The sequence below is a fragment of the Arvicanthis niloticus genome, chromosome 5 (genome assembly GCF_011762505.2).
Source record: "Arvicanthis niloticus isolate mArvNil1 chromosome 5, mArvNil1.pat.X, whole genome shotgun sequence".
NCBI lineage: Eukaryota > Metazoa > Chordata > Mammalia > Rodentia > Muridae > Arvicanthis > Arvicanthis niloticus.
Genome location: NC_047662.1, coordinates 38,033,584 through 38,105,672, shown reverse-complemented (window position 1 = coordinate 38,105,672; position 72,089 = coordinate 38,033,584). Strand labels below are relative to the sequence as shown.

Here is a 72,089-nt window from a genome sequence, read left to right as displayed (position 1 = left end):
AACAATGGCCTGCAGCCAAATCAGACATCTTGCCTCATCTCTGTAATTGGTTCTTACAGTAAATGGTTTCTTCTTTGGGTCCTCAGTTTGCCCATATATCGAAATATAGGATGTTGCCTTCAATTATCATAAGACATCCCAATGTTGACCATTCATTCCTGAAAGGAGCCTTTAAAAACGTTTGATCAACTTCACTTCAAGAGTGGCCTGAGCTTGGGCTCTGCAGCCTTCTGTCTGTTCCTGGCTTAGCGTGGAACTCTTATTTGCAGGCTTGCTTTTTCTCCTGGGAGCTTCCACCGTGAATTCTGGGTAGGGCCCTTGTCCTCTGAGAGCTGAACCCATATTACTCTTCTGAAGAGTTGTTGCCCAGAGGCGTGTTTTCTCCTCCCCTCATTCACTCTCAGATGCTGAGCCTCACACCAAAGCAGACACATGCTTTACCCTAGTCATCCTACCTTCTCTTCAAGCTCACCCCTAGAGCACAGAAATGACCTGTGTTGGACCCGTGGGAAAAGCCTGGAAAATCCCTTTGTTCAGACACTCCCAAGGACTCCACACCATGGCTAGAGACCCTGAGGCTTCCCATTCCCTTTCCTGGGAAGCCTAAAGGGACTCAAACGTACCAGAGGCTGTCCCAAGGTCTATGATGGCTCCAGGCTGCTGCTGCTTGCTTAAGCTCCTCTCCTTCAGAGCCCCAAGGCTATGGAGCAGGATACTGGCTGCCCAGAGGAGACTGACCATGACTGATTTCCTATACATCCCATTAAGTACTCAAGCCTACCCTTCAGACTCAACCAACCATCTACTTCTGCCTAGAATGGTGGTTCTCAACATTCCCAATTCGATGACCCTTTAATACTGTGCCTCAAGCTACGGTGACCCTCAACCATAAAATTATTTTGTTGCTACTTCATAATTGTAATTTTTTACTGTAATAGATCATAATGTAAATATATGATATGCATGATATCTGATATTTGAACTCTATTGTGACTCTATGGAAGTCACAACCCACAGGTTGAGAACTGTTGGCCTAGAGGAATGAGGCTAGGATGAGGCTCTCACAGGCTCCCCATCTATCACCTCAGATGTTCCATTACCAAGCCTCTTCTAGATGTGTCTGCAGCATCAATGGATAGCAGAGAGCTCAGGCTCAGCTGATGTAGAATGCAACAACCAAACAGGGATCAGGAAACATAAGCTTCTCTGTGCTATCAAGCTGTAGAATCTAGACTCCAGGGCCCTGGGAGGGCTTCATCCAGAAGCTCTGTTGACTGCTACAGCTCACACCCACTTGGTAGGCTGGAAGACATCAGAACAGCAAAGAGTGCTTCATACAATGCCAGTGGCAAGATGAAGCCAACACGTGTGTCACACGAGCAGCCTGAAAGACTGGTGACAGGAGCAAATGGGCAGGTACTCTGCAGAGGTATGAGATGAAGACTAAAAACAGAGAAGCCCTGACAGCGTACAACAGAGCAAGAACTGGTGGCAGCCTCCTTAAGCAGCCCAACTTCTGCTTACTGGGGATCTTCTGAACCCTGGAGGAAGCCAAGACCTGCAGGGCAGCTCTCACTTGGTGAGTTTGCTTATATGACACGCACTGAAAATCCACCTCTCCCTCCCCACTTGGTGCTGGCCTCTGGCAAATGCCAGCTAGTAGTAAGCAGGATCCAGTACTTTGTCTTTCCTTGGAAGGCCACTCTTGGAAGAGACAAGCACACTAACAAAGGCGTAAAGGAGAGAACACAGGACATGTTCACAAGAAGTGGTTGGATCTGCGTGTGGAAGGCAGGATGATGACTGGAAAGGGGGAGATGCTCAGATGACATCTTGGGATAAAATGAGGCCCTGGAGACTCAGAGGTCAGACTTGGTGTGCCTCTGGTCATTCCACATTCGTCTATGACATAGTCAAGGCCAGAATCACTCACTGCTCACTGTGTGACCCTGGTACAGCCCAGGCAAGGCTCTCCTGTTCTCTCTACAGCATATCTGTGGGATGCCCTTTCCCTGCCCCTGGGTGGTTCAGTGGGGCCCTGGAAGAGTCATGTGGTGGGCTCAAGGTGTAATGTGCAGGCTTAAGTGTCTCTAAAACAACTAGTAAAAACCCTAACCAAATCCAAACCAGATGCCCCAGGGCGCACGGGGCTGGGAGCTGTCAGCACCTCTGCATTTTCACCTGCTCATGTGGGTTGCACCTGTAGGCAGCTAGCATGCGGGAGGCCTTCAGGCGGCAATTCTGGCCACTGGCCTTCCCAGAGAGAAGGTATCAAGGACTGCAGGGTCAGTATTTGGGGCTAGTTCCAGCTGCTAGTTATCTCTTCCACTTTCCAGGATAGTCTCTTGGGATTAGTTAATGCCTAAACTGTACTTCTAGACTCTGGGAAGTTGGGCAATTAACCTCAGCTTCCTATAAGCCATGTGAACACTCGGATACTGACCTTCAGATTTACCATATTGTTCATTAATTCAGCAAGACAGATATTTACTGGGCTTTGCTATAAGCCAGGCACTGGACTAGGTATTAGGAAAGATGGTGACTAATAACCCTGGTCCTTGACTTTTTAAGAGTTTACAGCAGTGGTTCTCAACCTTTCTAATGTTCTGACTGTTTAATACAGTTCCTCATGTTGTGGTGACCCCAAACCATAAAATTATTTTGTTGCTACTTTTGTTGTAATTTTTCTAAAGTTATGAATCATAATGTAAATATCTGATATGCTGGATATCTGATACGTGATTTCCCCAAAGCGATTGCAACTCACAGGTTGAGGACTACTGGTTTATGGTCTATAGAGATGACAGAAGAGCAAAATTACTCCCATCCCCTGTGTGCAAATAAATAAGCAACTTGCAGATTGGGATAATACTTTCAAAGGACATGTCAGGAAACATACAGAGGGGCTGTGATACAGGAACCTTCTCTGAAGAAATAATAAATGCTGAGACCTAAATCCTGCACAGAAGCTCTGGGAAGACAGTATAGTGCAAAAGAATAGCATGTGTCAGGGCACTGAGTCAGGGGAGCTCTCTACTCATTGTGGCAGAGAGGGGATCGAATGGAATCACATGAGGTGAGCCTGGAGACAGAGATGAGATGGAGGCCAGGCAGGATCTCATGAGGAAAGCAACTGGGAGGCCTAAAGGAGTACTCAGCAGAGGGCTTCACCACAGCAATAAGTCAACAGAGGGCTTCACCACAGCTCTACAGGTGGAGCTCTGAAACATCACTCCAGTGGGGAGTTGAGAACATGGCTGAACAGGTAAAAGGATGTTCTACTAAAGCAAGCATGTGAAAGGACACATGACAAAAAATTCTTTGCTAACAACACACATGTATTGGTCTGCCTTACATTGCGTAGTTGAGCTGCATTTGCTGGAACTCCATAGAGAGAAACACACCAAAAAAACTTCTGGTGGTATTCGCGGGTTCTTGCCACTAGCAGGGATTCAGTGATGTCAACTGAGACAGTCCAGTCACCACTGTTGCTAACACGACTCTACTGAACTAAACTACTGGAGTGTCTATGAAGTGTTTGTGAGTGGATCGAGCTGCCTCTGTCTGCTGAACTGTGAACTCAACTGCCGGTTTCCAGACAACACAGAAGGGAGCTGCTCCAAAAAACCTTTCCAAACAGATCCACTTCCCCCGTACCCTTTCTTTTTCACTACCTCTGATGGGTGGTGGGCTACAAGGGAAGTTAAAGTGTTTAAGAAGCATCATTAAAATTAGTATTTGAAGAAAATTAAAGTTACAGAGTCTGACTCACTTCTGCCCAGAAAACAAAAACAAAAACAAACAAACAAACAAACAAACAAAAACCCCACCAAGATCTCAGACTCTCTATGTGAAGAGAACAGCACATAGCCAATGAAACCCCAGGTCCAGGAGATAAGCAGGCCCTTCTCTGGATCCGGGATGTCTCCAACCATTATAATGTAGCCAGTTTCCACCCAGTATCCACCACTTCAGTCCTTCCAATCTTGACAACAGAGGCAGAGAACAGATATGTTTGATTCCCTGTCCCAGTTAAGGAAACCAGACCAGGGGGCTGATTAAACTTTGTACTGTGTAAGTTAGTAGGACTCCATATCTTGAACCCAAATCAGACCAGATCATTACCAAGGATGAATGAACCCAGTCCTGAAGGATTGACCAGCTTGTGAAGATGGAGATGAAGAGATGAAGGGAAACTTTAGAATCAACCATCATGCCAAAGGATGGAGGTGTAGGACTCAGGAAAAACTCATCCAGTCATTACAGGGGCAGGAAGTAAAGCAGAACGAAGCCAGTGACACATCTGGGGACTTAGTGACAACTATGCAGATGCCAGTGATGATAACTGCCCCTTGATCATCCCAGTCCTTCACCCCCAGAGACCTCATTCTCAAAGCATATCTGCTTATTTTTCCCCAGAACTTGTCTGCTGGGAGTGAAGGATGGTGCTTCACCCATATTCAATCATCATCATGTAATGGTGACTCCCCACACCTCCCTACCAATAATGGTCCTAGCCAGGATGTCTATGATCCAGAGCACCTCTTGGCGCTCTGATGAGATCTCTACTGGTGCAGCCTGGCCTTGCCTTTTTTCATAACCATACTTCCTGGATTGTCCTCCTGTTCAGTCCTGCTGCCCAAAGCTGTCCCCAGCCTTGCTTCTAGGTGAACACCTACCTTCCAAAGTCTTAACTGCCCTGCTGCTGTTCTGTTCTCCAGAGCTCAGAGCTGCCAGTTGCTAACAAGCCTCCTGGTCCCTAGGGACTTGTCTCTACTAGGAGTTCATATAACCCAGACCTTCTCTTGCTTCTTCAGGGTATGTGAGCTGGTGGGCGAGGCTCTGAGGTTCTCCTGTCGCCTTTACCCAGAGACCAGTAAATATCTAGATCTCTTCTCTTCCTTTCTGGGAAGAGAGCCCAGGAAGAGACTAGGAGCATGAAAAATTAATTTAGAGTTTAAGTACTGCCTGTTTAAAAAATCCTCCAGTGTCTAGCAGAGCAAATTCCTCCTTAATTGCCCTATCCCAGGGCTGCAGTGGCCCTAACACCCTGATACTCCTATGGCCATGCAAAAGACTGATCAAAAGACATTCCATCCTTGTCCCCAGATGTCCACACTTCCAGAGTCCTTTCTACTCTTCCTCTTTCCCCTCCTAGCCAGTGGCCAGTGCATTAGGTGGCTGTGGTTTGAACCATGGCCCAGGTGCGACGGGGCCATTCCAAACCTCAAGCGCAGGACTAGCCTCCTGCTCCAGAACAGGCCTGCAGAAAATGCCAATGTCCCCCTTTCCCATATGTTTTCCTGGATAAATCCACTTTTTCTTCCAAAAACCCAGAGCTAAACCCTCTCCTTGGGGAAGACTTTCCTCCCCAGCCTCTGCTGAGCTTGAAGATGAGGCGGCCTCCCACCATTTCTATCCCCTTGCGGTGCACTCGGGGCAGGATGGAGCCACCTCTAAGCCTGGATAAAGGTGAATTCCAACAGTTGGGAGAGGTTATTTTTGGAGCTGACACAAATGGTGAATGAAGCGCCCCGAGCCTTCCAGGCAGTCTTTGCTTTGTGCTGCAAGGCCCAAAACTAACATTTTCATAATAATTTTCCAGTATCAAAGTGATAGTTTTGATTCAAGACAGCTGGAGCCTGCAGAACTGTGTGGCAGCCTCTCCCGCCCTGGAGCCAAACATGTGCCGCCTTCTCTATTTTAACACCTTTGATAATCATCGAAAAATGGATGGCTCTAGCACTTTTCACAGCTCCCTGGCCAGAAGAGTCGCCTCCGCCGCTGGAAGGAGAGCATTGGGTGTCTGTTTTCCTTCTGTGGTGCCGAGCCCAGGGCTTAGTCCTCTCCGCCTCCCTCTCTACATTCCATTAGTGATGTCTGATGAAGAAACTGGCCCTTCTGCTACTATTAAAATGGGGGGAGCCCAAGAAACACAGAAACTCAATATCATGGAAAACTGATATAATCTTTTCAAAACTGTAAAGATTGCTCACCCTAAGGAACATCTGCACAGAAAAGGCAAAAGGCTTTAAACAAACCGGAATGGGGTCGAGTAGCTTGTAAAGGCAGGAGTGCTGGAGAGATGGCTGGCGTGTCCATGGCCTGCTGTCACTCTGAAGGAGAAAGGCCATCTCTGAGGAGCCAGTCCCCTCACTGAGAACTCCTGCCATCTGGAACTCATTGCAGGATGGAATACTGAGGTTTGTAAAAAGAAACCTGGTCTTACGATAATTGTTCCTTAAATCACTAATATAGCCTGAATACCAGATGGAGAAAGAAGGGACAGCAGGGACAAGCTAGGGACCTGTCAGAGTCCAGGCCCAGCCCACTGCTATCTACTTTGGAAGCTGAAGCCACCTTCTCCCAGGTAACAGCCTTGGCACAGACTCCAGACATCCCCCAGCCTTCACTGCAGCAACTTGGTTTTCTTCAAGGACCTCCTCTGGCCCTTGGTGCCTTCTGAACTCTAGGGCTGGGCATGGCTGATGCTTGTGGCCTCATCTCCTAGTGCCTTGGGAGTGTCAAAAATGGCCTCTGTCACTCTTGGGAGTCCGCCAGTGATTGAGAGTAAGAAACATGGACCACACGCACTCAGGACAGAGCCAATGTGGGCCAAAGTGAAGCCAGTGTTTTGTAGATATGTGAAAGCTGGCCTTATGGCAATTGTTCCTTCAATCATTAATACAGCCTGAGTATCAGATGGAGGAAGAGGGGACAGCAGTCACGGCTAGGAACCATCCAGGCCCAGCCCACTGCCATCTACATAGATACGATAAACACAGAGAGGGTTTTCAGATGGAAGAGGCTGGTGTGAGCCAGTCACAGGTCCTTAGAATAACACAGCTGCAGTTCTGACATCCTGTCTGTGAAGCCTGGAATCTGAGCTCCCCTGAGACAGAACCCTGGCAACTACTTTCTGCAGCTCACTCCCTGGCAGGGGGGAGTCCTAGAAGCTGATCCATCTCTGCCCCTTATGCACTGATAAACTGAATATGGAACTGTGGGCCCTGGGGTATTGAGAGGACACGCACAGGCCCCAGCACTTCCAAGGACTGTGTGAGGCCTTAGAGCAACAAGGAGACCCTTCCTCCAGAACACTGAACACCTCAGAACACTTCCTCCAGGAAGCTGGAAGGGATCATGGGGGCCTGTGCACTTGACCCAGGGACACCCATGCCTTCTGTTCTATTGCTGTAGGAACTGTTGCAGACCACTCTGCTTCTGGTCCTGACTCTAACTCCAGTTCATCTCTCTCTTGAATGAAAACCATGTATCTAGCAGCTGCCACACACCCTGGCCTTAACACCTCTCAGGATCTGAGACCCCAAACATCCCAATCAGGTTCTGAATTCATGGGGATTGGTTGTTCTACAAATTCCTCATCTGGCGGACAACAGAGACATCCACTAGAGGTTCCGCCCCCAACAGTGCTCGCGCTGAGTGGCCTTCTCTCTTACTCTCCCTCCCTCTCACACTCAGCCCTCACAGCCCAAAGCTCTCTTCTGCCAGTTCTTCCTTCTAGAGTTCTCAGCCCACTCTCAGTGTTCCATTACTGTATCATACCATAGTCCAGGCTGCCCTATCTTGGGCCTGGTCACTGCAGCTTGTTCTGCACTGACTTCTAGACCCTTGTTAGCCTCCATCCACCCTCCACCCAGCAGCTGAAGCTCTCCTCCTGAAAGCTCTTTCTTATTCTCCTCTTGCTCCAAACCCTTGGAACCCTTAAAGGACATCTGTGGGATAAATATTCCCATCCTGTTGCTGTGGCCCACATAGACTATAGGAATTGACATCTCATAAACCCTAGCTTCTTGCTCACACTACAGAACCTCTGCTCACTCTGGTTTCAAGTTGTCAGGTGTTCTCAGGTGCTGTGTTATATGGAAATATTGCCACAGAAAGCTTTGCCTTGGCAGTTCAACACATGGGCTACTTCCTGACATATCTCTGGGCAGGACTAGTGATGTGGAGCCAACTGACCACTCGGGCCCAGGAAGAGTGGCACTCTGAGATAAGGGGAAGATGTTTGTCTTGAGGTGCCACCTCTGAGCTTTTTCAGAGGCTGCCCCTTCCTCCTGAAATCTCTCCCTCCTGCTTCTTGCACAGAATGTCTTTCACCCTTGGCTAGGATATCAGCTATCCCGAGAAGTTGGCTCTGAATGCAGCCTAGCAGGACCCTTCCTACTCTCACCCTGACCATAATTGCCTGGTTATTGTCTGCTTTTTCTTGGTCTGTGTGTTGTACCAAAGCAAACACCTTCATATTCTACCCTCCGCCATCTAAAGTATCTGAGCAAATGCCAGTGTAAGAGACTGATAGGGACTTGGGTCAATAAACAAACAGATTTGTGAATGGAAGACACATTAAGATTCCCATGACAGGCCCATCAAAAGTAGCAAAAAGGCTCAGAGACCCCATGAATGAAGCCACTAGTCCATGTTGAGTGAACAGCAGAAGGTAAATGTGGGCTAGGGAAGTGGGGGTGAGAGGACAGAGGCCTTTGAAGGAACACAGTAAGAAAGACAGCCTACTGTTAATCCTAGCTGTCTAGAGCTCCCCACTGGGGTTGATATCACAGTTAACAGCAGGGTTTCTGTGCAAAGCAAGAGCTAGCATTGTGTCTGCCTTTCCCAGCCCTTCCCCCCACCTCTGGCTTCACCTCTTTACCTTGGTGGCTAAAAGGAAGAACACCTTTGGTACACTTTACTTTTGAAAGGTAGGCGCTTTCCAAGGGCACACACACACACACACACACACACACACACACACACACACACACACACACACGGGTCTCTCTAGCGCCCCCCCCCCCCCCGAAACAAGCACAGTTCTTAATCTCTCAGCTGATGTGACCTCTGACTGAAATGCACCCCTCCTTCCTGTGCCATGGAAGCTCAGCTGCCTCAGGTCTGCTGTTTCTCTTATCATGGAGATATCTGCTGTCTCACGAGTCCACTGACCCACTTGAGTCTTGAGTGGATATAGGGACACATCAAGTGTCCCAACTTCATCCTTCAAGCTTCATCTCAATTTTAGCCAAGGTATGAAAACACCAGGCAACCTCCCAGGTCTCCCCTCTAAAGCCTTGAGAACCAAACAAAACAAAGTCTGTTCAATGTAAGTGACATCAGAGAGCCCCAGGGACAGGGTCCAGGCACTCAGCAGGATTCTTCAAACAGTTTTCAAAACCACAGTGATGACCATGATTTCCTTCCTCAATCCCTTCTCATCCCATCTGTCACCAGGTCTTCTTTCTGTCACCACGTCTTCCACTTAAACATCTCAAGAGCCATATGCTCACCTGAGTTTCAATAGCAGCACACTCTACAGCACGAGCCATCTTGAAAGCAAAGCCATACATGGGGCATGGCCCTGCTACATACCTTCTGCTCTAGAGTCAAGGATAAGGCTAGCAAGATTTTCCGCATCCTGAACTGAATGAACCTCCAATCTTAGCTCTTGTTACCATCCTACAAATCCTGTATTCTAGTCACATACACTTTTGAAAGTGTACCACTTCCCACCCTTCCCATTCTACAAATGCTATTCTCTATACATAAAATATCCTTCCTGTAGTAGTAGTATAAGTCCCTGAGATAGAGACAGCATCCATTTCTTCAACATGCTTCTCCTCTTCTGATGAAGGTAGGTATTGTGACCATGTTATAGGAGCCTTCTCATATAACCTGCCTTCTCAACTCTGGAGCAAGGCTCAGCTTTGACCGCTGCAGTAGTTCCAGTTGCCAGAGACCACAGTACCCAGTGTAGAGCAATCACTCAATAAACTATGGGTAGGCTGTCTGGCTGATGGTTGGGAAAGGGTTGAACACACATACCTGCTCCCTCAGCCAGGCTCCAGCTGTGGGTGACAGGGATCCAGCCAAGCCCAGAACTGCCCTTCCACCCTGCCATAAATCCCAGTGGCCTAGTTTTTGTTCAACATCTCCCAGAGTTCCTCCATCCTAGCAACAGCTGTAATGGAAGAACTAGGTTTTGCCAAGGCAGTTGTGGCCATGGCGCCCTTGAGACTCCTCTCCTGGGCTGCCACACTGGGCATCCTTTCCCCTGGCAGTCATTTGCCAAGCAGTTCCAGGTAATTGGTTCCAGTGCAAACTCAATGCTGTCATTGAATGAATGAATGAATTCTAGGTCCTGAGCAAAGAACATGAGACCTCTAGCTCAGTCTCCCCACCCCTACTCCAAAATCCCAGAAGGCCAGTGCCTGCAAGCACATTTCTGTTACCAGGGCCCTCATTAACTGTAGTGTTTCCTCCATGGTTGGTAGCACTAAGTGCTGAAGCCATTGTTAAGCAAAGCTGGCACCTGCTTGCTATAGTCCTCCTTGTACCAGCTCTGAAGGGTCACATGCCACATAGACCCTTCCAACCTGTGGCGAGTCTCTGAAGTAGACAGTCCTTACTCAAGGACCTTTGAGAGGTTTTTTTTATTTATTTACATCCCAAATTCGGCCCCCTCCCACTCCCCCCCAAGAGTTCCTGTCCCTTCCCCACTCCCCTTTGCATCTGAGAAAGTGCTCCCCCTCCACCTCCCAGACCTCCTCCTTCCCTGGGGCATCAAGTCTCTACAGGATTAGAGCATTCTCTCCCACTGAGGCCAGACAAGGCAGTCCTCTGCTGCATATGTGTCAGGGGCCTCAGACCTGTGTATGCTCTTTGGTTGGTGGCTTAGTCTCTGGGAGCTCCCAGGGGTACAGGTTAGTTGACACCGTTGTCTTCCTATGAAGTTAGCATCCCCTTCAGCTCCTTCAATCCTTCCCCTAACTCTTCCATAGGGGTTCTCAACCTCTGTCCAGTGGTTGGCTGTAAGAATCTGCATCCGTCTCACTCAGCTGCTAGTAGATCCTCTCAGAGGACAGCTATGCCAGGCTCCTGTCTGCAAGCACAACATGGCATCAGTAATAGTGTCAGGATTTGGTGCCCACCTATGGGATGAATCCCAAGTTGGGCCATTCACTGGATGACCATTCTTTCAGTCTCTGCTCCATTGTTGTCCTTGCATTTCTTTTAGACAGGAACAATTCTGGGTCAAAAGTTTTGAGGGTGAGTTGGTGACCCCATCCCTTCACTGGAGGTGGTCTCATCAGATTCTATCTCCCTGCTATTAGGCATTTCGGTTAAGGTCACCCCCACTGAGTCCTTGGAGCCTCTCATATCCCAGGTCTCTGGGACATTCTAGAGGTTCCCCCCCACCCCACACAGCTGCATATTCCCATTCATTCTCCTGGCCCTCTGGGCTTCTCTCCTGTCTTCCCCATACCTGATCCTGCCCCCTTGTCCCCCCCCTCACCCTCTGCCTTCATGATTATTTTGTTCCCCCTTCTAAGTAGGATTGAAGCACTCTCACTTGGGCCTTCCTCCTTCGGACTGTGAATTGTGTCATGATTATTCTGTACTTTTTGGCTAATAGCCACTTATCAGTGAGTACATACCATGTATGTCCTATTGGGTCTGGGTTACCTCACTCAGGATGATATTTTCTAGTTCCATCCACTTGCCTGCAAAATTCATGATGTCCTTGTTTTTTAGTAGCTGAATAGTATTCCATTGTGTAAATGATCTACATTTTCTATGTCCAGTCTTCAGTTGAGAGACATCTGGGTTGTTTCCAATTTCTGGCTATTACAAATAAGGCTACTATGAACACAGTAGGGCATGTGTCCTTGTGATATGGTGAAGCATCTTTTGGCTATCTGCCCAGGGGTGGTATAGCTGAGTCTTCAGGTGGAACTATTTCCGGTTTTCTGAGGAACTGTTAGATCTTGAAGGTTTTCATCACAGTCTTTCATTGTCCTATTCCACATTTCTGACCCCACCCCCAAATGTGCAGAAAATAATGGCAGATGACTCTGAAATCAGAGCCCTGTCTTCTTTTGGAAATGTGACAACATGAGTAGTGAGGGGCTTAGTGATTGGGCTTCAGTCACGCAGGTACCCGGCGGTAGAGTAGAGGCAAAAGCCAGGCTGTGCGGGGAGAATCAAGGGAGTGTAATCAAAAGATTGATGGTATTTTCAAATCACTTGAGATCAGGGGGCTCTCTGGGAGCCCTCAGCAGTACCCAGGATGAGGACTGGGCAGGTGGGAGGCTTTTAGAGCTCAGCATGGCAAACCTGCTGCTGTTGCCCAGCAGGTCGGCACCAACTGGAAGGCAAAAGCTCAGTATGAAGCAGACTGCTATGGCCTGTTCCTGGACCACATCCATCATCAACTTAAATGCAGTTACACAGAAGTCTTGCAGGAAACATCAAAGTTGTTCCTTTAGAGAAAGAATAGAAGGCCCCTAGAAATGTTCCCAAGAGGAGTTCTGTTCCTGGGACCCCCTGGGTAGCATTTAGATTGTGGCTATGATGGTTAGCTTATAAGATCCTTGGTTAGTACCTTTACTGCTTAGGACCTTGGGTTCCTCATGTCTTCTCAATGGCTAGTAATTAGTAGAAACTTCTACTTAGTAGTCTCCAAAGGCCTCTCACTCCAGCCCTCCACTTCTCTGTCATCAGACAAACTGCCCTGTTTTTCATACACCCAATGATAGAAACACCATGTCCACAAGGCCCATCACCTCCAAGCTACTGCATCCTGAAAACCCTTCAGCTCTCTCCAGTACCCCTCCTCTCACTCCACTATGAGAGGTGGGTGGGTGGGTGGCCTTCAGGGCCTGAAACAGAAGATAACAACAGCTAAGGCCCCGAAGCCCCCAGCCTCACACTGTGCCCCTGCTGTTTTAATGCTTACTCTTGGCTGAGTGGTCCTGCTCTCTGAACTGTCTCTCAGCATCACAGGGGATGTTCCTTTCCCTGTAGGCTGATTAGGTTGGTAAGTGCGAGTATATGCTCGGATGGGGACACAAAGTGAGTGGCCATGGCCCTTTCCTGTCTTTAGTCTCTATGGTACAAGTTGACCCCCACAGCACAGTATCAGTCCCTATGTTTGAAGGGGGCCACCATGGAGGGAAGGGAGGGGAGGGTCTCATTACTCTCTTCTCCTTTGTTAGTTAAGTGTCCCCATGGCGTGCCTTCAATGGAGGGAGCTATGGATGGGAACGAGATTCCCCATGTCCTACTAATACTCTGTCTCTACCTTGTGATCCTCAGGGGTCTCCTACCTTTCATGAAGGCCTCTCATTCCGTCATCATGCAGAGTGCATGGGGGTGGGGGGAGCAAGGCCTTATGGGTGGGTTTCAAAGAGCCTCTGGCTTTATCCCTTTCCCCTTCTCATCCTGGAGAGCCCACCCTGTGCCACCCCTATTCAGGGAGAAATTATACCAGGTTGTAATGGGGGGCTGAAGGGAAAGCGTCTCTGCTATTCATCTCAGCCTCTGCACGGACCTCTTGAACATCCATTGTGCTTGCTGGCTGCCTGGGCCTCAATTGTGATCAGGTGGTCTATGTGGTCCCCTCCCCCTGGCCTGGGATAGGAACAGGCAGAGGCAATGGGCTGGCCCGTAGAGTTCTCTGTCCATCTTCTCAAGGGGCTTTTGTTGAGTAAAATAGCACCCGCCACTTGACCACTTTAAACGGAGGCCAGGCACTTGAATGTGGAAATAGGGGCCCAGGCGCTCGGAGCACAGGGACAATGGCCACCCTCAATTAGCTCACTGAGGTGCCCCAAATGGACTTGAGGAGGGGCCATGACCATGGCCTGCTCATGCATATTTATCACAAGCTGGGCTTGTGGGTTCCCATAGCAGCAGGAAGGGTGAGGGGCTCCCTGGGCCCTTGCAGAAGCTGCGGTTCAGAGCCGATCTGGCCTTCACCCTGGGTAGATGGAGACACTGCCTTCAGCCTTTACTTCTCCTTTTGCCTTCACTTGGCCCTGAGGCTCATATCCAGGATGACTAGAGATTCTAGACCATCAGGGACAAAGGGCCCGACAATGTGCTGGACACATCTGTGAAGGTCAGAGTAGAGAGAGACATGCTTTCTCCCTTCATGGGACACTGAGGGTGGGAGGCAGAAGTCATAGTAAATGCATTTGTTGGGTGTTGGATAAGTATCCTCTACTGTCTTAGCAGAACGAAGACATCAATTCCTGTTCCTTAGCAGAACTAAGACATGTCATCCCTGGAAGAAGCTCGTGCTCAAGGTGAAGAGGAGTCTTTGTCTAATACCTAATGGATAGTACAAGCTATGGGATTGTGTTTTGACCCAATTCCCACGCATCACCAAGAGTGAGTAGGTTACCACTGCTTGTGCTAGAACTGTGTAGGCTGAGTTCAAGTTACCTCCTTAGACATTCATGGTAACACAGAAAGCTCAATTTGTCAGGCCTGGTTACAGGGGCCAGGAAAGTGCCCTGCCCCAGGCCACATGGGGATAATAGGTAACAAGATGGGACTCAGCTCACCCTTAGGCATCTGTACCCTTCATTTTTAAGGCTTCTTGGCTTCCAGACCCTGTTACACTATGAGAAAACTCCAAGATTAGCCCTGCCTCAGACAACCTGTGTGAAAGGCAGTTGTAACTGAGCCTCTTAGCATCCTGCTAAGACACCCGGAGTCCCCTCAGGGGACTCTGCGAGACTCTGCGGTTGCTCCAGATCCCCAGCAGAGCTCCAAGGTCCTCTTCCCTCTGGAATGCAGTTTTTCTGGAAACTCACAGCATCAGCTTAACACAGCACAGACTAGGACCACAGAGGCAGCCCCAGCACAAAGTGACAGCAAAGTAGTCAGTGTCCCTAGGGTCCCCAATCCATGCCAGTCTGGTGCTTCCTGGTTGGTACTCTTCCAGAAGGCAAATCTGCTACCTCTGAGGAGATGCTCCTGACTCCATCTCTTTCAGCTCATGCTCGGAGGCGAGCAGCTGGATCAGATTGCATTGACTTGGGTTCCTCTTGCTCACTAGGGTTGATCTATGTTGGCTGGAGTGTAGTTGTTGATGGATGAGCTAAGTGCTGCTGATTGACTTAACCTGAGCTAAGCTTGGTGGAGGGAAAAGGGTTGACAAGGAATCCTTGAGTTCACTCTCCTCCTAACCTATCTGCTATGGGCAGGTCTCAAACTGGGTAAAGATAGGGTTCCAAGTATGAAGAATCCCCATGAACAGAGCAGAAGTCCTTTCCATTCTGTCCCTCCAGTGCTATTGGCACCACTCAATAAAAGGGCAGGGGGACGTGGGGAGTTCCCTTGCTTCTGTCACAGCAAGAGAAAAGCTTTGGACCCAGGAGCAAGCTACCATGATGTCCCACGCACGTCAGTCTAAGTTCTGAGCTCCTTGACTTGTGATGGGCAGACCCACAGGGAACAAGCCACTTCAAGAAAAGAGCTAGTAAATTGTGATTGGCTACGTCTAATGTCACTTCTGGTGCTGGGATCTTTCAGCACCCTCTGCGAGGGTTCTGTGTGCACTAAGAAGAAAGTATGCAGAGCTCTTGACTCCATCCGTGGTGTATAGTGAGACTGTGTTTTGGTTACTTTTCGAATGCTACGACAAAACCTCATGACTAGAGGCAACTCATAAAATGAAGAGTTTATTTGGGTTTGTGATCCCAAGGGGATAAGTGTCTATCATGGCAGGAAGGCATAGCAGCAGGAACGGTAGCAGGAGTAGGCAGCTGTGAGCTCACATCTTCAGAGGCTGGCATGAAACAGACATGCAGAAATAAGTCAAAGCTCACCCCCAGGCACATACTTCCTCCAGAAAGGCTGCACAACCTAAACTTCCCCCAAACAGCTCCAGCCTAATGTTCAAATGCCTGAGCTTACATAGACACTTCTCATTAAAACCAACACATTCCACTCCCATCAGCTTGTGGTTGTACCAGAATGCAAACTACATTTAGTCCAACTTCAAAATTTCTCACAGTCTTAACACTGTTCAAAAGTCTCTTCTTGGGCTCAAGGCAATCTCTTAATTGCAAATTTCCATAAAATCTAACAGTAAAATTCATACTTTCTACAGATAACGGCACAGGATATACATTGCCATTTCAAAAGGGAGGAATCGGGACATAGTGAGAAAAAGACTGGCCCAAAGTAAAACTGAAACAGAGCAAGACAAAAACCAAACCCTGTAGTTCTATGTCCAGTTCCAGAGACATTAATATCAAAGATATTGGATGGATCTGTCCCTCCAGCTTTGCTGCCTGCAACACAGATCTCTCTTGGGGTATGATTTCACTCCCTGTATGCAGCTCTCCTTGGCAGAACATGTCCTCAGCCATGTCTCATGGCTCTGGCACCTCTAACACCTTGAGCTCTCCACTGTAACACAGACTTCACTTACACAGCTTTACCCAGGGTCCTCTCACGGCCTCTTGCCCTCTCACAGCCTTCACACACGGACATCTCTGCCACACACACTCTGTCTTCAATGGCTCTCTGGAATCTTGAATGAAGCATCCATGACCTCTGCTCTTGCATTCTTCCTGCCTCTAAAGCCAGCAACACATGGACAACACTATCAAGTCTGGATGGCAGCTTTGGATAGACCCTGGGCCACCTTGAATCACATCAGCAGCAAGGCTTTTTATTCAGCCACTTTTTAAGAGCATAACATGCCTTAAGCGTACTTTACAAGTTGGAAGCTCAGCTGAGTGTGGTCTTTCTCTGGATGCACCCTTCCCTTTGTGCAGAGCAGGCCTCTCCTTCGGTGATTCTTTCTTTCTTTTTCCTTTCTTTCTTCCTTTCTTCCTTTCTCCTCCTTTTCCTCCTCCTCCTCTACCTCCTCCTCCTTCTTTTCATTTTTGTAGGTTTTTCTCCTAGGCCCATGACCCATGTAATCTCAGGTTCTTGGCCGCTTGAGCACAGTCATGTGGGCTCCATCTCATCGAGTGGTCTGTAAATCCAAGCAGAAGGTGGTTAGTTACTCCCATGACATTTGTACCACTGTTGCACTGGTGAATCTTGCAGGTAGTTCTCTGTGGCAGGTCACAGAGTTTGTCGCTAGGTGACATTGATGACAGCTTTTTATTCTCCAGTAGCATGAGATGTACCTTCCAGCATCATAAATGCTAGTCAGTAATGGGCGAAGCTTCTAGTTGGGCATCAGTTTGATTTCTCCTTGTTTGATGATATAAGTTGTATCTTCAGTAATGGATATGCCTCTCTTTAGTAGAACTAATCTTCTCAACAATTGCAGCCTGTCTTCCAGCCCATGCCTTGGCTATAATATTAAGTTTCCTGGTGCTCCTTTTATATCTGAACTGTATGTTTTGTATTTCTTTTTGCCCCACTTGCCCTTTTGCATTATAAACTTAGAAACACATTTATCATGCTACAGACTTAATATTATATAGTCTTGAAATGTCTCCCATCAAAGAAATAAGTCTGTTGCTCTTTAATTTGGCCTCAAGCCAGCTCTCAGGACATAGATAGAAAGCAGCTAGATCCTTTGCCAGAATATCACAGGAATGGCCTCTAGCCCTGTTGGTAATATCGTTTCCTCCTGGTTCCTCTCGAGCTCGGCCTCTACTGTTCACATTCCCCTCAGGATGACTTCCTTCTGTGTTCCTCTCAGAACAGCCCTGTGAGCTCTTGCAGCATTCATCTATTTCCTAACTCAAAGTTCCAAAGTTGTTCACATTTCTCCTAAAAAAACCAACATGGTCACATTCTTCATAGCAACTACCCACTCTCTGGTATCAACTCCATGTATTAGTTATTCCTTCTGGTGCTGTGATAAAACACCATGACTAGAAGCAACTTTTAGAAGAAAGAGCTTATTTGGGCTGACAGTTCTCTATGGCAGACAGGCATCTGTCATGGCAGGAAGGCACAGCACCAAGTGGCAGGAATGGCGGCAGGAACTGTTGAGCTCTCCTCTTCAAAGCCTAGTATGTAACAGAGAGGATGAACCAGAAGAACAGTGAGATTATACAATCTGCCTCCAGAAATGAACTTCCTACCTAGTAAGGCTGTGCTATCTAAAATTTCCCAAACAGTGTCACTAATTGGTCCCTAAAACTGGGGAGGGTTTTCATTCAAACCATAGCAGACTGTCCTGGGAGGAGGGTCTCACTCCATATCAGCCTGGCTAGCAGTGAAGACTGACAGTGCTGGACAGTGCTGGGTTTCTCCACTCTGAGTTGGGCTCTGAGCAGATGAACAGGGGGCAGCCTCCCACTCACATTCTCATGTACAAGGAAGACCCTCACTGCACTCACAAAGTTGCAGGCTATCTGCATGGTCTAGTCCCCACTCCAACTTCACTATTGATTTTCTGGGGGACACTCCTTTTCTTCTTTTGACCCCTGACTGTCCCTTCATACACCAGGTTCATGGGTTCTCCTTCCTCTCAGCCATCCACCTGACCACGGCCACCTCCCTCTAGGATTCATACCAATTCTAAACCTTCCAGACACAGGCACCATTTGCAGGTTCCTACAGTCCACACTGAAGGCCAGAGGATTTCAGAGCTGCCAACTGCTTGTGAATTTTTGTCCCCAGCGTAAAGAACTTCCAACAGAAGTCACCTAGCAGAACTGGAGCAAAATTCAGTTCTTGGTTTGTTGACTCCCTGACTCCCTGTCTCTGCTGTCAGTCTTCCCATCTGAAGCACAATGATTGAGCATTTGCTGTATACCATACACTGCTAGGCACTAGGAATAACAAAGCAAACAAAATTTGACCCACATGATTGAAGAATTTAAGAAATTCCATGACAAGAGAGTCAGTCATATGTCATTCAACAAACATAACAGATGACTTTGACCAGGTCAAAGGGCCAGCTCAGACCTCCAAACCTGCTTCTACTCCCCACAGCTTGGCCCCTATAATAGGGATGAGGCCTGGTAGCAGGGCAGGCCACCCACCTTTTCCTGAAGGGACCTATAGGCATGAGCTCATGTCTGGAGGCCCTGCAGCTCTCAGAACAAGTTCTACACACAAGGCTTCTTGTGATTCAGAGAGATGCGGTGGGGGCTGCAGGGCCCCAAAGCTCTGGGCGCTCTGGGCTGTCAGCAGACACTCCCATGGACGAGGGTGCTGGGCTTTGATATGGCATTAATTCACTAATATCTTAATCCCACCACCACCCGCCAGCTGCCTGGCCACACAGCGGGACCCTGGGGACAGAATTTCCAAATTACATTATTGAATGTTTACCTAGTGAGCAATCCAAAGAGTGTTTAACACCAGCTGAGGGCAGCGCATGTGCACAGGACAGCCCCACACTGCAGCCTAGAGCACACCGCCCACACTTGAACTCTCCCCTTATGCGATGCAGTTGAGCATACAGCACGTCCCTTGGAAACACATGTGCCCACACACACGAACTCCACACCATCCATATTCACAGCATGTGTGCACACCAAGTCATATTTCCACACAGTCTCACATGCTATCACATCAGGTACCTGTCTTCTCTCACCTCTCTCAGCCAGAGGGAACCTCTTCCGGCTAATCTGGGGAAGGGTGCTGGCAGAATGTTGTCCCTGAGCATGCCTTAGACAGCCACTGTTTCCGGGGCTTGGCAGTAAGAATCTAGCCTCCTCAGGCTCCCTGGCTCCCACTGCCAAATTCAAACAACCCCAGACTCTCTCTTATGGTGCTGCTCATGTGCCGTGGAAACGAGCCACAACCTGAGCTGGTTGCTGCCCCCCTGTCCCTGTTGCCTCTGACAAACATTCACTCCTCTTTCTGGACTAACAGGGTGACAGAAACATCCCCTTCAACTTGCATCCTTGAATTCCAACTGCTCAGCCTTCACAGGAAGCTCTTCTCACTCCACCTTTAAGAAGGCCACCCTGGTCCAGGGTTTTCTGTACTGGCCCTGACTTAGGGCACAAGGAAAACCTTACCTCAACATGAGGGTTGGAAGAGCTCCTACCTCGCGGGGTTACAATGAGGACTGAACATCCATTCATTCACAGGATGGCCCTAAGTAAGGCATCTCTTGTGTACATCACTAGGTGACCATGATGTGTACGGCCCGCTCTGTTCCGCAAGTCGGGGTCTAGCAAGAGAGAGAGAGTGGGGGGAAGAAGGGGGAGAGACTCGAAGAATAGAGACAAACCAGAGGATCTGTAGTCAAGTCTCCTTTACTGTCTCCACCACACACACCACTCCTACTACTACTACACCACACACTTACAAGGAAATCCTGGGTATTTATAAGCACAAGCAGGGGAACACAGGTGAAAACATTTTACCACGTGCACCATGCAGCTGGGGTCACTAAACAGCAAAACAAGCTATGTGGGATAAACAATGTATTTATCAGAGTGTGCTTCAGCTGTTGTAGGCTATTGAAAAACAAGTCTCTCATCAGGGTATATGGCTCCAGATGGCTGCAAAGTTGATAGCTGCTTTTTAGCCGCTTTCTGCTTAAAGTCAGCTCCCAACAATGATGATGATGATGATGATGATGATGATGATGATGATGGTGGTGGTGGTGGTGGTGGTGGTGGTGGCAAGGACAATGACCATGCTTTCTGGTCCCCTCTGTCCCATCTCTCCTATGTTCTATGAGCAACAAGATTACCATCACTTAGCAGCCAGCAGTGAGACTCAAAGCCACTTGAAAAAGCCTCTAAAAAATCCCTCTGTCAGCTTGCACTTTCAGAAAAACTTTTCTAGACATACTCCCTTGAAAGGGAAGTCTGAAAGTTCGCTGGGCTAAGAGTGTTCCCACTTAGATCTGCATACTTCTGGCTCTGCCATAGCACCCTGTGGCTTTGAGTAAGTCCATCCTTCTCTCTGGGAATGCTTATCAAATAAAGATACTGGTTAACAAGACCCCAGGTCCTACAGCTCTAGGGTGCAGCATCAGCAAGGGAAGGAGAGACTAGAAGTGGGGAGACATGGCATATCAATGATGGGGCCAGCAGAAAGAGACAAGGGGCTGGGTACCATGTGGGCAGGGCAGGCCACAGGCTTAGGGAATAAGTTGGCTCCAAGGGTGCCATCTACAGATAAGGCCAGACCAGTGGGCAGTGACTGTTCTCTCAAAAGTCTTATAGGCCTGGCTGAAGAGAGGTTTTATCTTGTAGACCAGAAGACACCAAGCTTTCTGATCATCAGACTCACCTGTAACAATATTAAAAGTCCAGATTCCCACCAGTTCTGCTGCCCAGCTCAGCAGTTTTTTCATCATTGTTTTTAATATTTATATACTTTATATAATTATTTACATAATTATATATAATTATTATTTAATGTTTATATAATTGAAAATAATTTTGTCATGTAGTATATTCAGATTAGTTTCCCCTCACCCAGGTCCTCCCAGATCCTCTCCACTTTCTCCCCCTCCTAACTCCATTCTCTCTCTCTTTTTTTCTCTCTCTCTCTCTTCTCTCTCTCTCTCTCTCTCTCTCTCTCTCTCTCTCTCTCTCTCTCTTTCTCTTTAGAAAACAAATGGGGATAGAATAAAAAAAGAAAACAGAAGAAACCCTCAGCCCCAAAACAAAACTCATAAAATAACAAAATTGGAAGCCATAACACAAGCAAAAGACCAGTAAGAGAGTTAGGGGTTTGTTGTTGTTGTTGTTGTTGTTGTTGTCGTTGTTGTTGGTCATCTACTGCTGGGCACCAGGCCCATCCTTAAGACACCCAGTGAGATTTCACTGGAGAAAACTAATTTTTCTTGGCAAGCTTATGAAGCAGGGAGATTCTTGGCCAGGTGCTGGGGAATCTGCCTTTTTATCAAATGCTCCAGGTGTTCTTTAAAATGAGGTCAGCTTGGGAAGTACTGGCAGCTGAGACCAAAATTGTCAATAGAACTGTGTGTGGAAGAGGCATTCTATGAGCTCCTTACACGCTGTGGGCAGGGGCTTTGATGACAGGTAAGGGCCTGGCTGCAGGTTTCTAGGGTGCTACCTCCTTCTCTCCTTATCCTGAGACCTTGAACACAGTACAAGACCTTTATTTCCCCACTGGTAAAATAGGACCATCAATGGCCTTCTTAAAGGTTGTTCCTGTTCTTCAAACTGCTAAGAAATGGTTTCCCATGCCTACAACAACGAGATTATTACAAAGAGCATCAATGGATATGCTCCCTCTGAGGCATCTGCAGAGAAAGCTACCTGAGAAGTGAAGCAGGTCAGGAGTAATGTGAGGAAGAAGGTGATCAGCAAGGAGAGGGGCTTCATGCGTTTCCTTCTGGCTATCCAAAATGGCCGACTTTTCCATCCTCTCCTCCACCAATATTCACTGCATATCTTCCCCACACCAGTGCTATCTGCCAGGCATGCAACACAAGCCCAGTTTCCTAGGGCACTGTCCTTCTCTCAGTTTGCATTCTAGAGAGAAGGGTTTTGTAAATGACCGAATAACTAAAAATAATTCTGACTCCTAACAGGTGATATAATAGAAACCATCAAGGGGAACAAATGGGTGGCCAAAGAAGACCTCTCGGAAGATGGCATTGCTCTTGGGTAGGATGAGGAGAGGACACAGGCAAAGAAAAGTCACCTGGAATGCTCAGGAGCTGCAGAGGGGCCTGTCTGTCTGGGACATGGAAAGCAAGAGGCACAGTGTCACAGATGAAGGTATAAGGGTCAACAGATGCCTTGATCAGAAATCCAGATTTTATTCAAGTGCAGTGAAGAGGTCTGGGGCTAAGGAGGGATGTGGTTTATTTTATATCTTAAGAAATCCCTCTGACAGCTGTGCAGAGATGGATGGTGGGGGTGAGCAGAAGGGGAAGACCTACTAGAAGGCTCTTAATCCAGGAAGTGGGAGGGAGAGAGGAGAGAGGCAGGTGAGGTGGGCAGAGTCAAGAGCTCTTCTAAGGCAAGCCCAATGGTCTCAGGCAGGTGGGCAATGGAAAGGAGACGAGCACAGGGACATGGAGTGAGGCCTGAGGAGGCAGCAGAGAGCCTGGCTCATTGCAACTTTAGATTTCTCAGAAGCAGGAGTAACATACACAAGCGTTATGCTGGGTACCCAACACTGCTGCCTCTCCTCCCACGGGCCAAAAGTGCACCTCCAGGAAGATTAGGATAGGCTTCACATGCTACTTCTTTCTAGAAAATTCTTCCAGGGAATTTGCACAGTCAGTGTTTAAAAACATGGGATCTGAAGTCAAACTGCCTGGGCTCAAACTCAGTGGCCTGCTTCCTAGCTGTGTGTTCCTAAGCCAGTTATTTACCCTGTCTGAGCTTCTGGTTCCCCCACAAGCCTGGCATGAGAGCAGCATGCCCTTTCTAGGATGCATGCTATGCTGTGCTCATCAAGTACCTGGCATGAAGGAGGGACTGAGAAATGTGAGCACCCACTCACTACTGCCCACTCTGTTTGTGGCTGCAGCTGCCTCCCTGATGTCATAATCTTTGCCATCCAGAACTTTCTCCTTCACTTAGTAACCATAAGGCTGTCAATCAGTTACCACACAGAGGCCAAAATTATCTCTTTCCTGGTAGGGCCCTCCATGTGACACAGGGATTCTGTCAAGTGGTTCCACTCAGAGAAGACAGAGGACTAACCTGCCCTGGGAAGAATCCATAGGACTGGTCTCATAGCCAAGAGGCCTGGGAGCTATGGTATCTGAGGCCAGGCTCTCTTGTTAGGATTGATCCCAAGGGCAGGGCCAAGCTTGATTATTGTTACATTTGAATATAAAGTATTAAAGAATTGTATCCCAGCCAGTGGTACCACTTGACTTCAGGAGGTGGGGCTCACTGGAAGAAGCAGGTGACTTGGGATGTGTCCTTATGTGTAAGGGTGACATTTAGAAAATGTTGCCTGGTCCAGCTTGTTTCCGGGCAGCCACCATGTTCCTGCTGCTCCTTAGCTCTGACCAGGGCTCCAGCTAGCTAGATGCAAGGCCCTGGCACCCATGAGACACCAGCACAATCCACAAAGCTCGGCTGAACCCCAGACAATATGTGCCATCCTCACAGCACCTGGTAGAAATGAGACTCTTAAAGCTTAATAATTATCTAAAGGATTTATATATTTAGAAATGCTCAATCAACAAGATGCCCACACAATTAGAGTTGTTACCCAATATCTAACCTTTTGATAGGAGTTGCTACCCAGGACAGCTTTTGACCCATCCGTGGCTCTCCATGGCTGCTAGCCTCCTCCTTCTCCTCCCCTTCCTCTCTTTCTCCCCTCCCCTTCCTCTTTTTCTCTTCCAGCTCCACCTCTTCTTCTACTGCCTAATCACAAAGCTCCACTGTGAATACAATGTCGCAGAATAAATATCCTGCTGCACTTATGGGTATTTAGTCCTGGGTCCTTATCTGTCTCTCTGCTCCCTGTCTACCATGTAGTGAGGAGTGTGTGTGTGTTCCTGTTCACAAAGCAGCCATTCTCCTGATTTTCCAGGGCCCAAGCAACAATTCTAGGTCAAAACTAATGAAACCTTGAGCTAAAATCAATCTTCTGCCATCAAGTTCTTTATGTCAGTTCTTGTGTCACAGCAAGTCAAGAGATGAATACCATTGTCCTTGTAGAATGGCAGTGATGAACATCTTTTGTCAGGCCTTTGTAAGATCCTGTTAGTTCATCTCCATGGACTAACAGACACCTGGCAGTCTATCCATAAGGACATGTGGTGTTTGGAGCTGCTCACAGTCCTTACAGGTGGCTGTAGGGCCCTAGACCAGGTGTCCCCATGGCTGCTCAAAGCCCTCCTCCCACGTCACAGTGTTCCCCTTGCCCAGCCCATCTGTGCTATTCTCTCTCCTTCCCGTCCTGGATTCATGTCAGCTTGCCCTTCATCTTTCCATAGTGGCCCCTTGCTGGCCTTCACTTCTTGAGTTTGCAAGGCACAAATCATTGTCTCAGAAGACAAACTAAAGAAGAAAATGGAAAAAGAGTACCACTTCCCCTCCCCCTTATCACACAGTCTCCCCCTATCACACAGTCTCCCCTTATCACACAGTCTCAGAACCCATTTCCAAACACACACACACCCGGCCATAAGTGACCTAAATTTTGGCTGTTTTACAAGCACTGTGCCCTTAAAATCAGTGTAAGGTAATAGGATGCAAACAGTCCTTCAGGAGGCTGAATATCAAGACATAGAGCAGGGGCCACCAGGACTCTCTGCTTTCTCCCTGCTGGAACGCCAGGCTTTTGAAGGCAAGCGTCAGCAGGACAGAGTCCTCCTCAGCCCTTCTATGGCTCTCTGTCTCTCAGCAAGGACAGAGAAGGAAAGTTGCACTAGATGATCTTTAAGGTCTTTCTCTACTCTGGAAGACACAATGCTTGGAACAAGAGGCGGCATAGGTGTAATAATGAATTACCTTCTAAGTAGGCACTGGAGGGACTGTGGAACACAGAAGAAGGCTGGATGTGATCCTTGGTCACATACTGCAGCCCTTGGTCTATGTAAGACTCCTCCCCTCAGGCAGAATAAGAGCTGACTCCATTGTGCTTGCTAAAGCCCTTCCACCCACTTCCCACAGTGCAGTTTCTGCTCCTGGTGGTGTTTGCATGCAGGCCCCTCTCTGGACTGTAACACACTGGCTCCTGCTTCTCCTCTAGGGAGCCCTTACTCCCTTTTCAGGCTCTAGACTGGCATCTCTACCCTCCCCAGCCCATGCTGGCCTGCGACTGTAACTGGCTGTTTGCAGGTGGCTCTCCCCTTCCCAGCCTGTACCCTCCACTGCTTGCTCCTCCTCAGCTCCTTCTTGGGGTAAAAAGGGAAGGTGGAGTCAAATTCTCAAGAGTTCTAGTTTGTCCTAACAAAAAGTGCTCTCTCCTTGAGCCAAGTAGGCATACTGGTTGACAAGGAGAGAGAGATAACCCCACTCCACAGTGGGGAGGTAGGAGCTGGGGAAGCTAGACCAATGGCCCATCTGCACACGAGGGCAAAGGGCAACGTATAAAAGAGAAGGAATGCTTTAAAATAATACTGCCATCTAAAAATAGTGCTCAGCTTGGCCTGGCTGACGCGGAGGGGTCACGTTTTATGGCTGCCCCCATCTGCTTTTCTGGGACGGTGCAGCTCAGTCTGCTCTGGTTATAGATTTTCCATGAGCTCGGCTCGGATTTCCCTGTCCCACTGCTCAGCCCACGGGTCAGTGGCTAATTTTCCAACGTTTATCTTTCCCCTTTACAATTTCCCCATGTAAACGGCCAATGGCTTCTGCCCCCCTGGATTTCTAACTTGAGGCTGGAATTCAAGACAACTAGGTAAGTAGACCTCCCAGGCTTCTTACAAACCCTGGTACCATTTGGAAAGACCAGACCCAGTAGGGCTGGAAGCAAACTGAGCAGTTCCGGGTGCTCTAAGGGGACCTGACAGCTTACTTTTGTTCCATAGGCCTGGCTACTTCAGGGCCTACAAAGCCAGTCATCCTTCGGTCTCTCTTATAGTCCAAATCTATGTTTGCTTTATATCATCCAACCTGGGAAACAGTAGAGTTGGCATTCGTGTTGCCCTCATTGCACTTCCTCTCTTGGAAGAGGCTGAAGTGACATCACTGTTCTTGCTGTGAGTAGTCAGTGAGAAACAGCAGGACTTAGCTGGGGCTGTGTTGACTTGGAGTCCCTGGTGGAGATACTTGCTCTGCATCAAGGATGGGATGGCTTAGGGCCCAGATGTATGTGTATATGAAGGTGGAGATCGGTTTCTGTCCACATGGACCAGTCTCCTATTTACCCTCCCCGACCACGGAAAGCATCCTGGTTCACACTCCACATTGGGCTCAACATTCTCTGATTTGTTCCTGCAGTTTCACCTCCCCAAAGCCTATCCTGGGGTCTGTCCCCCAAAAAGCACAGGACAATAGAAATTCTAGACATGTCTCTCTAGACAGTTCATTCACATCTCCAGGGAGGAAGACAAAAGAGGGAAAAAAGGACAAGCTTAGACTGGAGGTTTGGCATTCCTGTGTGAAAGATGAATGTGTGTGCCTGGTACGCCAGACACTTGCTCTCTGGGCAGCCTGATCCCTAGAGAAAAGAGGCATCACACTCCTCTGGACCACCTCCTTTCCACCCTGTGTAATCAGATGAGCACCCTGTCCTCCATCCAGGGAGCAGTAGAAGGTGGTGCACTGCTGGCAGACCCTGGTACCAGAGTCTCTCCAGGAGGTGACTTATGGATGTTGGTATCTCCAATGAGTAAAAATTGTAGGAGAAAAGGCTTTTGGAGCAGACCATCAAATGATCTGAATTGTCTTGTTTCTTCCCCCCAAGACATCTTAAAAGCACACTTGCACTAGATCCAAAATCAGCTCTTGGCCTGTAATTACTTTTTCTGTTGCTATGATTAAAATATACTAATAAATCAAATTAAGGAAGGGATCGTTTTGGCTCACAGTTTGCAGTTACAGTTCATCGCAGCAGGGAAGCCACGGTGACAGGAGTGTTAGGTCACTGGTCACACTGCATTTGAAGTCAGGAAGTGTCGCGCCCCACTTGTCCAGCAAGGAAGACATGACAAACCAGATCCTTCTCAACAGCCTTTATTGTGGAAGCGCTCTTTTAGATTTCTTTGGGAGACTGCCTCAAATGCCCAGAACGGGCTCCTTATATACCCCCAGCCCTGGGAGTGGCAAAGCGCATGGAGGTGGCCGATTGGTCAATTTGCAATGCCCCATTAGCATACTCATTAGCATACCCTGCCCGGGAGGGGGTGATTGGTCAGGTTCGTGGTACCCTAGTGGTACCTCATTTGCATGCCCTGTTCGGGAGGGGCTGGAGCCAAATTGAACTGCGCATGCGCAGGCCTCTGGTAATTCCTACCAGAGCCTAGGCAGGCGCCATCTTGGATTGCTGCCTCAGAGTGGCTGGCGCATGCAAATGTGCGCCCTTGGCTGGCAGAGTTGAAGCGGCGCAGCGTTGTTTTAGTCAGCCGTGTCAACTCTGCAGTGCGGTTTTATTCAGCCGCATAAGGTTGGCTGCCTACAAGGAAGCAGAACACAGTGAATGCTTCCACTCAGCTACTTTCCTCCCTTATTATACAGCTGGTGGCCCCAGTGGGTGCAGTGGTGCCACCCACCTCTAGGGGGGTTTTCACCTCAATTAACCTAGAGAATCACTTACAGGCATGCCCAGAGGCTAACCTAATCTAGAGAGTCTTTTGTGGATATACCCAGAGGCTTGTTTCCTGTATGATTCTAGAACCAATCAAGTTGATAATCAAGATTAACCATCACACAATCTCATTGTGTGATGAACATTTATTTGCTCTGTAACAATTTCCTCCCAGGAATGATAAACATTCCAGCCTACAGGAAAGCTCCTTAAGAAAAGTAAACAACTAAAAATAGCTTCAGGAAGTCCCTGAAACCAACAAGATTTGCCTAGGTCCCTATCATCAGAGTAAGCAATATAAGCTGAGACTCTCTCTCAGAAGAGCAGACAGACGCAAGTTGCAAGGAAGACTCTGAGACCAGACCAGCTACCTGGGAAAAGCAGAAACCAGCTGAGCTGCCTGAAAGAGGTTTAGAATAGAGTCGCTTGGAAAGGACACTCTCTTACCTACTGAGCTGTCTCAGAGCTGTGCTGTGTGATCCAGGTTTCCCAGATTTTGTGAGCTGTCACGGGTACCGGGATAGGCCTTGGTAATGAAGCTGTCTTTGATTCATTTTTATAACTCTAAAAAATCCCAATAAAACTCCTTGTTTCACTGAGTGGTGGTGGTGTACACCTTTAATCCCAGCAGAGGCAGGTAGATCTCTGTGTTTGAGGCCAGTCTAATCTATGGAGTGAGTTTCAGGGTTACACAGAGAAACCCTAGCTGTCCTGGAACTCCATAGAAAAATTGAATTGCTGTTGAATTGTGTGGAGGCTAGCAGTCACTGAAGATAAATAGTAGAGAGAAATGGGTTAAGATCAATGCCAGTGTCCCTAGTGTCCTGCTACTTTCCCTATGGTCGCAAAAAAAAAAAAAAAAAAAAAAAAAAAATCTGTGAGGAGCCGAATTTGCCATTAAAAGATGGCGCAGGCTTCTGCTTCCTGGTTCTTCACGGAAGCTTTACTTGAGAATGCGCCTGCGTGTGGCGCGAAAACAGAGTATGACAATTGGATGAAAGATTTGAGCCAATGAGGGATCTGCACGTCTCACAAAGCTCTATTTAAGCAGCGGGCTTTCTGAGCTAGGGGTCCTTCCTCCACCTCACTATTAAGAGAGCTGTTTAATAAATGCTGTCAGAAGAATCCTGAAGTGTGGCGTGCTCCTTATCGGCGAGGCTGCGCACTACAAAAATCTACCTGGGCATGGACTTTGGACTTCAGAGTTCTGAAAAGGCCTGGGTTTTGCTTATTTTCATCTTGTACCCTACGCCCCTTTAAATGTCCTCAGTTCGTCTTTGGCTTTTCCTATTCTCTTCATATCATTGACTCTAACATCCAAAACCACAGACGTGTCGTCTATGTCCCTCCCCACCTCTAGATTTAACACACACACACACACACACACACACACACACACACCTTTTTTGGCCTTCTGAATCCCAGTGGCGCTTTATCTTTCACCCTCCCTGTTTCTCAAGCCTCTCTTCTAGTACACTAAAAAGCACTAATTCTAAAAACAAAACAACAACAAAAAAAACACCAGAAACCTGTCCATACTGCCCATCCTCTGCTGATATTTTAACTCAGGCCACACCATCCTCTGGGACTCCGCCATCACTCCATCAGAGTGTTCTACATTTTGTCCCACGTCCACCTGCAATGTCTCCACTCTGTAGCTAGAGCAAGTCTTACAATATAGAACAATATAATACAATACAAGTCTTACAATATAGAACAGATCAGTCCACACTGTCTGACACCTTCCACCGACTCCACTGCAATGAAAGAGAATTGGATTCTTTTTCTGGTCTTGAAGGCCTTGCAAGCCCAGGCACCAACACTATGGAGCTCATCTCTCATCTGTGCCCTCTCCCACTCACACTAACCACCCTCACCTTCTAGATTTCAAACACATCAAGGCTGTCCCAGCCCCAGGACTTTTTTGGTAGCTGTCCCCTCTACTTGGTATGTGCCTCTGGAGACTATAATATGACCAGTGCTTTTAGCTTGGAAAAGACTCACTTTTTCTAACCCCATTGTCAAGATAGTTGCTGCTCCACCCATCAGAACCCTCCTGCTGTCCAGGGCACAATGCCTACCTCTGGTAGGAATCACAGAGATGATATTTTTATCTACTCTGATATTCTTTCTAAGTGCCCGAGCACTTTGAAATAAGGTTGTTCCTAGGGCAGGCATTGAGGGAACAAATGAATATATGGATGGACAGATGGATGGATGGATGGATCTGCTGTCAGTTCACATCTCAAGAACTAAATCCAATCTTCTGAGGCAACACCACCCTGCCACCTCCCTGCCTACACCATATATGATGTATTTATACATCATATATGTATATATACACCATATATATTTATACACCATATAGTTATATGATGTATAAATATCTCTAAAGAATCGAGAGGTTAGGAGTTGGAAATATTTATTTCTTTTATTAGTGATAGACCTGGAAGACCTCAATTTCCTCGTTCAAACCTGGAAAGAATACTTATTTAAATAGTGTGAGGGTTTAATATCAGTCACTGGTAGCCCCAAACTTGGAGGCTGGTTCACTGGGTGGCATCTGTCACTGTTCTTATTTGTTGCAGCTTCTTAGGTCTCTTGGCTGGTGGTCAAAGGGGCCCTGTGACTCTGCCCTGGCCTGTTCTCCTCCCAATCCCTCACTTTGCACTGTTGGTAACTGAGGCTCTGTAGTGAGGACAGACAGGAATGGAGCCCAGCTCTGTCACTTATGGCTTTCTCAGATGCTAAGCTTTTGCTACTTAGGCCCCAGTTTTATTCTGAAATAATTCCAATGAGGGCTTAACCTTAAGGCATCCTGAAGATTAATGTGTTCCTTAGGGAAAGTCTTCAGTACTGGAACAAGTGCGGTGTCAGAGTCTGGTCAGTGAGTAGGGTGACTACCTGTATATACACACACACACACACACACACACACACACACACTTGCAGTAGCACAGGCTCACTTTCAGAAGTACATGGATCCACCTGCACGCAACTCTCCCATCTTAGCTGGGCCTGGGGGCTACCGATTTGCACTCTAAAGATGGAATCAATTAGAATTATTTCTAAAACCTCATCTGTTTTGATTTACCAGGAAGCTTCTGCTCAATGAAATGCAGCATTAGTCAATGAAAAACCAAAGTCCCTGAATTTCAAGACTCGGCTGTCAATGAAGGCTGAGAAGAGTCTCACAGCCCAGCCCCTATTTACACAGGTCTCCACCCTTAACTGGCTTTGTTCCCAATGTGTTCTGAGAGAAGAGGGTTGTGTCCTCACTCAGGGGTCCCTGTCTACCAGCTCTGAGTCAAGACCCCTGCAACACCACTCTTCCTGGACACCTGCTTCCTGGTGCCTACCCACATTAAGGACAGATTTTGTCTAGTTTACATCTGTGGCTCCAATACCCAGCCCAAAACCTGGCACAGAAAAGGCACTAGATAAAAACATTTATAAGAGGAAAAATGTGTAATACATGGTATTCATGAATAAATGATTTAGCTGCAGTAGTAAATAATATTTCCTGCATAACTTAGCATAATCTCTGTGCCAAGTTAAGCACTTCGTGTATTGACTCCGAGTCTTCAGGATGATACTGTGCAGCAGGCTCTCTTACTCAGCCTCATTTCACACATGAGAAACATGGAAGAAAACCACTTTTGTGCTTTGTCACATAAAGCAAATGCAGTAACTGGGATTTCAACCTCAGCACCAGGACCCTGACATCATGCCAGTCATTCATCAGTGATAGGACACCAACATCTTGCCTGGCCCTAGGAAGAGCCCTAAAAACACCCCGATATATTAGATCCACTTTTCCCAAGGAAGTCATAGTTTATGGAGGAGTAAGAGATGCAGACATGGATAAAGGGTGGCAGGGTAGGGATGTGTGAGAGAAAGAGCCATGTGGATGTAAGCATGGGTAACCTAGTGTGGTGAGATTCTGGGTGCTTTTTGAAGGATGTGGTCACTTTTTGCCTCACTGTCCAGGAAGGAGCAAGAGAAAGAGCATCAGAGTTAAATGGGCGGGGTGTGTTCTCAGCGTGACAATCATCTTGGGAGAGGAAGAAAAGGGGGTTATCATTAGGAACAGCGAGAGGAGAGATCACAAGGCTATAGGCAGGTGTAGTCTACAGGGGAGCTGGGAGCTCACTGAAGAGACGTGAGATCCTTAGAAGGCAGGTGACAAGATATGCTCACTACATGAGATACTTCAGCTTCTAAAGCTAAGTGAGCACCAGGTGTCCCCATCAAAGCTTGGAGGACAAGAACATATGAGTCCATAACACTTTGACTTCATAAACTAATTTGGGAATTAATTTAATACCTGTGCGTTGAATGTGGTTTCTATTCTTTGGTTGAGTCTTTAGGTCTTTCTGTAGAAGTTCTAAATCTTTCCTCATAAAGTTCTTATGCTTTGAGGTAGGAGCAGTGTTAGGGGTCAAACCCAGGGCCCCACAAATGCTAAATAAGTGCTCTACCCCCAGGTTTTATTTTTATAAATTAATAGCTTGAAAATTTTATTTCTGTTGCTGTTGTAAAAGCTAAAAGAGACAATTATATGCACTTTCTGATAAGTTGTAAAGAATGCTTGTGTGTGCAGAGTGAGTTAGCACAGTTTTACTTTCCATTCTGATTGCAGTATCCCAGTTGAACTGATTGCATCATCCGTTCCTTTACCTTGCTTTGTCATATCACCTGTCATGTTTAAAGTTTCCAAAGAAGTATGTATTAAAGAATTTACTGGAAGTGTTGGCATGGCTCAGCTTACCTTGCAAGGCCAGCATTTGAATTTGATGCCCAGAACCCACATTGTGGAAGGTGAGAATTAGCTCCTGAAAGTTGTCCTCTGACTTTCACACATGCACTCTGACATGTGCACTGCCCCAGCAACACAGAGAGAGAGAGAGAGAGAGAGAGAGAGAGAGAGAGAGAGAGAGCATAATTCACATATGCACTATAATGATAATATTTTTTAAAAATAAAGTAATTGATTTTAAAGAGAGAGGAAGAGAGGGCATGGAGTAGGATGAGTACCTGAGGAGGATCTGGGAGGAACTGGGGGTAGGAAAAAGTGTGATCAGAAAACACTGTATAAATTTTTTTCAATTTAAATAAATAGATAAATAAATAAACAAAGTAATTACTGAACAAGTGATGCAATGCATTCATACACAGCCAAATAAAAAGGTAGAAACTGTCTTAGTTACTATTCTATTGCTATAAGATAACATGATTAAGGCAACTTATAAAGGAAGGTATGAAACTGGAGGCTTGCTTCCAGTAGAGAGGATTAATCCATGAACATTGCGCCTGGGAGGACAGTGTCAGACAGGCAAGCATAGCACTGGAGCGGTAGCTGAGAGCTCACATCTGACCCATAAATTATAAGCAAAGAGTAAGACTGGGTCTGGCCTGGGCTTTTGTAAGCTTAAAGCCTACCCACAGTGACACATCTCCAACAAGCCCACCCCTTCTCTAACAAGGCCACACCTCTTCCAAAAGGCCACACCTCCTAATCTTTCCTAAACAGTTCCACTAGCTAGGGACTAAGCATTCAAACATATGACCCTACTGGGGCCATTCCCATTCAAACCGATTCTTCCCACCTCACAGAACTCAGCCTAGAAACGACCCTTTGTGTCCAGAAGTTTGTCTTTAAGGTAATTAGAGATCCTATCAGGTTGATAAGCAACATTAGCCATCACCACATCCTCCTGGCATTGTTCCCTCAGCCTTGCAAAAAGGATACATCCTCAGACTCTTGGATTGTTTTTGAATCATTGTCGAATGAAATGTGGATCTCTGAACAGCCTTAATCTGCATTCCTATGATCACAAGCCAGTGGATCCTTTTCTGGGTGCTTGCGACTCTCCTTTGCTCACTTTTCTACTTAGGGTTATCTTACTGATTCTAAAACCACTTCATAAATCAAGAAAATCAAGCATTTGATAAATTTGGGTGTGAGATTATCTCCCAGTTACTTTTATCTCAGCTCTGTTTTCGTATAAAGCCTTCCTTTATGTAGCTTAATTTCTCTATTTTCCCCTCCAATGCCCTCTCTTCTAGAGTCACATTTTGAAAGAGTATCCCTACTTTGAGTCTATAAAACACATTTCTCATGTTTTCTTCTGGCATGTTTGTGACATAGTTTTGCTTTTCGGCCTTCGATCCATTTGGAATTTGTCCTGGTAGACAATAATAAGTTTGACGCTAACTTTATCTTTTTTCCACATGGCCAACCAGTGACCTCAACCACATTTATTGAACAGTTAATCATTTCTCTCTCACTGATTTTAGAGGCCACTCTTTGGTGCACTAATCTCCCATGTGCGTATTTACTCCCATTTCTGGGCTTTCTATTATGGTTGATGGGCCAGTGTCGCTCTTATGCATCAGTTCCTCATGGTTTCAATTATTGAGACTTTTAATATGTTTCAGTATCTGCTTGAGTGAATCCACTGATATTACTCTTCTTTTCAGAGTTTTTCTGGATGTTTTTATTTCTTTATTTTTTTCACATGAACTTTAGAATTCAGCTTGTCTGGTTTAAAAAAAAACTGTTGGTATTTTATTGGGATCACATTAAATTTAGAAATGTACTTAGGGAGAATTGACAGCTTTATGATGTTGAGTCTTCCTGGCCAAAAACATGGTCTTTCCATTTCTGCAGGTTTTCCTTTGTGTCTGTGAGGAGGGTTTCAGCATTTTCTTTGCATAGGCCTTACTCCAGTATGTAACTTTGCTCTTAGCTGCTCTGTTGCTGCAGATTGCCATTGCTCCTGTAAACAAAATGTTTTGATCATTATGTCTTCCAAAGTCATAATATTTGTACACAAGATAATTATTGATTTCTTATTAATTTTAGTCATCTCACTAAGTTGAGATTATGCTTGCCAATTATTTTGCTGTAGATTCTTAGGGTTCTATGTTTTAAATTTGTGTGTGTGTGTGTGTGTGTGTGTGCGTGGTATGAGCTGTGTGTGTCTGCTAATCTGTGGTTCTATGTTTTAAATATGTATGTGTGTGTGTGCGTGGTGTGAGCTGTGTGTCTGCTAATCTGCGTGCATTGATGTGTGTGTATGCTGATGTGTGTGTATTGATATATGTGTGGGCTGATGGGGGAGGGGCATTGCATGTGTGTGCGCACGCCTAGACAGGAACCAGAAGAAGAAATAAGGTCGTTGAGTGTCCTCCTCTGTTATTCTCCAGCTTTCTTTTTACTTTTGTGTGTGTGTGTGTGTGTGTGTGTGTGTGTGTGTGTACACAAACGTGCATATACATGCAGTTGCTCAGAAGGCCAAAGGAGGATGTCAGATCCCCTATAGTTACAGGTGGTTGTCAGTCTCCGGACATAGGTGTTGGGAAATGAACTGAGGTCTTCTGCAAGAGCAGCAAGTGCTCTGAACAGTAAGGCCATCTCAGCCCCCCCCACCCCCCCCCCGCCACTTTATTTACTATTTGATTGATCATTTGTTGAAACATTGTCTTTTACTGAACCTGAAGTCCATCAGTTCAGCGAGGGTGACTGGGCAGTGAGCCCAGATCGCAATGCTGTGGTACAGGCACATGCCTTACTTTTTACATTGGTTCTTAATATTAAAACTCAGGCCGTCCTGTTGTAGACAGGCCTCTTACCCACGGAGCCATCTCCCCAGCCCACATTCTTCAGTTTTTCTAGGAACACACTCACCTGCGAACTTTGCGTCTTACCTCCTAGTTTGCATTCTTCTGATATTTTTCTTTGTCTATTTGTACATTTTAGCAGTGTAAGGGCAGCCCAGCAACTAACAGTTCTTTGATGAAATTCTACACCCACTGAGCACCAAACAGAGGGACACCCAAGCACACTTGATTACAGAGATCATCTAAGTCTTAGAAAGCCTGGTCTCTGTCTACTCATGCAGTCATTGACAGCAGCCTGGAGCTGGGGACCCGCCAGGCTGTGATGAGCCACGCTCAGCAAGTTCATTATCAAGATGCTCCTCCTTTCAACTGGAGTTTGTCTTCCATCAAAATCCATTATCATTGTTGCTGATGTGTGTTTTAATTTTCAGGCAGAAGGCCTCTTTTTTCTGATCTAGGTGCTATTTTCTAAATTTGTAATCAGAGAACATAATCCACCTACTGTTTTTCACATTTTGAGATATAACCAGATTTTCTACATAGTCTTAAATTAATGTTTTAATTTAGTGTATATGTGTGCATGCATAGTGTGTGTGTGTGGTGTGTGTGTGTGTGTGTGTGTGTGTGTGTGTGCTTGTAGATGTCAGAGGTAGTCAAACTCAAGTCCTGAGGCTCTCTCATGACAAGGGATTTTGCCCACTGAGCCATCTTGCTGGACCTAGTATTAATTTCCATAAACACTGTTTTTACAGATGGCTATTTTTAAAGGTAGATTGTTCTTTTTTGAACATAGACTTCAAAGTTATATTTAGGCTTTCCTAGTCGTGATTCTCTCTTACCCATTTGTCTTCTAATACACGACTTCTATTAGCAATACTTCCATTACTGTTCCATGAGTACTAGTTTATTTGCAGCTCATTCATTTCTCATGTATCTCTAATGGCTTCTGTTTTGTGGAGGGTGATACTGTGCTGCTTTGTTCACGAATGCCCATAACTGATGTAGGGGGTGACCCCTGCTGCCTGCTATTTACAATCCTGTGTGACTCCTTCAACATCTACCTGCATGCCCCCTAGAACAGAGCAGCAATGTTGGATATGTCACTTCCAAGATTAGGTGACATAAGACACCATAGCTTTCACCATGAGTTCCTCCCCACCACCACCCATTTTCCCTCCCATCAGCCAATCAAGCACAGAAGAAAATGTGCCAGTCTCAGTAAAATCTTAGTTTCCTATAGCCCTGGGCCAGCAGCTTCCTTAAAACACCTGAGAAAGCAGAACCCCCAAAGCTAGGCTGCCTCCTGCAAGAATCCTGATCCAGAACAAAGGTTCCTTGTCCAAAGCTGCTAAGTTTGAGGACGATGTGATGGACAGCTTGAGATAACTCATAAATATGTTCATTGCAGTTACAGCTTTCATTACATATGCCTGCCTCTGGCTCACCTGAGGCTTCAGAACAGAAGTCTTCCTTGTCGGGTAATGGCCTCTGCTCCCTTTGTGCCTGTGCTGGGACTGATGGACCCCTGCCAGAACTTATATTTCAACCTATGTGAGTGGCTTTTCTGTAGTTTTGTCTTTACTAGGCTGCATTTTGTCCTAACATATTGGCTTTAGCCTTCTCACGGTTGTTGCTATGAACGATGTGCTTGACCTTGGTTGCTGCCTGTCCTTTACTGTTACAGTTATTTTCTGTTCCTTAGCCTTCTGCTTTGTCATGTTAATTTTGTGAAGCTGTTTGATGTGGAAATTGTGGTTTTGTTTTGGTGTTATATTTATCATTAACTTTATGAGACTTTTATTATCAACAGCATCATTAGTCCCCTCTAACAAACATCAATAAAGCCATATGAGTCTTTCCTTTCCCCCTCCTTTCTTCTACCCTCTAGCTCTGGCATATTGCCTTATTTGCTTACAACCCTCAGCTGTTAAAAAGCAACATCCAAGATGGAGAAGACACAAGAAAATAGGCATTATATTTGTCTTAGTGAGGGTTTCTATTGCTGTTATGAAACACCGGGAACAAAAGCACTGAAGAAAAAAGGGGTTACTTTACCTCACAGATTATAGTCCATCCCTGAGGGACGTCAGGGAAGGAACCTAGAAGCAGAAACTGATGCAGAGGCCACGCAGAAACACTGCTTACTGGGTTGCTACCCATGTCTTGCACAGCCTGCTTGCTTATACAACTCTGGACCACCTGTCCGGGGTGGTGCCATCCAGCATAGTGATCTGAGACCTCCCACATCAATCATTCATCAAAACAATATGCATAGACTTAACTACAGGCTGGTCTTATGGAGTCATTTTCTCAGTTATGACTCCCTCTTCCCAGATATGCCTAGGTTTGTGTAAAGTTGACAAAAACCAGCCAACACATGATTAGTAGAGATTAGTCAGGGTTCTTCAAAGGAACAGAACTGATAGAACAAATGAATATCATAAAGAGTATTTATTAGCACATTATGTGCTGGCTGTCCAAAAATGCTCATCTGTGCCCTGGAGAGGTTGGAAACAATGTAGCTTGCTCAGCCTGCAAGGCTGGAGTTTTCTGTGGTCTCAATCTGATACTGAAGGCCTGAAATATTCCAGGGAAGCCACTGGTAGTCAGTTCACATTGGGAGACTGAAGAACCTATGTTCTGATATCAGTGAAGGATGACTTCAGCGGCAGAATAGTAGATGCATTCGCTAGCAGAGAGTTAAGGCAGTCAAGCCAAAGCACCCTTGCTTTTTCCTCAGGCCTCTTTGTGTCTGGAGCGCCACAGGAAGGTACTGCCAAATCTGGCAAAAAGTCTCCTCTTCCAGTTAACCTTTTCATGAAATACTCTCACAGACCCAACAGAAGTATGTCTCAGACCCTTCCAAGTTGACAACCAAAATGAACCAACACTTCAATTACTTTAATTGTCAGCTTTAAAATATGTGTTTTACTTTCAGTTAACTTTTATACAAATGGAAAATGTTCTAACCTTTTATTTACTTAATGTTTATTTAAGTTATATCAATTCTATAATTTATATTATTTATTTATTTATTTATTTATTTATTTATTTATTTATTGTTCTTGAATATAATCATGTTGATTTTAGACTTGTGGTGCTTTTGCCTCCATTGGAAAATCAATTAACCATTGACTTATAGCCCAGGAACCACACATGTTTATCAGTGCTTCTCTATATAGCTAAAGGACTATGGATAGTTTGGCTAGATATGAAAATTCTCAGTTCTAGATAATTCTGTGAGGAACTTATAAAACTACAATAGTGTTGAACGTTTATTTGAATAAATCTAAGTCTATGTTTTTTCCTCTTATACATGACCTAAAATTATTTGCACTGCCAAAAGATTCTTTTCTTAATCTTTAAATTAATATGTTAGAATCAACACTATTCTCTCCTGAAGTCTTCATGAATTTAGCTCTTTAATATTTACTGTTTATTGTCATTTAGTTAGCTAATTTGGGGACTCCAGAAGTACACAGATAGATCTTCATTGTCTATTTTCTATATTAATTATTTCTCAAATATTGCTCTAATTTCTCTTTCTATTTCATTTTTCAAGCATGCCTTGTTTTATTCTTTAGGTAACATACTGGGTTCCCTTCAGTGTTCATTCTCTCCATTATATTTCCTAATCTGTCTTCATCTCTGGGTGATTTATTTTTTTTAACTCCTTTTTGGTTTCACAAAATTCTTGTATTATCAATTCTTGCAATTCCTGAGACCTCTATATTTTCTTCAGTGCATTAAAGAGACAATGACTTCAGAAAAACTATAATTTGTGATTAAATATGTTGTTTTAATTTTCATCTGGTATGTGGAAGCTTTTCTCTGAGGAGGAATTTTTGAGTAGTGGTAAACATGTGAACATATTCTTTCTTCTTTCTTCTCTTTGTATACAAGCCTAGCTTTGTGTTGCTGTGTTTCTTACAACATCTTTGGAACTGTTTGAGCCTGAATGAAAACACTACAGATCCTTTCTAGCATTGAATAAGTTGGGCTCTGGTTTCCTGAACTTTAAATTAATAGATAGAAGGATTATCTGGCTGGGAAAATAAGGAGTTCAGACTTTACTGTTTCTAAGCAAAGTCTCTTCTCCGCTGCCATAAAAATAAAACCCCTTGCAAATAAGTTTGTCCTTAGGAGTTATTTGTAGCTCTGTGTCCTCAGTTTTTCTCAATCAGATCTAGTTCAAGAGGCTACTTTCTTTACCCCATTTAACTCTAGTTACCATACCAGTTTTGAAAATGAGAAATGGAGTATTTACATTTCTGTACATACTTTTCACACCCTTTTGCCTTTAAACAGAATATTTGATAGGTTATCTCATCAAAGAAAGTTGACTCTCAAGTTCTTTGTCATAATTACCTTCTATTCACTTTTTTCCTATCTCAGTTTTTTGGACTATTTCTATACATTAGCAGTATTAAATAATACCATGCTTCAGTTTTCTCAAATATGTGTCTTTTTTCTCTTTCCATTTTCATCTTTCTTTCTTTTTTCAAATTTTATTGTTACTATTGCTGGGTTTTGATGATTTTTAAGGGGAGGAAAAATATACTGATTTACACAACAATAACTAATTCAAATATGCACAATACCATAATTATTAGATTTTAAAGTAAATCTTATGTTTTACCAGGACAAATGTATCTTTTTTTTGTTTATTTTCTTCAAAGGTTTCCTAACCATTACTGAATCAAAATTATTCCATCTAAACTTTAAAATGCACACACACATGAGTGCACTGGAATTCATTAATAAATGAATAATTTAATAAATGTATCATTAATTTGAAGAAAATCCAAATGGGGTTTTCCTGTGGCATTGATTTTCCTCACCTCCTCATTTATTTGAATCTTCTGTAACACACACACATACACAAACAATTTTTTTTTATTTTTAAAAGGTCTCTAATTCTGTCAGATTTATTCCCAAGCAACTTAGGGTTTCTGTTCATATTATAAATACTAATTTATTTTCAATACTACTGTGGTCTGTAGAAATACAATTGATTTCAAATGTACTTATTTAATGTAATTATAAATCTATCTTATTTATAACCCAGAAATCTTCTGGGCTTCTATTCATTTTGACAGCATATCTGTAGATGCTTCCAGAGTCCATATGGACTGTTACATCCTATGATGATCAATCAGAGTTTCACTTATTTCTTTATGTAGCCTTACTATACTAGATTGTTGGATTAAATCAGTGATGTCAAACATCCTTGAATAAATCTTGATTTTAAAGAGAAAAATTAAAACAATCCCCAACCACATTCTGTACTTGCTGTTAAGTAAGAGGTAGAGACCCTTTCTCTGATTAAGGAATACTCCTTATGTTATTGGTGGGGCTGCTTTCTGTTATTATCATAAAATAGCAACAAATGATCAACCTAAAAACAAAACAGAAAAGATTTATTTGGGCTCACAGATTTGGCTATTATTGTCTATGATCAGCTGAGTTGTTGCTTTGGGCCTGGAATATGATAGTACACAGAGGCAGGAGAGCATGGTGGAGCAATTCACTCACCTCACAGCAACTGGGTGAAAAAGAGAGGAGTAAGGGCTAGACACCCAATATTCTATGCAAGACCATGCTTCCAATGACCCATATGACTCCCACTAGACTCTACTTCTTAAAAGTTCCACCATTTCCATATGATGTCACAGTGGGTAACTGGATTTATAACCATGCAAACAAAAAAAAATTACCATGGCATTTTACCACATTTTTTCTGAGTCTACTGAGATAATATGAGGTTTCATTCTTTGCCTCATTAATATTAGGATGCAGTGAGTATCTTTCATTATATTGCACCAACATGTTACTAGAATAAATATGTCTTATTTGAAAGCACTTTTACTAAACATGGCTGAGCTTGACAATTTGGGGGTTACCCTCAATCTTATCTTCAGAATATTATCTTCAAACCCTGTATTTTCAGCCTCCTGAGCCTCTATATGAGCCTGGGTAGACATCATATAGCCAGAGTAGGAACAAATGGTTACTTGTTGATTTCTACCAAAAAAACAAACTATGCCTTTTAGTTGGAAGTTTTATATCATTTACATTTACTGGGGTTCCTAGTATATTTAACTTTCTGTCATCTTATTTTCTGCTTTGTTACCTTTTCCTCTGTTCCCTTTTTAAATTTCCTTTTTATTACCTCTTTAGAATTTATCAAGACTTCTCCTTAGCTCATTTTTCTGTGTTGCTTTAATTGCTTTATTTCTTCTTTTTTACTAGTTATTTTTTGCATGTATATTAAAATCTAAAATTGAATAGTACTTTCCTTTCAAAGGCTTTAGCATACTTTAACTAAAATTACTCTTCCCATTTCATCTACTGCCTTTCAGTATTTCAACTCTACCTTGGTTTTCACCCAACCCCATAGAGTCATCTCTCTTATTACCAAAGATGACTATTTGATTACCATTGTTTCCATGTATGTCCTTATTTGCTTTTCTTCACCCTTCCCTGTCACTTTAGGCATCACAGTATTTCTTTATGGCTTAAATATGTTTTCCTTAAATATGTTCTTGAGTCATCCCTGTAGAGAAAGCCTTTGGTATAAACTCTGTTTGAGGTGCTCTTGTTATTTCTCTGCAATTACTTGCACTTGCTTCACGATTTAGCCTCTTTATTTATCCCTTTGAGGAAATTGTTTCTTTTACATTCTTCTTTCTCTTGATCTACTACCTGTTCCCCTTGGGTGTAATTGTCTGTCTTGGGTGAGAACTGGGGGACTTGGAGGAATGGAGTGTTCAAGGGTTGATATTCATAACCATTAATATGTTGTTATCACTGCCACTGATGCTGACTGTCTGACATACCAACAACAGGGGTAACATTCATCCCATGAAGGCAAAGCATGTGTTATTAACAACCCGGAACACCTCTGCTGTCTCCAGGTCAGGCCTCATGCTCTGGATCATGCATGTGTCATCCACAACAACCAGGAATACCTCTGCATGTCATCTACAACCCCGAACACCTCTGCCTATCTCCAGAACAGGCCTCATGCTCTGGATCCCTTGGGTTATTTCTCCTGGAAAAGCTGAAACTTTCACAATACTTGTGCTATTGTTTGGGGTTAGTTTATTACAGGAAAAGGTGGATCTGAAATAATCTTGTTTGATGGTCTGTTTTCCAACAATGCCTTTTTATTATCGCAAACCTCAGTCTGGAGCCATTTTTAAGATCATATACTTCTTGTGTTTGCTTTATGTCTTAATCAGACCCAGTCAGCCAGCTTTGATACCCAGTCCTAGTACATGTCACAGCTCTCTACAAACACACAGCAAAACCCAGTGTCCAGTAACACACACACACACACACACACACACACACACACAAAACTCCAAGAGTTCTAAAGTCACCTAACCCACACAGACTCCTACAGCCCACCCCGTACCCAAAAACACAAAGACCAGACACACTCACACATGCTATAAGAAGCCTATCTCGTCTATAACACATAACATGCCATACATACACAATCCCACACTCAAGCAAATTCACACTGACATTGTGAAAATGAACATCAAATGTGACACTGAAAATCAACACATGTCATTGCATACATTTACCTGGGTGATGAAGTTCAGATGGCAAAGCCAAGGGTCCTGACTATACAGACCTGGATCTGAGCCCTGGAACTGCCTGGAAGCCCTGGAGGGGTGTGAGGAGGTAGGATTTTCAAAGCATGTGGACGCATGTTTCCTACTTTGCCTCTGAGGTCAGAAGCCTTCTATATTAAGCCTTAATATAGACATCTTTTTCATTAATTGATTTATTTATTCACTTTACATCTGGTAGCAGCCCCCCTCCAAGCCCCACCTTCACAAATCCCTCTCCATTACTCCTTCCTCTTTTCCTTAGAAAAGGGGGAGCCCCCTTTGGGTACCCATCCACACTGGGACATCAAATTGCTGCAGGACTAAACTAATCCTCTCCCACTGAGGCCCCACCAGTCAGTCCAGTTAGGGGAAGAGGATCTAGTGGCAGACAACAGAGTCAGAGACAGCCCTACTCAAATTGTTAGGGGACCTTCATAAAGACCAAGCTGCACACCAGCTACAAATTTGTAGGGGCCTAGGTCCAGCCTATGCATAGTCTTTGGTTAGCAGTTCAGCTTCTGTGAGGCCCCATGGGCACTTGGATGCTGAAAGTGACCCCCTCCATTCTCTCTTGTCTACATCTTCCAAAAGCACCTGAGGCTCAAGCGCTTGGGTGTTTGCACAAGAGGGTTTTAAAGCCAGGGGAGACCAAGATAAAGCTCAAACATAGGCTCCTGGCTCCTCCCTCCCCATCCAGGAGTGCTCCTCGGCCTAAAAGTGAGCACATGGAAGATGGCACCACCTGCTCATTGGCTGCCCTTCATGCCTTAGGTGCCACTCAGTTGCTTCAGCATCTGACCTGTGTGTTGAAGATGAAGCCTGAAGGTGAATTGAACAGTAAGGAGGGCAGGAGGGAGTCTACCTGGGAAATAGAAGTGGCTCTCCCTCTACCACCTCAACAAAACGTGCTCCCCAGCTCAGCTCCCTGGCAGACCTAACCCCATCCAGTGGCTGGAGAGGAAACTGACCTCCCATCTACCAGCCAGCCAGCAGCCAAACACTCTGCTGGCCCTCTGTAGTGATATGTCACCCCTGAAACACCGGGTATGGTCCTGTCCCGGCTGGTCAGACTAGAAAAACACTGGACCAGGCCTCGCACACCTTACACTTTATAAAGACATACATAGGTGAGAAGTGAGAAGTTACTCTCCACGATGGACTACCTGCCTGACAACTGGAAATGTGTTTCAGTTTCTCGCAGGTACTTATCAGACAGGAACTGGACAGATAAATCAGGGGGCCATCATGAAGGACCTCTATTGCTAATGTAGGAATTAGAGTTTATTCTAGGGGGTGGCCCTAAGAAAGCTAAAGAGTGCTGGGGTCCCACAGTCTCATACATATGAAGGGGAACAGGCAGAAACTATAGCTCAAGGCTCACTTTGTATGAAGCCCCGTGGCCATGGCCGTGGCTGTGGCTGACTGAGGCCTGCCTCACTTAGAGCTGAGGCCCAAGGTGTCCACTCAAAAAGACACAGTTAAGAGGCAGAGAAGCAGGGTTGGCAGGCACCAGGCCTACCTGACTCTGAAACATAAGCTCTGACTCCTGCTATGCCCTTCCTGCCCCTGCTGAGTTATCACAGGGGTCAGCTCCCGGGTGGGAGCCTGGCATAGGAGCCATAGCAAGCAGAGGCTTTCTGTCTCCATCGGCAGCATGAAGGCCCTTGCCTATCTATCCTGGGAGCATCACTTTGCATGGAATAGAAGCGGGTAGAAGAGATACCCAGGAGGGTGGGAGCAAAGGACAGAGCCAGGGTGGGAAGTGACACATATGCCCAGAGCCTTTGGCAAACTTCACATCTACGTATGATGGAGCTCCAGTCTATATACGATGGAGAGCGGAGCAGTCTGCACTGTATCCAGTGCGGAAAAGCTCTAGGGAGCGTGGTCAAGAGAATCCAGTGTCCCGTTATTGCAGGAGAACCACGGATCTCCACGATATCCTTGATATTGTGCAGGTCCTTCAATATCCATGAGAATTTTAAGAACAAATCAGAGAAAGAAAAAGAGAACGGAGATGAGAGACGAGCAGAGGCGAGGGCAGACCGGCAGAGAGCTAGATGAGGCCAGGCCAAAGCAGGGCGCTCCAGGGCGCTGCGGGCTTCGCCTCCTGCTCCCAGCTCCAGTGCTCCTCGGTCCAGCACCAGCAGCAAACTGGAAACAGCTGCGGAGGTTTTGAGTTTCCGCCCGGCTTCCCCCTGGCCCCTGACTTGGCCCACCACCGGAGCAGTTTCTCTTAATCCTGCTCTCTCTCGGGAAGCTGCACCGTGGAAATCCTCCCTGCTTCAGGGGTCAGCCCCAGGCTAGTGACAGAAGCTCCTCTCGCCACAGCCCAGGCCACACTCACTCAGGTAGAAACCTGCAACCTAGCTGCTGGGTGGGATACATAGAACTAAGATGGCAAGGGCCGGCCCCAGCAGGTGCTCCCAAAACTTGGCAGGTTGCATTCTGCTTGGAACCAAAGCACTAGAAGACATGCTAAGGACTGGTGGGGGTGCCTCTCCCCCCTCCCGCGGAGTGGGGTTGATTTAAAGCTAATCTACCCATTTCCCAGAAAGATCAAAGTGTTTGCTCAAGGTCACAGAGCAGCTGCCACAGAGTGGTCTCTGGGCCCTGTTTCTTGCCCGGGTTTGGTTTAATTCCATTTCCCTTCAAGCACCAAACTAGAGTCCAACTACAGTTTAAGCTGCTGCCAGGTCTGAAGGCTCTCATTTGGCAAGATTTTGCTGGGTGTCCTTGGCCCTAGCCCTGGAGTCCTCTCTACAAGTGTGCATCTCAGGTGAGAGGCAGCCGGCTTGCCAGGTAGAAGGCGGGTAGGGCAGTTCAGGAGGTATCACAGTCCTGCCCTTCAGTGGACTTTCAGTGGATGAGAGAGGGCCTTGGCAACCCTGTGCTCTGACCCTGAGGAGCACTTCCAGAATTCAAAGCTGTCCCCCCATTGCCAGGCCTCAGCCTCCCTAACTTTATGTCCCCAGCTCTGCAAAGGGGCAAGACTCTAGGCAGGCCCTGCTTACCAGAAAGCAGATCTCTTCTTCCAAAACTCCCACCTCTACCAAGCTTCTAGGTGTACTTCCAGTTTCTCTCTCTTTCTCTCTCTCTCTCTCTCTCTCTCTCTCTCTCTCTCTCTCTCTCTTTCCTTCCCCTCTCTCTGTCTCTTTCTGTCTCTCTGTCTCTCTCCCCCCTCTCTCTCTTTTACACACACACACACACACACACACATTCACACAGTGCTTACCATTCATTCTCACTGTTGTGAACCTAGGGTTTCACGCACGCTGTCCCATGGTGTGCCAGACACAGTTCTAAGCATGGCTCCTATTCATACCCCAGCCTTCTGCTCTCATAAATCTCAAAGGGACCCAGATGCCTTTACTTGAATCTCCATGCCCTATACAGGAAGATTCCAGAACACCAAAGCCAGCATGGAGATGGTGGCCTTCACCTTCACAGTCTTTTAGGAAGTCTTCCCCAGGGCTGCAGGGAGCAGATGCTGGGCTCAACTTCTCTGCTGGCAAATCAGGTATGGCCAGCCACCTGTGGCTACCGACAGATTGGAAATGGGCTGAGTCCTTTGGAACTGTAAAGAGCTACACTGTAAAGGTGTCTGTGCCTTTGATGGCACCTACTTGGTGGCACTTGTTCACTGAGCAATCTCTTCCCTGGCCCCTAGGCCAAAGAGAGAAGCCCTCCTTGTATCTCAGGGCTTTAGATGGGGGTCCTTCTTTCTTTCCTCTCTCCTTTTTAGCTTCCTGAGGTGTGTGCAGCAAAGCAGGCCTAACACTCAGTGTGGCCCTGTCTCTTTGACATTTCTTCTCTTGAGACCATGAAGCTGTGTTATTGACTGGTTTAACATCACTTCCTAACAGTCTCCACCAGTCAGCCTTGTTCACAACAGCCTCCACCCATGCTTAGCCACGGTCCCACAGGGGAAGAAGGACAGTTCAGGGAACACCACTGTGGGGGGTAGGGAAGCACAGTCTGAGCCCCCTGCTCAGCGGCTCTGAGAGGCCTAAGCTGCCTCAGGGGTCCCCGGGCCTGTCTGGTTCTCAGGCTCTCGGGAACCGAGGAGCCACTCGATGCTGCAGATGAGCTGAGAACAGAGTTCTCATCCGGCTGCATCTGGCCCAGGGCAGAGGGGAAAAGGGGAGAAAGCTCCATCTGGTCCTATGGAGACAGTCTTTGGCTTGTCTGCAGTGGGTTTGGGCATGGCTGAGAGTGCAGAGAGCCCTTCTACGGGAGATTGGATGGCAGCTCTATAGGCAAAGACCTTCTCCATGGCTCCCCACGGCAGATCCTGATGAAAAGAGGCAGTCCGTGGTTTTAAGGCATTTATTGTCATGGTGGAAAGTGGATGAGTAAAACCGTACCCCAGTTTCTCAGGGCAGGCCTGAGGTTAAATACCTTTTGCAAGGAGGAGTATCTGGGAAGGAGAGTTTATTGTCTAAGTCCTCCAGGCCTTTAGGTACCTCATTAAAATGGAGATCTGTCTTGAACCTATGTGACCTGTGGTCAGGTCCTCATGTGGTGGGGCTTGGGGTGTTGCCCTTATGTAACTGATGGTCACAAATCTATGGAGGATTGCAGACTCATGCCAGGAGCCTGGTGTCCAGGAACAGGTGAAATGCCTACCGTCCCTTTAGGGTCACCAGGATTTCGAGCCTCAGCTCAACCAGGAACCAGCCTGCCTTTTAACGGTCCTACATGTTTGGTGTCCTCTGAAGTTGGGAATTGGTGGAGACTAATCCACTAACTCTGGTTCCTCTTTTCCTCTGGGCCCTGTACTCAGCACTGTGTGCATGTGGAAAGGAGTCCTCTGAAGGCTGCCTTCCACTCGTTTTCTTCTTTAGGAGGAAAATGGATGTTTGTTTCTTCCAGAAACCCAAGGCAGAAAGATATCCAGTTGTACAGGTTGCTCAATGTCCAAAACATCCTTCCTCTTGGGTAAGAAGGGCTTTCCAAGCTATGTGCACTCTGTGCTGTCTGCTAGTTAGACTCTGCATGTGCTGGATCTGCCAAAGTGAGGCTCATCTAATCCTTACATGTGTGAGCACCACCAGCTATGAGACCAGGCTGAAGGCTAGTGGCATTCTTTCCCAGATCCTAGATGGATGGGTTAGACAAGAGGGCAGCTCTGCCTCTTCTTAAGAGAGAGTAGAGGGGTCAAGGCAGGCTACAGGCTTTGGGGGTAGAAAGTACACAGCATAAGAAATGGAGCAATAGAAACCCCTTTCTGTGATGGCTAGGAGGCACCCCAGCCTGCCTCATCTGTCCCTCATTTTTGAGGTGGCATAGCAGAGCAGCAAAGGGCTTCCTGAAGTCCCACCACAAGGTTCAAGACAATCCTGAGCTCCCAACACCTACAGCCAACCATCTCCACTGCTCCCTTGTAGACTCATTTTGGAAACCCTCATCGGAGTCTCGAAGGTCAGGAGTCAGGTTCGCCCTTGCCAGGGTCTTCAACCCACACACCAATGGCAGCCTAGTGGCTGTCTCCAACACAAAATGAAGACCACTTTCTCCCTTCACCACACTGAGCTGTGGAGAACTGGGCAGGCTCCAGTGCCTCTGCACACAGCCTCACAAGGGAGTTAAACATGACTTTGCTTTTATCTAAATATATCCCGGTGCCTTATCACACAGGAAACTGATTACCCCTCTCCCTGGTGGCTGAGAAACCCCAGGGCCATGTAGTACTTCCCAGACCTCCACAGTCAAGCCTCAGGGGGCCACAGGCAGGGGAAGAATGAGGTGGTCTCCGCCAATAATGAATATCCAGGTCCCCACCTCCACCGTTTCCCTCTGAGACTGCCAGCTTTACCCTCTTTGTGGTCTGTGGTACTCAGCTCAGCTCACTGCTGCAGCATGCTTCCTGGTGTTATTTTTTTTTTAATATAAGTAATGGTTTTCTCTACTGTTGTTGTCATTCTATTTGACATTTCCACATCTGGAAGAAAGAGACTACCCCTCATTAAGGACACCTAACAGAGTGGAAAAACCACTGAGAGGAGGTGCTTCCCTCCCCCAAAAGCCCCACCACAACCAAAACTTGTTCTCTTGTAAAAGAACAGAAATGTACCTTTGCAGTCATTTTCAGGTCAAGAAAAATCTCTATGGAAGCCATCCCAGGACCCTACTGGAGCATCACCCCAGCCACAAACATGCCCCTTCCCAAAATAATTCCAAGTCCTCTTAGAATTTGTCTTTTTTTTTTTTCCTTTTCTTATACACTTTGCACAAGTACAGATTCCTAGACACTATAATTTAATAGTGTCATTTCTGTTGTCCTTAGGTTTGTTTGTTTGGTTTTTTGTTTTTTAAGACAGTGAGCTAATGTAACTATCACTGCCCTAGAACTCACTCTAGACCAGGCTGGCCTCAAACTCACAGAGATCCACCTGCCTCAGCCTCCCGTCCAGCCTGTCATTTCTGTTTTCATTCTCCCTTTCAGGTCTTCCACTCCCTAGGTCTCCACTGCCAGCCCTTGTATTTCTGACACTGTATCCTCATCAGCTCTTGGGCTCCAAGACCCGTACACAGTTCCAAGTCTGGACTGTGCTGATGGCCTGTTGTAGTGCTAGCTTCCATGAGGGATATGTCCCAGTGTGGATTAGACACTGGAAAGATGGTGGGCAGCCATACTCATCCATCAGAGACACACATCGTGCCTACCTACACCTCTTTCTGGCGCTACTGACAGCCCTTGCTGCTCATCCTCTGGATGCAGACATCCACTCACCAAGAAAGGCGAATTCTGAGTTTCGGTTTCAGTTTGCTTATTCATCCATTAGCTGGCACACTTTTATTAACTATGCCTGATTTTTTTTCTAAAAGATTTATTTAAATTATATCTGGGTGCCTATGTATGTGTACATAAGTGCAGGTGCCTGTACAGCAGTTTATCCCCCTCACCCTAAAGCTGCAGTTATATGTGGTTGCCACTCATTGATGTGAATACTGGAAACCTATGAGAACTTATAAGAACTGATCTCTAGTCCTCTGCAAGAGCAGTAGTCACTCTTAAATACTGAGCACCAATTATAGCCTATTCTTGAAACTTCCATTTCCATTCAAGGCTATGGGTTTGGCTGCCCGGACAAAGGCTATCTGAGGATATGGAAAGAGGAAATGTCATCGCCCTAATATCTGAAATCCCTTAGCAGTCCTGAACATATCTCCAAAGTAAAGTCGATTCCAGCTACACACCCAGCACACGAGACTTCCCTGGAGCCTCTCAGCACTGGCCATTCAGCCCTCTGCTGAGACAAGCAACTCATAATCAAAGCTAAGCCATCAGCAGAGCTGTGTGGCTAGGAGCAATCCTTCCCTATGCTCTGGAGCCCTTCCTCGAGCCCTCCTGCCAGCCCACACCTCCTCCCTCAGAGTAGACATCTTTCACAGGAAACAGCTCTTCCAAGCTCCTCCCATGGAAATCCCCCTAAAGGATATTCTCTCTCTCTCTCTCTCTCTCTCTCTCTCTCTCTCTCTCTCTCTCTCTCTCTCCCTTTCTTCTCCATGGGCTGTGGTTTCACATAAGCTCCATAGCTGTGGAGCTGTGTCTGATGTTCCTTCAAAATTCCAAAGCAGGCTTATCTGTAATGTTCTACAGGCAGGCAGGCATGTGGAGTTGCCCAGGTCCAAGTGTCAGACTCTCCCCTTTCACTCACATCACAGGCTCACCACAGCCCACGCCAGCCATGACTGGTGAATGCACATGGGCGGGTCTCCCACTGTGTGACACCCTGGTGTGCCTGCCTGAAAAGCCACATTTCACAGACACCCAGAGGTAAGATGGCAGAGATGGATGAGGTAGCCAGAAGGCTTCTCTGCTGGCACTGGGCAGACAATGAAAATCAAAAGAAAAACAGCAATCCAAAAAACAGTGGATCTAGTTGTAATTGAAAATGGGGTTGAAAAGGGAGGTCTTGAAGCTATCATCTCTCCCTCTCCTTTTGAAGCTCCCGGGGTGCCCCTTGGCAGATGACATTACTTTCCATCCAGACTGCCCAGTGTCTAACCTCAGTCTTCCCTGACTTCCTCCCCTCCACATCAGTTATTACTCACCAGGTCCAGCCAGCAGGCTGCAGCAAGAGCTCTGCAAACAGTTGGTACCTTCCTACTTGCTTTGTACCAGCTATCCTACTACCTTGAGAAAGTTCTGGCTATCACCTGTCAATAGCTCTAGTAACATAAGCCACCACTCCACCCCCATACTCATGCACACCAACACCCAGTCCTCAGGCCCCCAAGTCCAAGGCACCTGGCTTGGACCCTGAGTTCTTCTCAAAGCATCGGTCTCCAACAGACTCTCAAAGCCAGATTTGGTGCATGTGAGTGTGCTCATTAATTCCATGTACATGTCTGTCCTTCCATTCTAGGCATCACCACGAGCCCTCTGCCACACCCAGCAGAGCCTAAAGATGAGTAAAAGAGATCAGTAAATTAGGGAGTGAACTAGGAAGAGACATAGAGAAAGTTAAATGGGGCCGGGGCTTCTCCTATGGGGATGGATGGAATGGAGAACCTCAAACATGGTGCCATTTGAGAAAAACTTTCAAGGAGGTAAGGAAGGGCCCTGTGCAGACATCTGGGGAAATGGGTGGATGTGGAAGTAGTCAGCAATGAATCCTGTGATCAGTGAGAGACACTCTGAATGAACAAACGAACCAATGCAAATAAACAAGACAGCAAGAGACTAAATCTAGATGGGTTTTTATAATGAATTGCATTTCAGTGGTCAAACTGCATTGGAACAGACACCAGCCACTGTGCAATCTAGAGCCTGCCAGGCCTTGCAGGTGAGCCTTGGGCCCTTAACACTTCCTTGGATTTTTTTCTCTTTATGTGCCCCCTCCCAGGGCTGCAGAATATAGCTGACTCCTATGGCCTTGGGTGCTGGGCTGGTAGCATAGGAATGCCACTGAAAGGTGTGTGACATTTCTGCAGAGAGGCCCCAGGTGACTCTAGCTGGCCTTCACACTGTGCCCAGGAAAGACTGTGCAGCAAGGACAAGAAGATGCTATGGATGAGGGAACATCTCTGGTCTCCAGGGCAAACGTCTAGACCAAGACACAAACATTCGGATAGGCTTTTACTCGGCCTGTCTTGGAGGATTCAAGCTCGACCCAGCAGAAGAAATGGAGGATTCAAACTCTGTCCCTCCTGGCTGGCTTAGAGTTTTCTCAAGCTGTGGAAACACAGAAGAGCCCAGAATAAGGGCTATTCCCTACCGAAGGAACAGCTGTCACGTGGGATGGTCGAGTCAAAGGCCAGGAACAGAGCAGCCTGGATGCTGAAAGTGTGGTGGTTGGTGCCAGCTAATCAAGATTAGTATAAGGCAGGCAGGGCAGGAGACTGCAGAATCAAAACCAGAACCCCTGAAGCCAAATGGCACAGGTTCAGATACAGGCTCTAGCCTCAAGTTAACTACTTAAACTACATGTTCCATAGTGGGAACAATCACAGCTGCCTTACGGCAAATGAAAGGAGATGTGTACAAGGAACAGTGCATAACTCTGGCATGTAAGAAATGTACAGCAGTTATAAATAATATGTCTTAACACATCATTAATAATATCAATATATTATAATAAAACAATGCATTAATTCTCCTATATTGTTAATAAGTGGCGTAAACTCAATCTGAACAAGCAATGTGTTGGGGCCAAGAAAAAGATAACTAATGTTTACATTTCTTCCTTAAGTCAAGGGCTCGAACTGGCTGCTGAGATGACAGTTGGTGAACTGCCAGGTTCTATCCCTCCCCTGAGTAGACAGGGACATCTGGGTGGATTCAGGGAGGCAGCCAGGGTGTGAATGGCTGGAAACCCACCTGTGAGAGACGAAACCTGCCCATCCAGCTCCAGAAAAAGCTGCAGGGAGGAAGTTGAAAAACTTGGTGGGGGCCTTCTAGGCAGAGATGTGCCCTGAAGGAGATGGAGACCTTGCATGGAGTCAAAAAAAAAATTCTTTCAACTGAACTGCTCAGAATCAAAGATATGTCCAAGGATTAGCCCCACTATAGCAACACAGGCTCTGCCAAGGAAAAAGATTGGTCTACATCAGTACCTGTCTGCTCTGTGATCTGATGCCGATCTCTGACTTGGGACACAGCCACTCTCATCGTAGACTTGGGATTATAAGATTCCTCACTGTTCCATTCATCCACCAAGCCATCCCCCTGCTTCAGTGCTTGGTGCCAAGAGTACAGCACATAAGAATTCTGCCTTCCTAGGAATTTGCAGTCTAATGCAGAGCTTCTCAAACTGCACATACATCACCAGATGCAAAATGAATAAATGCAATCCATAAGTCACACCATAAACAGAAATGGATGTAAGATCTAAAGTAGGAACTAAGACTATAAAACTCCTAGAACAAAATAATTTGGATGAACCTCCAACACCCTGATTTTGACAATGGGTTCTCAGATATGGGCCCCAAAACACAAACAACAGAAAAAGCGATATAATAAATTGAATTTTATCAAGATCCAAAAATGTTGAGTGCTTGTGCTTTCAAGGGAGTTATCCAAAAAAAGGTTGGGGCTGAAGAGATGGCTCAGTAAGAGAGTATACTGCTCTTACAGAAGACCTGAGTTTAGTTCCCAGTACCTATGTCTAACAGTTCACAACTGTCTATAACTCCAGCTCTTGGGGATCCAACAACCTCTCTGGCCTCTGAAGGCACTGCACTCAAAGCACAAGCCTACACACAGACACACAATAAAAATAAATCTTAGAAACCAGTGAAAGGTCGATGTGCGAACCAAGAAGAAACATGTAAGTCATCTATAACAAGAGGCTTCTGTCGAGAACAAAGAACACTTGCAACTAATACTGAGCAACCAAGTCAGTTATTAAAATTAGTAAAGGATGTGAAGACGTTTTCATTTTTACAAAAAAAAAAGGGGGGGCAGAAACGACCAATGCACACTTAAAGAGTAATCATCAGAGAAATGCAAATCAAAATCCTGATAAGATGCCACTTCTCCCTCAGGAGGACAGCTATGGCCAGAGAGTCAGAATACTACAGAAAAATCAAACCTTCATATGCCGCTTCTGAAACCATAGGATGATACAGCCAGTTTGTGGGGGACCGGGAGGGAGATGGCTAGCATTTCCTTAAAAAGCTAACCACCAAGTTACCATTTGACACAGCAATTCCACCCCAGCAATATACTCAGTAGAATAAGAACCATATGTCCACACACACACAACTGGTTTACAGTTGTTCACAGCAGCAGTGTATCTAACAGCCAACGGTGGAAAGAACCCTATTGTCTCCTAACAGGTGACTGGATAGCAAAATGTAGTTTTGCTGTCATGGGAAAGAATAGTGACATGCTACAAGGAGGAGCTTAGACTCTGGAACAGACTGTTCAGGTCCACAGCCTTGTATCTTCAACTACAAAACCAAAGAAGATCCAAAAGCAAGTGTTTTTGCAGAAATTTGGAGCAAGATTTTTTTTTGATGACACAAAGCCCTACGTGCAGCAGTTCTGTATGAGGTTTGCATCCACGTATTCCACTGCAGAAGTCAACATCTGCTCAGAGGCTGCATTCCTACCCAGCTACAGAGCTTTATAAAATATACTCTGTATGGCATTTCTCTCCAGAAATCCAAAGAATCGACTCTTAAAAACCCCACATAAAGGGCTTTGAACCCATATTTGTCCACATTTTACAGAGTAAACTGAGTCTAAGAGACTTAAGTCCTAGAGTCTAGACAAGTCTCGGGCCTTTCCTGTAGCTAAGAATACCCTACAGCCTTGCCTGGTCCTTCTCTGCTCCTCTTGTTGCTCCTGGACCAACACACACACACACACACACACACACACACACACCGAGGAGGAGGGGCACTCCTGTGTGCCCCAGTGAAAGGCTGCCTCCTGCTGCAGACTCACTGTGCATCCGCTACTTGGCAGTAACTGGCCCAACACATGGGAAGGAGCCAGAGCCTGCACCAGAGCCTGCCTTATGCCTTCTCTGCCAGCTCCCCCACCCCATGCATCTGCAAACAGAAAATCCGGGAAGGTGGTCTGCTTTCCTGGCAGATGTCAGCCTCCAGCAGCAGGCCTGACTGGTGTGGCTGGGCTGGTAAAGGCAGGCTGCTGAGCCTGGCAGAAGGCCTGCTACAAGGCGACAAACATAGCATGTGGACTAGCAGAGAAAAGGAATCTTAATTCTGGAACACCCGACTCCCATGAAATTTCCTCAGCAAGAAACAATGAAGACAACAGGCAGAGGCCTTCCTGCCATGCTCTGCGCCTGCTTGTGGCTGCTGTTAATATAATCAATAGTAATAATAGCAGCTACTATTTAATGAGTCCCAGCTCTGGGCCAACAGCTGAACTTAGCACTTCTCAGACACTAACACCCCCAGGGCGTGAAGCATTATCGTCCCATTTTTCAGACAGTAAATTCCAAGAGATGGTGTAAATAGGCCCCAGCTGAGCAGGGGAAGGCCTTCCTCCTGCTGACTGAAAACCAGATCTTTTGCATCCCTACACCAAAGGGATGTTAACCAAAAGTCTATCAGGAAGCTGAATTCACTCCATCAGTAAGGTAGCTTGAACTTAGCTTCTTTCCTTACCCCCTCTTTTGGGAAGATTAAAAAATACCCCCAAACCATGCAGCCTTGAGCAATATGTAGTCTTAAGCCTTGACCACATATTCCCTACCCATTTCACAGATGAGGAGAATGAGGCCTGATGAAACAAGTAGCTTCTCTCCTATGCCACTCTCAGCCAGATGCCAATCCTTGAGAAACCACAGCATTGAGAAACCTGGTGGGAGAAATACAATTCCTTTTCTTTAGTGGATAGACAGACAGCCTGAGCCTATAGGGGTCAAAGAGAGCCCACCTGTGTACCTGTGTACAGGTCTGCTGCTCACTGTTCAGTTATTCTCATTTCAAACCCTGCACATGCATATTACATACACATAAATACATGTACACACACATGCACACACACATATATACACATGCACACACATATACACACATACACAAACACATACGAACACATGCACACACACATATATACACATGCACACACATATACACACATACACAAACACATACGAACACATGCACACACACATATATACACATGCACACACATATACACACATACACAAACACACACGCACACATATATACACATATACATACACATGCATACACACATATACACAAACATATGCACACACACATATATACAACACACATATATACAACACACATACACACAAACATACATACACACACTCATGTACACACACACACACACACACACACACACACACACACACACACACTGCTGTAAGCTCTGGCTAGGCAATGGATCAGACACTCTCTCCAGGGCAATCACTTTAGGCAACCAAAACTGCAAACCCACCATTTGGTTTTCAACCTAAGTGAGGTCCAGATGTGGTGCAATCTCGGGACCATGAGGCACAGAGAGGGAGCCCTGTGCTGCCAGTCCCCCAGGAAAGGAAGTCTACATGAATAGTCAAAGGAGGAGTGAAGCTGGGTCAGGAGGGCATGCTGGGTTGGCCATCACAGGCTCAGACACAGCATAAACCACAGCCCACGGTAAATAACAGGGACTCTTAAGCAAATTTGTGGATTTCGAGCAGAACCTGGGCTCCAGACTGACCAGGGATCGCCTCACCCAAATGCAGTGAGGAGTCACAGCCGCAAGGAACCTACTGATTCCTTGCAAAATATCTGGATCAGGCTGGATACTAACAACCTACTTAAAGGTTCCCACAGAGAAGGGCCTACCCAGAGCAGCCCCAAAGTCCAGCGGCCTCAGAGACCAACAGTGACAAGGATATCTCCTGGCCATTAATCTCAGCATGTGTTAATGTTTGATAAATTGCCCAACAGTTGCATTAGTTAATAACTCCCCGAACAAAACCAGAGAGTTCATCTGTTTTTATAAGAGGCCCAAGAGCATCCTGGGAACAGGCACGGTGGTCGTGAATAAAAGAGAAACATTCATTTATGGTAATTGGTTTCAGCTCCTCTCTTGGCTGCTTGTCCTGACCTAAATGTATCCAGTTGTTCCCTCGGCCTGGCTCTGGTTTGGGGGTCACTCCTAATGGTTTAATTCAACAAAAAATGCCTGCCATTTCCTGTAACCCCTGTCTTGTTCCACCCGCCTCCCAAACGGTTTTCTTGCAAGAGGCATCTCGGCAACCCCTCTGCGAGCTGTTTCCTTCTCACAGAACAAAGTCAAGATTGTTGACAGAGAAAAGGGTCTTAACTCCAGGCCAAGAGAAAAGGCTGGGGGAGGGGACACTCAAAGGTAATAATCATTTGTTTGTCTTCCACCCGGACTTCACAAAGCAGGTTTTGTCCAAGGCTGGTGGTCAGGGACTCTGACACACAACATGGCCCTGGTGACCAAGGGCAATTTACAGGGAGGGAACGAACACAAATCCTCATTCATGGAGCCGCCTCAGAGGAAGTGACTAGGAGGAACATTTGTGCCCAGCCAGCCGGCCCTCCCTATGTCCCTCCCACGGGTCTGAGGATGTGGAGGGCTGAGGAGAAGCTCGCTGGGTGCTGTGAGTTTTGGCCAAACTTCAGGCCCAACCCTGGGTACAGCCTTATTCTCCACCGCCAGGCTTTCTTTTCCACTCAGAAAAGCACGTGACCTCCGTACAGGGCATTGCCCAGCGAGGCGTGCCACAGCTAGGTCCTGGTGTGCAGCTGGACAGGCTGGTCCCTCAGGTGGATTTATGAGATCTGCTGGCATCACCTCCCCCCCCCCCCCCACACACACACAGCAGGGAGGGGGCAGGGCGGAGGCAGGGAAAGAGTCTGGAATACATTGCGCCGTCCGCGGGGACAGCTTGTAAACTTTGTTGGGATGCATCTGGTAGAAAGGCGTTGTATAAATATTAGATCATTATCGGCGTATTGTGTTTCCCGCTCTGGCGGAGGAGGGGGGCCAGTGGGCCACAGATGCCTTTCCTCAAGCAGACAGCAATGGCTTGTAGGAGTCCTTAGAAGGTCACTGCTTGCCCCTGGGCAAACCTAAGAGGCAAGGTAGAGCCCAGAATCTTGGGGAAGCCTAACTGCCAGAGCGGTACTAAAAAAACCTCTGCCCATCAGAAGGGGAAGAGGGGTCAGGGCTGGGAAGGTGGAAAGGTTAGCCAGTATGGGCAGACTGAGGCCACTTTGTTTCCTTATGCAACCCTGTCCCTCATTTCATTGGGAGTCCTTCTCTATCTGTGGGGACAGGAGAGAAACTGGCCTTGTGATAGTTGTGACTACCTAGCCTCAAGCAGAGTGACTAAGATCCAGCCTAACTGGGCAACTGCTGAACTTCCCAGGCAAGATGTGGGGAACTGTTCTTGACTGGAGAACTTTCTCACTTACAAGCATCCAGAGGCTCTGCATCTCGGGGGAAGCCTGTGGACTCCCATAATGAAAAGGGTCTTTGCAAACCAATTGCAGGCAGCACTTCTCCGAGATTAAGGCCTAGATAGTGTACCAGTAATAGCAGGTGACCATCACCCCTCCTCATTAACATTACCAAACTGCACCCCTGCTAGAGTCCTGGCCATGGCTCTTTACAGTCACTGGAAGATGTTACTGGGATCCTGGCTGCTATGGAAGGTAGGATCTCAGTGCTCTGTGCTTTGACCTCTCTAGTCTGCTTCTGCGTCTCCGTCGTCTTTCCCTCAATTGGCCACAGTATATGCTGGGCCCAGCTTCTCCACCTGACCAAGGTCCACTCTCCCGACTGTCACCTCCAATACTTGGCTCCCTGACCTCTCCTGGTACCCAGACTCCCTTTGTGCACTCCTGGATGCAAGAGGACCGCTTTCTCTTTAACCTGGACTGCCTTAGCTGGAGTGGTAGGCTTGCAGGATGAACACCTAGACTTACGCAGGCACATCCTCTCCATGGCCCTGAAGTGTAGCGGGAACTCAGAGAAGGGCTCACAGAGAATTCTCAACCAATGAACAACTTGATGTCGTTGCTGTCATCATTGTCATGATAGAGGCTACCAGGTAGCCGTTTCACAATACATCCATGAGGTTGGCAATAGCACAGTTTAACAGAGAAGAGAATAAATGCTTCAAGCCTGACTCACCTAAGACTGGGTGGTGACACATACCTTCAATCCCAGCATTCAGGAGGCAGAAGCAGGTAGATCTCTGTGAATTCAAGGCCAGCCAAAAATTATGCCTCTGCAGTGGAAAGCTCAAAGCTTGAAAGGTTTGAAAACTCAAGGCCTGAGAGGAGTAGAACTCTGCAGGGGCACAAGAAGGACCTATGGAGAAGGCTCTCTGGTACTGAGTGCCCACAAGACCCTGACAGGAAGACTGGCCAAGGAGAATCCTTATTAGCTGTGCAGCTCCTCCATGCCCTTGCCTCAACGCCAGGACAGTTTCCCCTAGCCACTCTGAACTGTCCACAACCTTGGACTCTGTGTCCATTGGGTTTCATCCAGACTCCTCAGCAACTCCACAAGGAAGATGTAGAATCCTAATGCATAGAAGAGAAGCCTAATTTACCCCAAGCTACACAGCCTAGAAACAGAGAATCTCACCACTGAGCACATGACTTCCATAGCAGACCCCTTTTTGCATGTGCTGGGAACATAGGCCTGGACACAGACTCCAGGATCTCATCTGTGGCCCTGAGCAGTCCCTCTCCAGGACAGCCATGCCAGAGGAACTCTGTGACTTCTGACATGCCTGCAAGCTGAGAATTACTTGACACACTCTGCGAAGCTAGAGTGCCATCTTTAACTTTGCAAGTGAACCTGGGGACTGGGAAATCAGCGCACCACAGAATGCCTGGAACAGCACAGCCATGCAGGGATCTGCCTCCGCCCCCATCAAGTCACTCCTCAAGTGGGAGAGAATGGGGAGCATAGCGACAGACAAAGAACCAAACCTGTGGTCAGATATTCACCAGCTAGCCTAAGCTATAGATGACGTTCCTGCCAGGTCACATCAAGCTTTGCTTTGAATGCCTCCAAAGATATAGTACATTACCTACCAGTGTAGCAATGGTGGAACCGTTCTGAGTTTAGCTTGGTAAAGGAAACACTTTTGATGAGGAAACAACAGGTAACATCAAGGAGACTGAGCGGGGGGAAGGGAAGCACATAAGAAGGCACTAGAAGCTGTAATCTCATCAGACGGAGCTTATTTTTGTCTCAGATCCCTGGACCATCCCTTTTGCCAAGGACAAACAAATGTATGTGAATTCTTGTTTGTATCTACTCAGAGCCGGGTGGCTAGGTGAGCTCAGTGTGCGTGTCCTGAAGAAGCAGGGATGGCTTCTCCTGCCTGGGTCACCCAAATAAAGAAAGGTCACACAGGACCTGAACCCCGAATTCCCCTAGCCTCTCACTGCTATTGTCATCAGACTGCCCCAAGTCACCAAAAAGCCACCCACAGAGATTGCCTACTACAAACAGCACTACAGGCGACTTCCAAATCTGGAATGGGACAGTGTGCCCCTTGGGATTCGGGGCTCTGTTATTTTTAGCTGGATCAGTTGTTCCAACCCTGCTTCCCTCCCAGACCCCCCACACTGATTTCCCAAGCAATCAAATCCACGTGTTACCGGTTCCAGGTCTGGCGCTGGCGGAGGTGAATGGCGGATGCTCACAGTACCACCAAAGGTTGTCTGCCCTATCAGTCTTGCCCTTCCTGACGGTCCAGACTCCAGTGGGGCTCCCAGGAACCAGAATTCCCACATCTTTACAATGCTTCCAGACCTCCAAAAACCCCAGGGGCCAAAGGAAAAAAAAAAAAGGGGAAGCCATCTCTAGAAAGAAAAGCAGTCTGTAGGCCAGGGAAAACCTGGTTGTGCCCTGATGCCCAGCCACAAGTCTTCCTCCCCAGTCAAGCCATCTCAGGGCTGAGTGAGCTGAATGGAAAGACAATAGTAGTTTCCACTCTGCCCGGGTGGTCAAGTGCCAGGGGAGAAACAATCCTGCACAGACAAAGTCTCTGCTCTGACACTTTGAGCCATCTGCCCCACCCTGTAGAGTTGATATCTGTTCACTCCCAAATGATGGGTAAATAAGTTTCCCATCTACAGGGAAACTCTGTAGGTTTGTTGACAGTGTGTGTAAAAGGTTTCTCCTGGGACACAGCAATAGCTGGTACCCTGGTCACTTCTTAATGACTAACACAGGAGTTAAATCTTCTTGAATACCACAGAAAGGGGAGGAAGACAGCAGGTTACTTCTGGAATCATAGATTAATAGGAGAGATACTCTGCCCTCTCAGCACCATCCCTGGGGTTGTTTTTGTCTGAAGTAACCTACCCCGCCCCACCTCTACCCAGCTCACAATAGAACATGCCAATTCTTGAAGGTTCTGAATGTTCTTGCAACCTAACCATATGATCACCTCTGGAAACACAGGAGACCCCTCTCATTCTGGCTGTTTCCCTGACCCATGGCTCCCTGGAGGAACTGAAGCCAGACCCCACCTCCCCACAGCTTGTTGTGTGTTTGGAAGGTTCTGGAAGCATGGGGAGCACTGGATTCCCCAAAGGAGCCAGAGAAGCCAGACCCAAAGCCTAGTTTCCACTGCACATTCCCTCACACTCTCAGATTCTGTCTCCTCTTATGTAGAAAGAGCCTGGGAATCTCAAGTGATCGAGACAGAGGAGACATGAGGAGCTTCTTAAACAATGACAGAATGGCTCTGAGCTACCACAGAAGCCCTCACAGGAGACAGAGACATGGAGAAGAGAGGGCTCCTCCAGGCCACTGAGATCCTAGCTTCTGCTGACCCAGGCCCAGTGAACAGCATCTATAACAAGTGAGAACAATATTGGAGGCCTCTCCCTGCTCTAGAAAAGCTATGAATCTAGCAGAGAAGGATTTCTAGGCAAGTCCTGACCACAGATTCCCCAGGACAGCATCACAGAAACAGGACCCACTTCTCCCACTTTCATGTGCACAAGTACACACACACACACACACACACACACACACACACACAGCAAATATGGTAGGACTTATGCATGGTTCCCTGTGCCTGCCATGGGAGCCAGCCACCTCCCTCTACCAGCCGCCCCCCTAATTCTTCCAATGTGGCTAAGAGCTATCAAGTCTGGGAGGGAGAAGGGAAGGGAGGGCCAAGACCACCTCTGCTGATGGCTTATTTACAGCCCGCCCATCAAGTGTACAAACCAGTTGGGAGAGCCCTTGGGAGCTACCAGTAACACACTGCAGGCACTAGGGGAGGCCTGACCTCTATCACTGGGAATGGCACTGAGGACCACCCCAGCTGGCCAGAACCAGAACAGCCTGGGTGAGTCTAGCGAACCAGCAGAGGCCTGGCAGCTCTGGAGCAGCCTAAGCTTGAAAACAGCAAGCTCCAATCCCCACCCAACCCAGTATGTTGCCAGGATAGCCAGAGGGCCTTGCTGTGGCTGCCTGGGCTGGCTGTGCAGGTCCACGGACTGAAGAATGGAGAGGGTGTGGGTGACTCAGAGTTGCTCCCCCTTCTGGTGGCCCTCTTGGTAGGTCTCTGGGCAGCGTCCCAGATGAGGGAGGCTATAGGGACCATTCACTACCAGAGAAGACTTAAAGTCTATTCCAAGTTTCCCAAGGACTTGCTGTGTGATCTCAGGTAGGACTCAACTTCTATAGATCTCTGAGGTGAGGACATTAAGAATGAAGCTTAGAGCCTGCAGAGAAGAGGGATTAGAGGCATGAATCAGAACCTGCACTGGAACCTGGAACGGCTCAGGGAGAACTGCAAAGATATTCACTAAGCGTGCTGAGTGCCGCAGTATGCTGAGGGTCCCGAGCTGAATCAGCCTTCTCCCTCCTCCTTAAGACCTCCCAGTTTAGTTAAGGACTAATTGTGAGAAGAGGCAGTTTGAATGTGAGTGACCATGCTTAAGAATAAGAAGACTTTCGCTGAGAAACTTGGAAAAGACAGAAGTTAAGCCAGACCTCAGATGAGTGGACCCAAGAATGGATGGGCACATAGCTAGATGAAAAGCATTCGTTGGTGGGTGGATGCGTAGGTAGCTGAGCAGGAGGAATGGGGAAGGGAAAGATGGATGGATGAACGGATAGAGGCGTACCAAATTGAGTGGATGTGTTGTTGTATGATTGGATGTGTGGATAGATAGAAGAGACAAATAAAGGGAAGGAAAAGAAGGAAGGAAGGAAGGAAGGAAGGAAGGAAGGAAGGAAGGGAGGGAGGGAGGAAGGAAAAACATTGGATCAATTTCTATAAACCTCCAGCCAAGTAAACGGATGATATGTAGCTTCCTTCCCTAATTAATTAATAATTAACTAATTTTGAAGTATTTAAAGATATAAAAATAATTCATAATTAAACACTTGAGCCCAAGAGAGGGAACATGACTTGCTTAAGGTCACTTAATAAATGAACTGTAAGTTCGAAACCATTAATCCTCCCACTCCATTGAATCTGCCTATTCCAGACTCCTGTCTTGTTCCCCTGCTGATGCAGGAAAGAAAGGGAAAAGGAGCAAGAAGGATTTGCAGCAGGGATGAGACCATGCTTGTATGTCCTGGTTTCTGTTCCCTGATCACAGGCTTGGTTCACTTATCTCTGTCTTTTTCTCTCTCGGTAAAAATGAATGTTGATCACAAACTGGAAATATGCTTTGAAAGACCCAAAATGTCACTACAAGTTGAAGTAAGGAGAATTCATCTCTGTGGTTCCCCACTAAGTAACCCCCTCAGATTCTCCAAAAGAAAAGGGTCTAAGTTCTTGGTCAGAAGAGTCTCAAGGATGTTGTACCCAGGACCTTAGGTCATTGTAGAGGTTAGGAAAATAGGGTGGGGAAAGGAAATCAGTCTGAGTGGGTCCTAGACTCTCATCCACAACCATCTGCACAAGGGCAGCATGAGGATGATGGTCAAGGCAATCCAGACCATTTCCACCCCTGGCTAGGTCCACTATCCCCATGATCCCCTACTTGTGCACTGAGGGCACACCCATGCTCAGAGTAAGTGTCAAGCATCATGGCACTATGTGTGGTGCACTGGGACTGGCCCCTCAGGCATTGATAGCTAGGGACAAGCTCTGACTCCAGAGTATGGCATCTCAGATCCAAACTGCATCCTGGAGACTATCCCCACTCTTTTACCTTCTACATTAATCAGAATTTTTATTGTTGCAACAAATATGTGAAAAAATACAAAGACTTGATTTAGGTTCCTAGCTTCAAAGGTTTCAGTCCAAGATAGCTAAGATCCATAGCTTTGGGCCTGAGATGAAGCCAGCCATCCTGGTGGTGGATAAATGAATTGCAGGAGTCTGCTCGCCTTACAGTGGATAGGAAGAGAGCATAGCAGGAAGGAGCAAGGGACAAAGTCTATCTTTCCAGGGCAGACCTGTTACCCCCAACTAGACCTCATATCCTCATTTCTGTCACCCTCTAATAGTGTCATCAAATAACTCATCCATGGACTAATCTATTGATAAAGTCAGAGACATCCAGATTTAGTTACCTCCCAAAGATCAGATCTACCAATCAGGACAAAGCCTTCAACACGTGAACATTAGGGGGCATCTCATATACAGACCATAATATCTTCCTCTCCTTTCAGTTCCTTCATTTGTGAGTGAGACCAACATCTCCTCTTCCTGCTTCCAGAGACCATTATAAGAGAAGGAAGCTCTGGCCCAGCCACTGATGCCCACATGGCACCCCCACTGTCTAGGTAGAGCGGGTACCCTACTGGAATGTGGAATCCACAAAAAGATGGTACTGGCTGTCCTCCACAGGGAGCTCATACAGATCCGGTATGAGCATAGTGGGAGGCAGGGATGTACTGTCCCATACTGTGTTAGGTAGCATGATGTTTATCCTCCCCACTCCACGCCCTCTTTCTTCCCCTTCTTGTAACAGCAAGAAGATTAGCGTGTAAGCTACTAGAGACAAATGCCTGGATATAAATTCAGCTTTGGATTGTTCTTAGCTGTGTAGGTTTCAGTCAACTAACCTCTTCATGCTTCTACTTCCAAATATATAAAATGGAGATAAGAACAGAGTTGTTGCAAAGATCAAACACCTTAATGTATGGAAACGGCTTCGTGCAGTACCACACACATTACAAGCACAATATGAGTTACTAATTAAATAAAAGCATCATCTGAGGCCCAGGCCTGGGGTTGAGACCCCCCACCCCCAGGAAGATTCTCTGATCTCAAAAACTGAGCTGCACTTTCCCCTTAGCCCTCCAGGCAACTGTCCCTTCTTCTAACAAGACCTTTATCTTTCTATATTTGAGCCCATTCACAGAAGTGGAGACCAAGATCTGTTAACATTAAGTGATTCTTCTCCTTTGGCCAACATGTATCCATTGTAGGAACCCCTCATGCCCAGCTGCCTCCTATCCTAGGAACATGGCATCTCTGGGTGCAATTTTCAGGGTAAGAGACAACCAGGAGAAAGTGGAGTGTAATAAGGAACACAATACATGCCAGAAGGCATGATAACATGGCTGACGTAAAAGAAAAAAAGTCCCATGTTTGAGGAGGACCCTAGAGCAGTTTGGTGATCTTAGGGTACAAAGAGAGCCAGGGGCTTAGCAGGAGAAGAAGAGATGGGCTCCATCACACTGCCATGCCCGTGAATACTAGTCCAGAAGAAACAAACAGGTCACTGCAGCAGGAAGGAAACCACTGGGCTGCCCGTAACAGGACACAGAGCCAGCCAGCCATGTTTTTACCTGGACTCCCATGATCCATAAGTACTAGGCAGTCCTGTTATCACAATACTTTGTCACCCTGTACCAGAACTGCCATTCATATACATGCCTTTCTAATAGTCATAAAACTAGATCCATTCATCTTCTAGGTCCCTGTGCCCTGTACTGGGCTGAGCAGACACAGAGATGATCTGCCCAGCTAAGTAATTAATCAAAAGCAAAAACACACCATGATAACTGGGTTGAACAGTTATGCAAAAGAAAGACCTTGGAGCCTGAGAGCTCAGGCTTGGTGCCCTCTCACTGCAGAATGGCTATAGCAAGTGGCATGATAACATCCTGTATCCTTAGCTCCATCCTCCACATGAGCCTGATATTCTTTCCTTTCCAGAACTGAGCTTGGATGGAGTTTCAGGCAGTGTAACTAGTCAGTAAACACAAGCTAAAAGAACACTATAAAACCCTTCGGGTGCAAAGTTGTAAGACCATGCCCTGGTTCTGATGTCAGAAACCAGGAAAGACAATGTTAAAAGGCAGGATTTTAAAGCAGAGAGATCTGGTTTAGAACATTGGCTCTGTTCTTTGCTAGCTTCACGATCCTGAAGAAGTAAATTAGCCTCCCTGTTCTCCTTGTCTGTTCCACACTGACCTCGAGAACTTGAGAACAGACTCAAGAAGACAGCAGATGTGACTATGCTCCATGTACCAAAAGTGGGCAGTGGCTGTCACTGTAGGGACAGCTCCTGACAGCAGGGCAGAGGGTCCTGTTGTAAACAAGGCCCCCACCCCACTGCAGTCTGGGAGTTGCTAAGGACTTTGTTCCCTGCAGGGCGTAGCTGGAGGAGCAGAGGCCATAGCGGTCTCAAGGCTCCCACCATCTGCACCCCAGGGCCGGCCCATCTGTCCAGCAGTGGGCACACATGTGGCCTCATGTGAGGGCATGGGTCATCAGGGGTCAAGCAGGAGAAAATTGGGGGCAGATGAGGAGAAGATTCCAGTTTATTTTTAGAAATAGGGGTGAGCAGAGAAAGACAGGAAGGGCCTTGTTTACCAGCTTCTCCCCCATGTAGATAGCAAAGAGGGCTGCGGATGGGCAGCCAGACCCAGGCCAGAGACAAAGCATCTGGTCTGCAGCCACTAGCCAACCCAGCCTATGTGTGTCCTGCCCCTTGGAACCTCTTTTGTTCCCAAACCAAACTGAGTCAGAATAGCAAAATTGTCATTCATTTTTCTACTTTTAATTCATATTTTTAGAGCATCATAAAGGTAATATTCTAGAACCTAGGTGAATCCAACCATGCTCCGTTTCTATGTAAGGTGCTGAGAACAAAATTCATAAGTTAAATAATGTCTGGTTGGCAAAGAGTCCAGTTCCTGTGGGAAAGGATTGGGGTCCTGCAACAGACAGCACTTGATGAGCATCCGTGGAATTACTTGTGTGTACCTGGCCCCAGACAGACTGAGGGGACACATGAAGAAGCAGACACGGAGCCACAGGGCCCAAACAGAGAGCATGCCACCAGCTGCCATGTGACCTGTGGAAGCTTCCCAGAAGAGACAGTAGTTGTGGTCACAATCTGCAGACTACTAGAAAGTGATGGGGTGGAGGGCACGTACCCAGTTGAATGGTAGAATATAGAAAACAGGATGCTCAAACCATATGAGGAAGAAGAGAAGAGGCAGGAATACGGGTTTGGGAAGCATGTCTCCTTTGTGCTCTTAAGGAGGGAAGGGCCCAGCCTCTTGATGCCCAGTTCCAAACCACAGCCCCAGCCACACCCACTAGGAACTGTTATAAGAAGAGCCCAGGTCCCTAGAGGAGGCTGACCTGGGTGTTAAGCAGTAAAGCCCCATCTGGGCTGGAGGAAAAGGAGGGGGGAAGGGGGAACATGTAGGCTAGAATCTAGTGGCACAAAAGCCAGTGAGTCCTCCTAGCAAAGGGTCTAGCACACAGTAAGCCTATTGGAATACAATTTGCCACCTGTTGTCCTCTCTCTGGGGTCTAAGGTCCAGGTACTTGCATGAACCATACGCCCTATCTCATGGAGCCAGATCACAGACCTGTATGTAAATTCTGCTTTTTTAACTTCCTGGCTCTGTAGCTTGGATTCAGTTGCTTTGTCTGACTGTGCCTTGGTTTCCTTGCCTATAAGATAGACATGGGTGTCATTTATAATACAGGATTGTTGAGAATGGATCCGTGTATATGAGACCCTTAGAACAGTGTCCAGTGTTCAGCAGGTAGTTCTATCTGTGGTATACGTAGATGATGTGGTCTATGTGAGGAGCTGGGGGCTGAGCAGGCCCAGCAGACTCCAAAAGAACCCACCGATGGAGGGCAAGGGCATCAGGGTGTGGTGGACCTGATGAGGGTGAACAGGCCCAGTAAGGCCCCTGCTCCACGGCAGGAGTGCAAGTCTAAGTCTGGACATAACAAGCCTCGTTGAAGGTTGGTGGGCATCTTCAGAAAGTGCTCAAAAATGGTGGGGATCTTTAAAGTCATCAACTCTTTCCACTTCCAGGCCCGGAGCCTTCATTCTCAGATCTTTAGCATGCCATACTATCTCAGGAACAATAAGGTAAATGTCTAAAGACCCCAAAGATGACAGTTTGTTCAGAAGATAACATGCTACTGAGCTGACAGCACAAAGGTAAGGTGCTGCATGCATACAAATGCATGTATGCACACATGAGTGTATGCGGGGTGTGTGTGTGTGTGTGTGTGTGTGTGTGTGTGTGTGTGTGTGCACCGCGGGTACTCCTGAACAGACAGAATGCTAATTTGTATGCTGGAGGGAAGCTACACATGTACATGTGGCTCACACACATGATCAGTGTACACACCTATGTTTGCCCACAAGCAGCACTTGGGCTGCAAGAGGCACAAGAGGCTGTGTGTTAACCTGACCCAGCGGGTACCCATCTGCTGGAATGCCCTACATTGTGTAAAGACAACAAACACACTTGCTCTGAAGATGGCTTGGCTAACTCCCACCAGAATGTTCCTGGCTGGCTCCAAAGGTAAGTCCTCCCATGGGCAGCTGATGGCTAAGGGACAGGGTCCTCGGATGCAGCTCCTCACATAGACCACCCCATCTACATATTCATTTTTATTTGGCAGTGACCACAGATAGCACCACTTGCTGAGCACTGGACACTGTTCCAAGTGTCTCATATACACTGATCCATTTTCATAACAATCGTGTAATAAATGACACCCATGTTTATTCATATTTCCCTGGGAAGGGTCCAGAGCCCTATTAGTCAGTAAGAGTTTGCTCTCCTCTGGGCCTCAGTTTCCCTAACTATATCAAAATGAGATAGCTTAGGGGACCCCTGAGGTGCTCCTTATCCCATAGACTCCTGGATCCACAGAGAAAGGTAACTGGCAGCAGCCATCACTGGGGTGAGCATGGAGGTCTCCAAGAGTGGGTCACCAGACTTCCCCCAGCTGCGGACACTGCCCCATGGTTTATGTCAAATTGTCAGGCCCAATCCTGTTTCCCTCCCAGGCAGAGCCGCCTACAGTGGAGCTCAGGAGAGGTGGCCTGTCCAGCCGCTGTGTTTACAATGCTCAGATGAGTCAGGGAACCTGATCCGGGCAGAGAAGGGTGGGCAGCCCCGCTGGGCCCACCATGTCCACACTCATTTCCCGGAGGCTGAACATGGTCGGCCCGCCCACCTTGAGGAGTCCAGCTGTTAGCCATCCACTCACAGAGAAGCCAGCTCCTTGTGGGCAGGCGCCCTGATGTTGGTAGTGGTGAGAGGACCCCCAAGTCGGATGAATGGGGTGCAGAGAGACAGAAGACTTTCTCAGAGGGCTGATCTCTTCTCGTCTGGGTGGACCTTCCTGCCTTGCCAACTCTCACTCAGTCATCTGGATGAGGGCCAATAAGCTAGACAGCCCTGCTAGGCAGCTGGGAGTATGCTCTGTGCTTTTTTATGTTTGGGGAAAACATAAGGAAGGTAAGATATAAGAACTATGTAAATGCCAAATGTCAGTATCCACACATAAAGTTTTATTAGAACACAACTGCACTTATTCAGACACATGTCTTTTGGAGTTTTTGTTTGTTTGTTTGTTTGTTTTTCTTTTTTGGTTTTGTTGGTTTGGTTTGGTTTGGTTTGGTTTGGTTTGGTTTGGTTTGGATTGGTTTGGTTTGGTTTGGTTTGGCTTTTGGCTGCTTTTGTGCAACAGCCACAGAGTTGGATAGATAGTTGCAACAGAGATCATATGATCCACAAAGAAAGATGGCTTCCTTTATGGACAACATCTACCATTCTCTGATCTGCTTCACTCCTAGATGAAAGAGCAGTATCAGGTCTCCATCTTAGAAACTGGCATAGAACATATGGACACAAGAAATATCACTTCCTTAGTTCCCTAAAATGCAATTACTTGCACTAAGTTGTGGGGCCATGCACACAGGCAAAATTTTCCTGATGATACCAAGACTGGGGATGGAGGCAAGGAACAACACTGTCCCAAGTATTTATCCATGAGCTATTCCTGAGATGCCCTTTGTACCCTCCCTTTGTGATTCAAGTGCCTGACCTCCTCTGTAACTTCACAGCCATTTCCTGATGCACCTACAGCCCCTGCTCCAGAGGCTCTTGTCACTCCTCCTGAGTCACATGGATCTGAGGAAAGCCCCTAATGGTGGCTTCAGCTCCTGCCCCTCCCCCAATATGACAGTAATTGTTTCTTCTGACACCAACTAAATGCTCTTAATATAAACCCTATTCACTTCAGACATTGAAACGTCCCTTCTTTAAGAATTAAACTGACGGCAAGGAACCTACTGAGCAAAAGGTGAAGGAAGGAGAGAGGACAGGAAGCAGACACTGTACTGGGCCCTGCCTGAGAACAGGGAAGGCCAGTTCTGCCATGACCTTGGAAGCTTATGGACTGGAGAATCCCCAGGACAAAGCTCAAACCTGTGTAATGAGGGCAGCACTCAACTCACTCGTGCATTCATGTAGGACTGTGGGGCTACAGGGACTGGCAACTGCCTTAAGCGAAAGAAAGGTTGGAGAGGTGGCTGATGGATAAGAGGTGGTAAGAGATGGTGGGAGAGAGAGATAAGAGGGAAGAAAAGTCAAATGCACCTAGAAGAGTCAGAGGACCTTTCACAAGGAATATCTGAACCAGACCTGAAAAATAAGAATGTCACTGTGTGAAGAGCTCAAATGGGAGGAAAGATGGCTCCAAACCAAACAACAGCCAGAAGATGGAAGCTACATCTAGGGAGGAGGGAAGACAATGCAATGAATAGGGCCAGTTCTCTGGAGAGTTACCTGGGGCAAGACCCTTCACCCCTCTGTGCTTCTGTCACTGTAATTAGACCCAACTGCATAACCTACCCAGTGATGAAGGAGGTTTAGTGAGGTAATGTAAAAAAAGTTTCTTGTACACACTATAATTATGCAATCACTGATGGCCTCCCACTGCTTCTCACAGGGTCAGTTTGCTCAGAGTTAGCCTGCGGTGATAAAACTCTGCCTTCTATCTGAGACCACCACTACCTACTTCTTCAGCTCTAGAATGTTCTTCACAAGGTTCTTGCCCCTCAGGCTCTCTCTGCCCTCCCTCACACTTTCACTATGTGGCGGTTTGAATAGGAAGGACCCCCAACAGGCTCATATATTCAGATGCTTAGTCACCAAGGAGTAACATGGTTTGAAAGGATTAGAAGGATTGGGAGATGTGACCTTGTTGGATGGAGTGTATCACTGGGGGTGGGCTTTGAAGTTTCAAAAAGCCATGCCAGGCCCAGGGTCTCTCTCTTGACCTGTAAATCAGAATGTAGCTCTCAGCTACTGCTCCAGTGCCATTTGTGTTACCATGGTCCCCTCCATGACTATAATGGACTAAACCTCTGAAACTATAAGCAAGCCTCCAATTAAATGCTTTCTTTTATAAGAGTTTCTATGGCCATGATATTTCTTCACAGCAGTAGAGCAGTGACATGGACACATCTCTTCAACCATGTCACTCTATAGTTGTGCTTGGTTGTTCTACATGCTCCAGTCAGCCCAGGACTCTCCTAACACTGCACAGCTGCAAAATCCTGCCCTCAGGAACAGACTCTGCAGACAGGAGACCAAGCATGAACATAAGGAGAGGGGGTGGTTCTGGGTAAAATGGGGTTTCCAGAGAAGTGGGCAGCTGAAAGGGGAGTAGAGAGGCCATGATGCCCTTACTCTCAACACTGTTACCTCATCTCACCTGTGCTACAACTCCCCCA

The 72,089-nt window shown here is 46.7% G+C and overlaps 1 long non-coding RNA gene across 1 annotated transcript; it reads right to left on the bottom strand.

Moving 5' to 3' along the window:
• Nucleotides 1-34,437: 34,437 nt before the first annotated feature.
• On the bottom strand, nucleotides 34,438-56,782 carry LOC143442212 (uncharacterized). The gene is made up of 3 exons (XR_013110223.1): nucleotides 56,545-56,782; nucleotides 55,825-55,929; nucleotides 34,438-34,676 (listed from the first exon to the last, which is right to left on the bottom strand). It is a non-coding gene; the product is annotated as an uncharacterized LOC143442212 (long non-coding RNA).
• Between the last annotated feature and the right edge of the window lie 15,307 nt (nucleotides 56,783-72,089).